This window comes from Nyctibius grandis, chromosome 3 (genome assembly GCF_013368605.1).
Source record: "Nyctibius grandis isolate bNycGra1 chromosome 3, bNycGra1.pri, whole genome shotgun sequence".
NCBI classification, from domain to species: domain Eukaryota; kingdom Metazoa; phylum Chordata; class Aves; order Nyctibiiformes; family Nyctibiidae; genus Nyctibius; species Nyctibius grandis.
The window spans coordinates 78,175,327-78,247,415 of NC_090660.1; the positions used below are offsets into that span (position 1 = coordinate 78,175,327).

Consider the following 72,089-nt stretch of genomic DNA (forward strand, 5'->3'; position numbering starts at 1 on the left):
AAAAGAATAGACTCAATTCAAAAAGTAAAATTGAGTTTATGAAAGTTATGTTTTGATAAACCATCCTGTTATCTTTCTTTGCTGCTATAAATTGTATTCATAATGAAACAAATATTGTAGCTCAAGCTTGCATAACTTATATGATATAATGTCATATGGGAATTTACAAGCTGAAATGAAGTTGCTGAACAACTGGAGAAAGTAAGGATTTTGGCTGAAAGTAAATAGTGAAAATATCTAAAAGTACTGAAAATACCTATATCAGTGCAGAATGTGTATAGACTTTCCCAAAGATTGCTTTTGGGACAAGACTGATTCATTCATGCTCTTGACAGAAAAAAAGAAGTATGTGCTAATGCAGTGTTGTTGTTGATGGTGAAAAGTTGAATGACTTTGAGGATGAGAGAAAAAAAAATTCAACAGTCCAAGCAAGTGTTTTTGGGATTAATAACAGAACATCCAGTAATAAGTTATTGAAAACAATACCAACAAGGAACTGCTTTCAGACATGGCCATGAAAAAGATGCAGAAAGTAAACCTGTCAACAGACAGCAGGGAAATGTTACATACAGTCCTCTTTTATGGAACGCTGCAAAAAGTGTCTAGTTATCTACATCCACAAAAGATAAAATCAGAAGAAATGCAAAAAGATAATGAGTCAGAAAACTTATACTGAGAAAGGATAATCAAATCATTTGACCTGCTTACATTTAGCAAAATCAGTGGCAGAAACTTCACATAGAAAGATTGGAGTTATGGAAGCATACAATAATTTGAAGTGTATTCCAGGCTGTCATCTGGTTCTCATGCAAGTTTATCAATGAAAACACCTGATTTTTTTTTCTTGAGACCCACTTTCATGTTTGAACACATTGAAGAAATGTTTTTTTCATAAAATTGTAGACTGGCTTGTGCTGGAAGGGACCTTAAAGATCACATACACCTCGAATACTGTGTCCACTTCTGGGGCCCTCACTTCAAGAAAGACATTGAGGTGATGGAGCGAGTCCAGAGAAGGACAACAAAGCTGGTGAAGGGTCTAAAGGGTATGTCCTATGAGGAGCGGCTGAGGGAATTGGGGTTGTTTAGCCTGGAGAAAAGGGGGCTGAGGGGAAACCTTATCACTCTCTACAACTACCTGAAAGGAGGTTGTAGCAGGGTGGGGGTCGGCCTCTTCTCCCAGGCAACTAGCAACAAGACTAGAGGACATAGCCTCAAGCTGCGCCAGGGGAGGTTCAGGTTAGACATTAGGAAAAATGTCTTCACAGAAAGGGTTATTAGGCATTGGAATGGGCTACTCAAGGGAGGTGGTGGAGTCACCATTCCTGGAGGTGTGAAGAAAAGACTGATGTGGCACTTAGTGCCATGGTCTAGTTGACACAGTGGTGTTAGGTCAAAGGTTGGACTCGATGATCCCAGAGGTCTCTTCCAACCTAGCTGATTCTGTGATTCTATGATCATCTAGTTCCAACCCCCCTGACATGGCCAGGGATACCTTCTGTTACCCCTCGTCCTATCACTACATACCCTTTTAAAAAGCCCCTTTTCAGCTTTCCTGTAGGCCCTCTTCAGGTACTGGAAGGCTGCTATAAGGTCTCCCTGGAGCCTTCTCTTTTGCAGGCTGAACAGCCCCGACTCTCTCAGCCTCTCTTCATAGGACAGGTGCTCCAGCCCTCTGATCATCATCGTGGCCCTCCTCTGAACTCGCTCCAACAGCTCCACATCCTTCTTATCTTGGGGGCCCCAGAGCTGGATGCAGTACTCCAGGTGGGAGTACTCACAAGAGCAGAACAGAGGGGGAGAATCACCTCCCTCAACCTGCTGGCCACGTTTCTTTTGATGCAGCCCAGGATACCGTTGGCTTTCTGGGCTGTGAGCACACATTGCTGGCTCATGTTGTGCTTTTCAACCATCACCCCTAAGTCCTTCTCCTCAGGGCTTCTTTCAATCCATTCTCCCCCCAGCCTGTATTTATGCTTGGGATTGCCCTGACCCAAGTGCAGGACCTTGCACTCAGCCTTGTTGAACTTCATGCAGTTCACACAGGCCCATCTCTCAAGCCTGTCAAGGTCCCTCTGAATGGCATCCCTTCCCTCCAGCATGCTGACCGCACCACACAGCTTGGTGTCGTTGGCAGACTTGCTGAGGGCACACTCAATCCCACCGTCCATTTTGCCAACAAACATGTTAAACAGGATTGGTCACAATACCGACCCCTGAGGAACGCCACTTGTCACTGGTCTCCACTTGAACATCGCGCCATTGATCGCAACTCTGATTGTGACCATCCAGCCAATTCTTTATCCACTGAGTGGTCCATCCGTCAAGTCCATGTCTCTCTAATTTAGAGACAAGGATGTCATGCGGGACAGTGTCAAACACTTTGCACAAGTCCAGTTAGATGCCATCAGTTGCTCTTCCCTTATCCACCAACACTGTAACCCCATTGTAGGTCACCAAATTTGTCAGGCAAGATTTGCCCTTAGTGAAGCCATGTTGACTGTCACCAATCACCCCCTTGTTTTCCATGTGCCTTAGCACAGTTTCCAAGAGGATCTGCTCCATGGTCTTGCCAGTCACAGAGGTGAGACTGACTGGCCTGTAGTTCTCAGGCCTTCCTTTTTTCCCTTTTTTAAAAACGGGGGTTATGTTTCCCCTTTTCCAGTCAGTGGGAACTTCACCAGACTGCCACGACTTCTCAAAAAGGATGGAAAGTGGCTTAGCAACTTCATCCACCAGTTCCCTCAGACCCATTAAGATGTCTGAGTTCTAAGAAAAGTTCCATTCTGATAATTTTTGCATCTTAATTTATATTATTCAGTTTACCTCTTCCATTCCATATTGAAAGAATTACTCTTATTAAAAGCTGAGGCAAACTATTCGTTTATTATGGGGGCCATATCTAGATTATCTTTAATCTCAACCTTGGCCCTTCTTTTTTTTATTTGTTCTGTTTTTATTTATATTTCCAAAGTGCCTGCCTTTCCTATTTGTTTTAATATCCTTTAAAGGTCTAACTCAGCTTGACTTTTGGCTATTCTCATTTTATCCCTAGACTTCTTGACCTCTAAGAGATGATTTCTTGGCTGATCAGTCCTTTTTTTCCATTCCTTGCAGCTCTCTGCTTACTCCTAATATCCTTCTTGTTTATTCATCTAGCTTGGTCTAAAGCACTTCCTTGTATGTTTTTTTTTTTCAAACGGAAGCATGTTCTAGATGGTTTATGAACCTTTGCCTATAGCCTTCTTCTATGTACAAGTCTTTAGTTCAGTCCAGATGACTTAATTAACTGGAATTTCCCCTTTTTAATCAGATTTGTGCCATTGGAATAGATGTAATGGTTATTTTTTTTCATTTATTTTAAACTGAATCTTTCAATGAACACTCCTTGCAAGGTTATTTTCTTATTCCACTCTTCTACAATGTCTTCAGACTGTCTGTAATATGATTCTTAGTTGTCTCAGTAATTACATGTAAGCTATCACATTTTTAATGTCTCATCATGAGTAACAGCATTTGTTTTCCAATCTGTATCTGTGAAAGCAACGTCTCTGACACTATTACAGCTTATGTCCTTGTTGTAGGTCCCGGCATTAGTAGCACAGATCTGGGCTTTGGACTTCCTCACAGGTGTTCAAGCAGGCAGATGCAATATAAAGTCTATAGGCCAAATACATCCCATACAGCTACTTGTCTGCTTTCCAGGCCTAAAATGCAACATAAGCAGCTTTTTCCTAATGACTTTGTCCTTCCAAGGCAATGACTGAACAGTCATAGAATCATAGAATGGTTTGGGCTGGAAGGGACTTTAAAGATCATCTAGTTCCAACTCCCCCTGCCATGGGCAGGGACACCTTCCACTAGATCAGGTGGCTCAAAGCACCATCCAACCTGGCCTTGAAAACTTCCAGGGAGCGGGCATCCACAACTTCTCTGGACAACCTGTTCCAGTGTCTCACCACCCTCACAATAAAGAATTTCTTCCTAATACCTAATCTAAATCTACCCTCTTTCAGTTTAAAATCATTGCCCCTCATCCTATCATTAGACTCCTGGATAAAGGATCCCTCCTTATCTTTCCTGTAGGCCCCATCGAAGCACTGGAAGACCGCTATACAGTCTCCCCAGAGCCTTCTCTTCTCTAGGCTAAAAAGGCCCAGCTCTCTCAGCCTGTCTTCATAGAGGAGGTGCTCCAGCCCTCTGGTCATCATCGTGGCCCTCCTCTGGACCTGCTTGAGAAGGTCCGTGCCATTTCTTGTTAGGAGCCCCAGAGCTGGATGCAGTACTCCAGGTAGGGTCTCACAAGAGGTTTCTTTTGATGCACTCAAAGCATTCAAACCTCTTGAGTAATCATGTTCCATCAGAAGACATGCATTGATGGGCCAGAAAGTACTTTGTCCCTATGCTACCTCACTGCAATGTTTTATCAAAAAATAAAAGGAAAAATAATGAGGTAGGTAGAGTGTGCATATATGGATATATGACATTTATAGACACTGTCCAGCTTTAACTAAACAAGGATTAAAAAATGCAGCACTTAGTAGCCTCACCAGCAGTCTGGGCAGAACCAGTAAAAGCTCTTAAGTCATGTTTTGTGCCTTTAGGCTGACTTTGCACGTGTCTTCCAAAAGAACCTGTTTAACTCCCCATCCCAAAAACTAACATATGCTCTGAGTTGCAGGAACTGTCTCAAATAATCTTTGTCTGTTTTGGGAGGATTCCTTCTTGAAAAATATTCCTTCCACGAAAGGGGGTGATGTGTATTTTTATAAACTTTAACCAAAAGATGTGTTCTAAAAATGCATTTTCAATAAAACCAGTTTCTTTTGGACTGATATGGCATTCATGGTTTTTAGCATATTAACAAAGTGATCTAGTATTTCTGAGCCCTTGAACATCCATCTGTTGTTATTTTTTTTCCATTGCAGAGAACATATTAAGACAAGACCATCAAGAAAGACATTTAAGTGACCTGAATGTGAGAAAAATTCAGCTCCATGCCTTTATTCCCACTCACAACTCTTATTCCTTTCTCCTCTCCAAACCAGGAGACCTTGAGTCTATGAGATGGCAAATCCACTAACCCCTTGCCTCTTGTTCCCTTACTCACCCCCAGTTGATCCTTTTCGCTAGTCCTAAGCCAAAAATGTAAGTCTGGCAATGGCCATCTTCCTGCAGGCCCTGGAGAGCAGGAAGATTCACTAGCACATAAAGCAGCAAGTATAAGCAAAGCAGCGCATTTGAGACCTTGCATGGAAGTAAAGACACTTGCTGCTACTGCAGCACACAGCTAAGGCTTTGAAATGTGCTTCCCTCATGGCATGTGTACCATAGCTTGAGAACCTCTGGTCTGAAAGCACAGCTACGCTAACTGCTCTGGGCACAGTAATAGTAATCGCACTGTGAGGAAGTAAGAATGTGAGTGGAATAGTAAATAAATATATACAGAAAACAAGATGTTTGCTCTTATATTGTAAGAGAATTTATTTTCTTCCAAAGCATTTCCTGAAAATAAAATTAGGCTCTGTTACAGCCAGCATACTTCTGTAATCTATTTTTATCACTGTAGACACTGGAGAAACAGCAAAACTGTCTAACATTCCCTGCTCTATTGACTCAGCCTGAGCCTTTTGGAAACACTTTATAGACTCATGCAATGGGTGATACTTGATTTGATGCAATGTTTCTTTTGACCAAGAAATCAGAGATCTAAATCCTGGCCACAGAAAACAACATAAGCTGTTAGTGTTCAGGTCTCAGTTGCTGAACAACAACGGGTCAGGTTGTTTTGTGTGTAACTGAGACATGAACAGTCTCACATGTGGAGGGCACTACATGTCTGGTATGTAGGTACTAATTTACCTATAGTTTAGTACCCCTTCCTGAACGGTGAAGAGAGATTTACTTGATTAATTCTCAGGACTACTGTATGACTTAATAAATAAAGCATTTTGAAATTGTCACATAAGAAGATTAATATGTTAAATATTAAAAATATGTTAAATTTTTTTTACAGAGGAGCAATAATTATTTACAGAATTGTATTGGTAACATTTCAGCACTGACTACTCCTACAGTTTATCAGTTATTTAACTGTGAATGTGTAGGCAATAAATAAAACACCGAAGTCAATATTTTTTAATGTACATCCGAAGAAGAATTTTATTTAGCCATTCAAATAAAATCTAAATGTTGCTACTTCAAAAAAAAAAAAAAGAAATACAAATAATCTTCTTCATCATATAAAAGTAATTGTAATGTAAAAGTAGTTCATTAAACAGAGTGTTTAGTTAGCTGCACATTTTTCTAGGGCCTGGTAATGTTGAGAAATGGCATTTTCTTGTCCTTTGTTTCATCAAACTAAGAAGTCATATATGTGAACTCAAAGAAATAAGAAAGCTTCTCCCTTTCCCAGTATTGTTGTATGCTTTCACAAGCACAACTTTGTGAGATGTAATAAAATAAACAGATTGTTTTTAAACAGATGTTCTTGTGCTGGTCTGCATGGGAACAGCTGATATATGAGGGAATAGTCTAAGACCCAGTACAAAAATAATATTTAAATTGGAACAAGTGCTCCTGTGATTTACACCTAACGTTGCTCTCAGTTTGACAGACAGCCAAATGTTACAGAGAAAATATCCAATGTGGGTTCTCATTTTGAAGCAGCACAGAAGATTTGCAGAGAGAAAAGCATGAAGGGTGAAAGACATCTCACAGAGTTAGATTTAAGATGCAGTTCAGTGAGTTGTAATGAGCTTGCTGACTTCAGCTTGTACAAACAGCTACTTTCAAACTTTTTAAAAACCATATATATTTTTAGTAACTAGTCTGGCTTTAAGGCTAAGAATTTCAAAGGTATCTAACAAAGCTAAATATTAAATTCCTTTTGAGTTTGACTCCTGAGCTACCGTTGAAAGAACCTGATACAACAGGGCCCCTGGGAGCTAAGAGCACAGAGCACATTGCCGGATCAAATTTTATGTCAGCTTCTAAATCTCTCCCACACTGTGCTAACTGCTAAAGCTGCACCCCAAAGAGAGATCACCTTTTCTGCTAAAAGTGCTCTTTGAGTGCTCAGAGAGAAGAATGAGAATCTACCAGATAGAAAATCAGCACTGGGGAACATCGCATGGACTGGTGAATCAGTGATGGGGGACGTTGTGAGCGTGAGAAAAATTTGCCTTACAGAGGACAGAAGTGCAGGTGAGAGCAATATGTGTATGGAATTTCAGAAGGAAGGTAGGATAGCTGTTCCTGTGGGTCTTCTGTTAAACTGGAGGAAGAAAATGTGCCCTGGCCAGGACCATGCTAAAGGGAGGGACACACCATTTCCCCACTGGCACCAGTCTGTAACACTGCCAGTCAACATACAGAAAGCCTTATTCCAGGCAGCAAGGGTGATGCTCAGATTTGGGATAGGCTATGGAGTAAATGTGATACATGATTTGGTGGAATTATTCAGACTGGCACACAGTGCAGAGGAGTAGTAGAGAGGAGTTAAATTCCCCCTAAAAGAAAGTTTCAGTAAGGGGCAATCTATAAAATCCCATCCTACAGCTGGACATTAGAGCATTAATAAATAAATGAAGGTGTAACCACGCAAATATCTACAGCTTTTATTTCATTTTGGAAGACCCTGACATGTGGTATATATGTTCTCTCTGTATATGAGTCCAAACTTCGATGTGATGGGTGGTAGTATAAAGGCCTAGAATGAAAATAGAAAGAAATGGCCTGTGTCAAAGCAAAGGAGAAAATTGCCTAGCTTTATCTTATGAAGTAAGACATTTCTTAGAGCTCTGCAAGGAGCTTTTGTAGAGGTTGACTTAGAGATCAGGTCTGGTAGCAGGTCCCAGGTTAATTCTCTAGCTGCTGCCAAATCCCTCAGTGGGTCATATTGTCCAGTGACAGCTACCCTGGACTCCAAAAAAATAGTTTAATAATGCTCCTGGAGTGGCTAGTGCAGTGCACGATGAAAATGCCTGTGCCCCTGCCAGTATGGAGCCAAACCAAACATACATAAGCCTGGGATACCCTAGAGTTGATCTTATTACCAAACTTCCAAATAAAACTCAAAATATTACAACTTCCTTTTTCCTTACTTTTTAAAAAAAATTGAATGAATTTTTTTAGAAGAGAGAGGGGACAATTATAAGTGGAGAGAAAATATTGCATGATGCCTTAGCTAGATGTCTGGAAACCAGTCAGCGCTTGAGATAATCTTGGACTAGAGATCTGATTCCTTTATCTTCTTTATCCAGAAGTCTAGTTCATATAAATACAGGTCAAAACCTAAACTCTACCTTTGGAGACCCAGAAATATATTCCAAATATTTTCAGTTTTCATTCTTGTTTGGCAGGAGATGACAATCTTGGATGAAATTATCAGTCCAGCCTGTGCTAGTCTGCAGTTTGCAACAGAACTGATTTTTTTTTGTTTTTCTTTTTAAAGCAGGGATTTTTCAGGAACGTTGGTGATTTAAATGGCAAAACATTTGGGCCCATTTTGTTTCCTGCTTTCCCCTCCTTAGCCATTCCATTAAATTGCCACCGGATGGCCAAAACATCCAAGTGCTCTCTGAACACAGTTCTCCAAAGTGCTCTCAAGAATGAGAAGGTAGAATCTGATATTTGGGCCCTGTGTCATAGGCTTTCTCGTAACCTAGGGCACAGTACAGGACGTTTTTCACACTTCTGGCACTCAGGATTTAAATAATGATCCCATCTATGAACAGTGAGGGAAAAATGTTAATAAAGAATTGTATGTCTTTCACATGGGCATAATCTTTCCACAACATTATCCAGAGGACAAAAAATGCTACCAAATTCTTCAGTCACAATTCTTTCTCTGGCCTAACTTGGTAATCCAAGTGTTGTATGTCATCTCAGGTCAATTACTTTTGTGTTATTTAACATGTTAGATTCCAAAGAGATATTAAATAATAGCAATCCTTTAATGTAATGTGATATACCAAAATACTTATGCTTATGTTCTCATACAAAAAGTGTAATATCCTTTAGGTACAGTTATGAAATACAAAAGAAACAGTGTTTGAAGCTAAATTTTATTTGAATATGCAAATACCTCATCTTTTAGTATTGGCTAAAATAAGCCCTCAAGTGACAGCCCAGTAAGAACCGCTCTTGAAAAAGGCTCTTTTGGATTAATCTATAATAACAATAATGTAGAAAAGCAAAGTAGCAGACTAGGAAGAAATTTGCCAGTGTATAGAGGTCTTAGCAGGATTCAGCTCTACTAATATTCTCAGATTGTCTTCATTCGGTGTTGTGATTAGAAGGATTGTGAGTATATTTGCTCGCTCCCTGAAATGCCTGTACACCAATGCATGCAGCATGGAGAATAAACAAGAGGAGTTAGAAATCCGTGTTCGGTCGGGGGGCTATGATTTAGTGGCAATTACAGAGACCTGGTGGGATGCCTCGCATGACTGGAATGTGGTCATGGATGGCTATGTCTTGTTCAGGAAAGAAAGGCCACTAAGGAGAGGTGGTGGAGTTGCTCTTTATGTGAGTGAGCAGCTAGAATGTATTGAGTGCTGTCCAGGGGCGGCTCAGGAGCGAGTTGAGAGTTTGTGGGTGCGAATTAAGGGGCAGGCTGGCAGGGGTGATACTGTTGTGGGTGTCTATTACAGGCCACCGGATCAGGATGAGGAGGGTGATGAGGCCTTCTACAGGCAGCTGAGAGCAGTCTCGCAATTACAGGGCCTGGTTGTCATGGGGGATTTCAACTACCCTGATATTTGCTGGGAGGCCTACTCAGCCAGCCATCCTCAGTCCAGGAGGTTCCTCCAGTGCATTGATGATAACTTTCTGATGCAAATGGTGGATGAGCCAACTAGGAGAGGAGCGCTGCTGGATCTTATCCTCACTAACAAGGAGGGTCCGGTTGAAGAGGTGAAGGTTGAGGGCAGCCTTGGTTGTAGTGACCATGAGATGGTAGAGTTCAGGATCTCATGTGGCAGGAACAGAATAGCTAGCAGAATCAAAACCCTGGACTTTAGGAGGGCCAACTTTGGCCTTTTCAAGCAATTGCTAGGGGAAATCCCATGGGACAGGGTACTAGAAGGTAAGGGGGCCCAAGATAGTTGGTTAACATTCAAGGACTGCTTCTTCCAAGCTCAAGATCAGAGCATCCCAACAAGTAGGAAGTCAAGGAAGGGTACCAGGAGACCTGCATGGTTAAACAGGGAACTGCTGGGCAAACTCAAGTGGAAGAAGAGAGTGTCCAGATCATGGAAGGAGGGGCTGGCCACTTGGGAGGAATATAAGTCTGTTGTCAGAGGATGTAGGGAGGCAACTAGGAAAGCTAAGGCCTCCTTGGAATTAAACCTTGCAAGAGACGTCAAGGACAACAGAAAGGGCTTCTTCAAATACCTTGCAGGTAAAACCAAAACTAGGGGCAATGTAGTCCCACTGATGAATGAGGTGGGGGCCCTGGAGACAGAGGATAAAAAGAAGGCGGAGTTACTGAATGCCTTCTTTGCCTCTGTCTATACTGCTGGAGGCTGTCCTGAGGAGCCCCGGACCCCTGAGGCCTCAGAAGAAGTCAGGATAGAGGAGGAATCTGTCTTGGTAGATGAGGGCTGGGTCAGGGACCAATTAAGCAATCTGGACGTCCATAAATCCATGGGCCCTGATGGGATGCACCTGCGGGTGCTGAGGGAGCTGGCGGAAGTGATTGCTAGGCCACTCTCCATCATCTTTGCTAAGTCGTGGGCAACGGGAGAGGTGCCTGAGGACTGGAGGAAAGCGAATGTCACTCCAGTCTTCCAAAAGGGCAAGAAGGAGGACCCGGGTAACTATAGACCGGTCAGCCTCACCTCCATCCCCGGAAAGGTGATGGAACAACTTGTTCTTGATGCTGTGTCTAGGCACATCAAGGATAGGGGGATCATTAGGGGCACTCAGCATGGCTTCACCAACGGGAAGTCATGCTTAACCAACTTGATAGCCTTTTATGAGGATGTAACCCGGTGGATAGATGATGGTAAAGCTGTGGATGTGGTCTATCTCGATTTCAGTAAAGCGTTTGACACGGTCTCCCACAGCATCCTCGCAGCTAAACTGAGGAAGTGTGGTCTGGATGATCGGGTAGTGAGGTGGATTGTGAACTGGCTGAAGGAAAGAAGCCAGAGAGTGGTGGTCAATGGGACAGAGTCCAGTTAGAAGCCTGTGTCTAGCAGAGTCCCTCAAGGGTCGGTACTGGGACCAGTACTATTCAATATATTCATTAATGACTTGGATGAGGGAATAGAGTGCACTGTCAGCAAGTTCGCTGGGGACACCAAACTGGGAGGAGTGGCTGATGCGCCGGAAGGCTGCGCAGCCATTCAGAGAGACCTGGACAGGCTGGAGAGTTGGGCGGGGAGAAATTTAATGAAATATAACAAGGGCAAGTGTAGAGTCCTGCATCTGGGCAAGAACAACCCCATGTACCAGTACAAGTTGGGGACAGACCTGTTGGAGAGCAGCGTAGGGGAAAGGGACCTGGGGGTCCTAGTGGACAGCAGGATGAGCATGAGCCAGCAATGTGCCCTTGTGGCCAAGAAGGCCAATGGCATCCTGGGGTGTATTAGAAGGGGTGTGGTTAGTAGGTCAAGAGAGGTTCTCCTCCCTCTCTACTCTGCCCTGGTGAGGCCGCATCTGGAATATTGTGTCCAGTTCTGGGCCCCACAGTTCAAGAAGGACAGGGAACTGCTAGAGAGAGTCCAGCGCAGAGCCACAAAGATGATTAAGGGAGTGGAACATCTCCCTTATGAGGAGAGGCTGAGGGAGCTGGGTCTCTTTAGCTTAGAGAAGAGGAGACTGAGGGGTGACCTCATGAATGTTTATAAATATGTAAAGGGCAAGTGTCATGAGGATGAAGCCAGGCTCTTCTCAGTGACATCCCTTGACAGGACAAGGGGCAATGGGTGCAAGCTGGAACACAGGAGGTTCCACTTAAATTTGAGGAAAAACTTCTTTATGGTGAGGGTGACTGAACACTGGAACAGGCTGCCCAGAGAGGTTGTGGAGTCTCCTTCTCTGGAGACGTTCAAAACCCGCCTGGACGCGTTCCTGTGTGATATGGTCTAGGCAATCCTGCTCCGTCAGGGGGATTGGACTAGATGACCTTTCGAGGTCTCTTCCAATCCCTAACATTCTGTGATTCTGTGATTCTATATGCCATGGTTCATGCTGGGGTCTGAGCTCCTGAGTCACCCCCACTGGGGACTTGGGCACGGTGTGCTGCAAGTTGATTCCAGGCCACCTGCCCAGCGGTCTTGGTACCCTGTGGAAACACAGAAGCAAAGGATAGGGTTAGGGATGGCTGGTGGGCTTCTGACTCTCACCCTTACCTGAGATCAGCAGAAGGAGAGAACATGACTGCTGATGAAAGGTCCATTAGCTGCAGCTTCAAAAATCTTTTTCTACTGAATATACTGGAAGACTCAGGAGCCTGAGGAGAAGAGGGAATTTCGCAGTGGTTCCCTCTCTAATCACTGCTGATAAACTAGATTCCTCTTCTGCAAAGCTCCTAGTATAGATATATAAACACTGTAATTGGGTGATTAACTACCCCATGTTGATATGTTGATATGATATATGATATTCTTTCTCATTCATCCTTTCCTCATGGTAAACTAATATTTAGAGTCCTATGTTTTTAAAGTCAAAGAGACGTGTTTTGTTCTCCTAGCAGAGTTTAGTGAGGTGCATTAAAGACAGTGATGATAAGGTTAGTTCTCAGGTGGGGTTCACTCCCATGTTTTTGGACCAGTCCCCAGGAAAACATTGCATCCGGTGCAGATGACAAATAGCAATAAAGTAATAAAGTTTCAATTAAAATACTATCTTTCTTTGAGTTTAAAAATGGTGCCTTAGTCATAGGTCTGATTCCTGTGTTTGCATTTTGAATCATTTCTGCTTGGTTTCTTGACAAAAATAACATTTTGCTACATTTTATTTTCTCCAGAGCCAGAAAAACATGAAAGATAGAGCTGCACTTTTGGTTTATCTTTTCCTTCCTGAATTTGAGATCTTGAGGATCCTATTTTGTGTCATTATAATAAGCAGCAGTTTGGGCACTTTATAAAGAAAATCTAAGATTTACCCCTTGCTTTTCTACAACAAAACTGGTTGTACAAAAGTGCCTCTGATCACTTACTTTCACATCATAGAAAGTTTCATTACCAATGATGATGTTGGAAGAAAACCAGTACAAACTGAAGAGCACATCTAGACTCTAGGGAGTATCTAGAGTGTCAATTAGTGACAGTATTTCTGCTTAGGAAAGTAGAATGCTTGCTTCAGAAGTCGTTGATATTTAATAAGCATGGAGTCTCATACTGTCTTTTGCAGCAAAGTTATGCCTTAACATTTGGGGATGGTACCATTTTTACCATAGTAGTTCCTGCTCAACACAACACTTCTGCTACACAGACATAATTCTATTTAGGTCCCATGTAAACAAATTTTCCTCTAAAGAGAAATATTAAGAAATGAACACTAGCAACATAAGTCCTAGGGATTTGTGAACCTTCTTTTAGTTGTTGTTCAAAAAATTTCTCAAAGTCTGCGTTTTCCTTACAATTTCAGAACGCAACAATGTCAGAACATCTTCACTGAAAATCACTGTAAAGAGAAAAATTTGAGGAAAGTGTACTTGAAAGGAAAACATGAATTGCAGAAAGACTCCTTAGAAATAGGTCTCAGGTTCACTCAGAAGATTCATGAACTGTTTGATAAACACAATCTCAGTTTAAGGATGCATTTCCCACATTTTAATGATCATGCAATGGTGGCTTTTCACAGCGCTGGCTATCATTGCCTGCTACCTGTACACTCTAAGTTGTAGAATACTGACAAAATTCACCTGAGATGCAAATTTTCACAGTACAGTGGCATCCAGTAGTTTCTTTTGTACAAAGCTTACATTACTTCAGTAGGATGTGGCAATTTTGTGATGAGCTCACTACAGTAAATAAACAAGCAAAAAGATGGACCAGCTAAAAATACCCAGATGTCGATGAGAAATGCTTCTTCCATAATAACTCCCTGGGTTTTAGTAGGTGATATTAATTAAGGACTTGAACAATCATTTAAAATATCATTCAGCAGAAAATTCGGTGTCATTTGTGTCAGAGTGATAGCCAGCTTTGAAAATCTTCACTCCAGACTACTTTTGCCACTCAGTTTCTCCTTGTGGATGGAGTTTGAACGTATCAAACCTCCTTCTAGTTGTCACTTGGCAATGTTAGGATACTATCATTGTTTTCAAATGATTTACTCTACTTAATGCTGATGTAATTTACATCTGAATATGGCCATGAGTGATGGTATTAGTTTGGGATAATTGTTTTTTCAGATATTGGTAAATGCATGTGCTAAGCTCACTACAGAGAGTGTTTGAACTATCCTCTCAAGTATTTTTCAGCTTTTGAAGCAGCAATGTTGCAATTAAGTGCCAAAAGAAGAGCAAAGAGACCTGTTTCTTACTGATGCTAACCCAGGTGTGAGAGCAACAGCACTGAACTCCGATAAGGTAAACCGATGTGCTTGGTGTAAGACTCCAGTTTCATCTGCTTCAAAGAGAAATGAAAACAGGAAAGAACAGAATAATTTTCAATGTAAAATTTGGTGTGACATAAATGATATTTATCTCTTTTTCAGCTTGTTAATACCATTTTATTATTTTAAATTACCTATTTAGAAACATTTTAGGATGAAGTGACAAGGGGTATTTCCAGTTAATCTTAGGAAAAGGTTGATGCTTCTGCTTAAGCAAGTTCATGTGTCATACTGCTTTCATTTGTCCAGCTGCTAATATAAATGATGATGTGTTGAAGTGCATCTCTCTTGGCAATATGTAAAGCTGGCAAGGATTTCTGGACAGTTGCATGCATTTACTTTATGAACAAGTACACCGTCATGTGTAAGAGCACTCACTGCATTGCGTTAATCAGTCTCGCAAATATAGAGTAACCTTCTGAGAGATTTAACTAACAAATCTTTTGTTGCAGAGACCTAAGACTTGCAGTGATTGTGGCTTCTGTTTTGTCCAAGCTGATAAGTTTCTTTAAAAATTTTGAGAGGGAGAAATTAAGCTAATTTGAGAATCAACAAAGGAATGAATGGCCTCTATCTTCTTTGCCCTGTACCATACCTAGACTTACTGTAAACATCTGGAATGAAACTATGGTCACATTTAACAACAGACATCCTTTGACTTCTATGTATCCCAGACGACATCATTAACATATGGTCTTCTCTGTTCTTAGAGCAAAATTTGTCTACCACGGGTTATACTGAGATCGTAACCAATTTCAGGATAATGTCCTGTGAGTATGGCTGCAGGACAGTAGTATTTTTTGTGGAAAATCTTTTGGAACTGCTAATTTACCTTGGCAGATGATCTGTTCCACAGGGTGGAGGTGAATGCAAGATTAGTTCCTGACTGATAAAAGCTGAGACCTGTACCAGGAAGACTATTTTTCTGTGGGTTGGAGTACCATGTTTTCACTCTCTCTTTTTAATCTTTGAGTAGATTGAAGACTATTCTGTGAAAATGGGATCTTTTTTCCATGTCTTGGAAGCTAAGATGTTACAGCATATATTGGAGTAGTCTGTGTTTGTTTGTACAAATTATTTTTTAATGGAGAACACTAAAACTGCAAAGAAAGAAAACACAAAAACTTATTTTTTGCATTCCTATTACGGGTTTTCCTAGTTGCCAGTCCATCCTATTCTGCACCTGTGCCACAGCATTTTTATTTTTATAGACTTACAGAATCATGCTGAAAATCTAGAAATGTTTTTTTTTGAATATGAAAGTCATTTCAAATAATGCTTTGGAATGGAAAATGTGAGAAAAATATGCATAATATCTCATTTTCTATGTCACTATATTTATGGCACCACAATTCACTGGTGGCACAGTACAGTGATTATAAACACAGCAGTCAGAGCTTAATCATTCCCACCAGCAGTGATTTCACTCATCCTCAGACATCCTTAAATGTACCATCTTTGAGCTGACACAGCACAATCTACCAGTGTTGTGCCTATTTGAGAAATACGGCCCTTGACTGTCAAATGGGCTACTCAGCAACTTGTAACCCTAGAATTTAAAATAACTAGAGGAACCTGCATGGTCACCATACGACTCCTGGTATAACGATTTTTGACTGCTAGAGAAAGTGCACAGGCATGAGGAAAGGTTCAAAGTAAGATTACGTAGAACATGAAACGGTGATTTGGCTAGTTGCACTTGTCCTTGTGAGTCAGTAACAAATCCAGCGTGATTTTGGAGGATCAGATTTTCCTGAAAAATCTGAAACTTGACTAAGTATAGTCATTAAAGATCACACTGAGCTCTGCAGAAGAGTGGGGATACTTTCCTGGATGTTTTAGCTGCATTCTAACTTGGATACTTGGATTCAACCTTCTTATATTTCCCCTACTGATTGACAGGATATGCTCTAGTTTTTAATCTATTGAGGGTTTTTTTTGGGTTTTTTTGGCTTTTTTTTTCTGCTGTGTTATGCTGAAAGTATTTTGTGCTGACAGGGGCACAGTTGCCTTTGGCACAAAGACATGAAAAATCAGTTCAAGATAATAGTGGTGGATTGTCAGGTTTGTGTTTGAGTTTAGCAGTCTAACGAAAATAAAATGCTCATCTTGTTATTTGTATCTGGAATTTGCACCTGCAAGTAACTTTTGACCAATAGCTGACTTTCTGGCAGATCTAGCTGCTATGATTTATATTGGTACCTGACTGAGTTTTAGTCTCACTAATTTTCAGTGCAACTCAGGTGATGTACACACTTTTGACAGTCGGTTAACTGAAATTACAAACAAAATCGCAGGTGAAATAATTTGTCTGAAGGGTTAAAATATTTGGAACACACCCATTGAGATGACTCTTTAAGACTGAACAAGATACATTATCCCTGTTCTTCTGAAAACTTTCCTTCATTGCTGTTGGCCAGAACTGTTTTGTACTATTAGGGCAAGGCAACATCATAGTTCATTTTGTGATATGTTGTGTATAACTGAAAATCTTCTCAGTTGATGTAGAGTACGAAATTTGCTTAAATAAAACCTCTGTCTTCTCTCCAGTGAATTGACACTGACTGTGATCCATCACCTTTGTAAATTTTGAATAACTGGTAAAATCAAGTTGTAAAATATTTTTGAGGTGAAATTTTCTGATCTGGGGCTCTCCTTTCCAAAGACTTCTGTTGAAATACAGATTGCAGTTCTTAACATTCATTGGGATAGATCATATCATCCTAACTTCAGTATTCCTTCCCAGTCTTAAACAACTATGGAGGATGAAAGTAGATGAGAATCCAATAACATTTTTTTTATATAGGTACAAATTAATTTACAATTTCAGTTAGCCTTGGAGCTGTGTTAGAATATTTTGAGATCATGAATGATGTCTACGGCTTTAGCTTTCTCCATGAGTACAAGACGAGCAAGTGGTGTCTCTCAGCAGGTCACTGATTCTTTAACTTCTGCATCAGCAATTATCAGTTATTTTTTCTAGCATTCAGGAAATATTTCCTGTAATTTTTCTCTCAGAAAAGAAAAGATGTTCTGTAAGATATAATAAGTGTATAAGAGTAGCTCATGAAATGGTTATGACTGTTGTAATCAAGGAAATTCAAGGTGTAGCCTCAGGTACAATTGGAAGCTGTTGTTATATATGGATTAAACTACTTCAGTTACTTAATGTACCAACATAAATTTCAGCCTGGCTGAGGTAGCCTAGATGTGCCCTTCCATGTTTCTTTACTTCACTGTGTTCTTTAACACATGCAGTGTTGGCTGTTAAAAGCCTAGGGTTTCGCAGTCAGTAGAAGTGCCTGACTTCAGGGGCCAAAAATGCCAACAGGAGGATGGCTGAAGTGAGTGGCAGCTTTTCAGTGCTGAGAGAAACTATTCTTATATATAGCTTGTAACAGACTCTATAATCTTCCTAGATTAGGGTCATTAAGCAATATAAAATAGTTATTACCAAATTACTAAAAAGAACACACACAGTAACCATGCATAGAGGCCAAATGAAACCCCAGTGTAATCAGTGGAACATAATTGATTTCATATGAGCTGTTCCTACCTCCACTTTAGTAGAACTTAGTCATTTATGTGAGTGCTTAATATAATTTTGTGAAATCACTCTGATTAGCACTTTATCAAAATGTCTGATACAACAATGGCTTTGTTTTACTATATTAAAGGATTTTAACATCAGAAGTGATTAAATTTTGTGAACTTGAACTTTCATCAAGACAGGAATGTCATTTTCTTACCAGAATATCAGCATTGTTGTATACAGCTGGAAAAAAACATTCAGAAGGGCATCAAAGAATAATATTGTGCTCTGTCTCTTGTTAATACAGAATGTGGAATTCCAATTTGCATTTGCATCACTTGGCAAACCTGCTGTAAAAACAAACTCAACACCACCATTCCCCTTTTTTAAAATATTTTGTCTAGTTGTATTACCAGAGATCTTTGTCAGAGATCTTTGCTTGAGGTCAAAGAGGCCATTGTATTGCCTGTATTCATAAAAGTGTAAATAATCTAACAGGACATAGAAGATTGACATGAATTGAAGGTGTCTCCTTTAGTCTTTGCCAGTTTTTTCCAAATTGAATGCAGATGTGTTTAGGGGAAAACTACTGATGACAGGAGTGATCTCAAAATGAAGCAGTAAAAGAGCTACCCCTCCACTGACAATATTTTTAATTCAAGTGATACAAATTGAAATGCATCTCTCTCGGAGTCTTTTAGCCCAAAGGAACAAATGCTCCAAAATTAGTTGTAACAAATCAACAATTAAAAAAATACACCTTTGCCCAAGTCCAAAATTGTAATTCAGAATCAAGCATAATAAAACTGTTACCACCATTTCCGTTCAGTGGTAGGAAGGGCCTTTTACCCATCCTGTCTGCCTCATAAGGTATGGTTTCCCCAGAGTCCTTCCAGCCAGTGGCTCACTGACAACTAAAAAATGCCATTTATCCTTCTTCCCTAATGAATGTTAACATCAAGATGCTGCAAACTTTCTAAGAGCCAGTGAGTCCCACATGCCTTGCCTAAAATGGAACTAGTTTATTGCAGGTTTCCAAGTAGATCACAGGACTGAGCTGCATTTCTTCTATCAATTTTAATAAGAAACATAGAAACAGATGTGAAAGTTCTTTAATATGAAAGGACTCTTAGTTCAAATGCAGTATTACACATTGCTTGCTTTTTACACGGTGTACTTTCCACCTCTTTGTTGAAATAAGGGCTTATATATATTGTTTAAGAAAACATTTAGTGAACCACGTTTGGTCCATGGGCTGCATGTTTTAGTTTATATAGAAAATATGAAACAAATGAAAAAAGTTGATTTACCCAGGATCCAAAATCATTGGGGTTTCTGCGCCAAAAATGTCAACACTTAGGAACAAATTCATGTAAGGCAAAAATTCCAGAGGTAAAAAACATCAAACGTATGTCTTATGTTAATGGCTTTCTCTTTCTCTCCATGTCATTAAGCTTGGACTTGCTTGTAATGCTTATAACAGCATTTCTTAACAGAAGACAACATATAACCATAAGCAGGAAAAGGAGAATATGAGACTCATGTTTCATCTGAAAGGCGTGGGATTGCTTACCTTACCCTTATGGGAGAGTGATTGAAGCAGGGACAATATCACCCCAGAAGTGGACAAGAAACGGAAAACTTTTTGATTAGTAATCCTTCCTTAGAAGAAGGAAGAGTGAAGAAATATTACCCAATTTACATGAATCTGCTCTTTATTATAGGGTATAGGGTATTCTGTAAAATATAAGCGTTCACATTTCTCACCATCTTTCTTGCATTCACACCAGGCTAAATTATAGTCACAGAAAAACAAATCCTGCAGAGTTGCTTTTTCCTCTATAAAAAGATCTTTTAGATGGCAGCTTCACAGAATATAATTGTAACTGGATAAGCAGTCTATATTTTCTTATTGACAACTAGTAAATGGGAATGGTGTTTTAAATTTAGAGTGGTTCAAATAAATGGGTTTTAACGTCATTTGACTACTTTGCCTATGCTAAACTGTACCACATTGTGAACAAATAGGTTTACTCAGTCTAAAGCATAGGACTGAAAGTATAGTATAGGAGGTTTTTCAAAAGTTTTGGGAACCAAAACATGAAATCATGTTAGAAATCAGAGTATCTTGACCTAAGTACAAAGAGCGTTAACTTGTTCTTCCTAAAATGGGAAGAAGCCTTCTGTAGATAGAGGGTTCTTTCCCTTGGGTTGTAGTATCATAGGGTTGAGATGAAGTTCAAAGTCAGACAAAGCCAATATCTTTGACCTTCTCTTAGCAAAACAAACACTAATGGTGAGTGTCAGTAACAACTCTAGCAATGAATGTTTTTCTTAAAGCATAGAGCCAGGGACCCTGCTCTTCCTTCCTTTGTGAGGGTGAGTTTGTTCCACTGCTGGAAGACTGCACTTTAAGTCAGCTCAGAAATTGAAGGATGTCAATGTATAAGTGTGGTGAAAGCAGCTCCACGGACATGGATGGTGAAGAAGAAAGGATTTGGATCACAACAGTCCAGTATTTACTGAACACATAAGCCAAGGTCTTGCTTTATGAGCATACATCCTGAAGTAGGAGAATCTTCCAAGAAGCTATCATTCCATACTGATTCCCAGTCTACCTTCTCTTTATCATGTGCTTAAACAAATATTTCTTCACTGTGAAGTTTTTTCTGAGTTTGTACAAAAGTTTAACATTGACATTTTTGAAGAATTTCTTCTATGGCATCTGTCCTTTTGGTTTTTCACTTGCTACCTTTAATCAGTTCTACTTGCCTTTAACCACACTTTTTTGCTCCCTGTCTTCCTGACTTTTTATTATAAACCTGTCAGGTAGACCTTCCGAAACAATTCTAAGCCTTGTCTTTCTAAGATTTTGATTTACCTTTACATTTAGTAAGTAGGAATCATCTTCCTCACAGATGACTAAATTTTACCTGTGTTCCAGGATTCGGGATTTTTTTGAACATTTTTTTTTTAATTTCATATATAGCAGTGATCTGTGCCTGTGCATCTCACTTATAATGAATAAAGGTTTCCTCAAAGGGTTATTCCAGTCTCAGGACGTAACTATCTGCAATAATTCTTGACTGTTGCAGAAGAAATTACATTGGTTGCTGCTGCATTCAGTTCTGTCTAGTATTGCAAATGCTGTCTTCATGTTTAGATCATTTCTAATCTTATTTCTTTATAGCTGCAGTCTTGACTTTTCCAAAATAAAACCTCTGTCCAAAAGCAGAACACAGTTTAGGGCTATACTTGCTTCCATACTATATGCAGTCTTTGTTGTTTCTTGAAAAGAAGAGTTGTTTCCTGCTTCACTTTGTTTTTGTCTTACAGTCTCTTTGAAGATGTGCCTTTTGACTTGCTGGATATTCCTGTGGGGTTATGCTTTACAAGTCCAGTCTACAGTGGTATTGTCTTGTTTTCCTTCCAAGAAATTGATCTGGCTTTGTTCTGAAATCATAGAATAACTCAGGTTGGAAGGAGTCTCAAAGCAGGGTCGGCTCTGAGCTCAGACCAGTTTGCTTAGGACTTTGCCCAGTTGTGTTTAAAAAGTCCCCCAGAATGGGGATTGTCCAAACTCCCTGGGCAACCTGTTCTGTTGCTAGACCATCCACACAAGGGAAAGGCTTCTTAATATATTCCAATTGAACCTCTTGTTTTAATTAATATACATTTTCTCTTGTTCTTCTGCTGTGCACCACTGTGAAGATACTGGCTCCACCTGCTCAGTTATCTCCTCATAGGTTCCGCCAGACTGCTATCAGGTCTCCCCCAAAGCCATTTCTCCTCCAGGCTGGAAAAGGCCTACTCTTAGCCTCTTCTCAAGACAAATGCTCCAGCCTCTGATCATCTTGGTGACCCTCTGCTGAAGTCACTCCAGCTTATTGGTATCTTTCTTGTATCGGGAGTGCGTGTGTGGAAACTGGATGCACTACAGTATTCTGGATACTGTCTAAGAACTGCCAAGTAAACGTGAATAATTGCTTGTTAATACAGCCCAGGAAGCTGTCAGCCTTTGATGCAAGGACACACTGCTGGCTCATATTCATTTTGTCTACCAAAACCCCAGTCCTTTTCCACAGAGCTGCTCCCTGCAAATACCCCAGTAGGCCCAGCTTGTTATCAAGGGTTTCTTCCCAGCTGAAGAATTTGACATTTGTCCTTGCTGAGTTCCTGTTGTCCTGTTCCTCCAGACTATCTATAATTTTTCCAACCTTCTCCACCTTCTCCACTTTCAATTAGTCAAACATAGTAGGGCTTCCCTTTTCCTGTGCAGCTTGGGCCCAGCCTCTCATCTCTGCTGGGTCTCTGTCATCTTCCCAGATGCTGTGTAGTCTGCTTTTTGTCCCACATCTCCTTAATGTGGTGACCTGACTCCTCAACCAACACATGGCTCCTGCAAGTGAGGACACAGTTTCCCACCATGTCAGCCTGTAGGCTAGGATGTGGATGGCCACAGCCTCCCTCCAGAGCTCTGCCTGGGTCAGTGGTAGCTGCACCAGATAGGGCTGGGCTATGGTTGTTACCGGCACCATATTGTCTTCAGTTACCAGCGCCATATTGTCTTCAGTTACCAGCCTCTCTCCACTTACACAGCTGCACAAATTTCTGTTCTGGGAGCTGCAGTCAGGGCCTGACAGTTATATGGGTCTCTTGCTAGCACTAGTTGGCTGCTTGACACTCCCAAATCAGAAGGCAGCTGAAGATAAAAGATGTGTGCACCTTTTGGCCATAAATAGCTGACAGAAGTATTTAGAAACTGTTAGATTTGGCAGAAGAAAAACTGTAGAGTAGCTACCCTTTCCCAGCAACTTCACTCACTCCAACGTTCCTAGAAGACTTCCTAGAAGTCCTCAAAGATATTAGAAGAAGACGTCAGAAGATCTAGAAGAAGAGCCTGGAAACTACTTTGCAAACTATTATGTCTGTTAGCTTCAGTTTGGCATATTTCAGTAGTTATCATTTATGTTAAAGTTACATTCTCCATTTTGTGTCTTTGATTCTTATTACAATTCAGTCTTGAATTAGGGATTCCATAAAACCTCAAAATTACATGTTTAACTCAACAGTCTCAAATCTGTTGTAAATGTTTGAAAAGTTTCATACTCTCTTCGAGTTTTTACAGGAAACTAATATCTTTCAAAAGACTCTCTCTCTAGGAGTTCTATTTTCCTAAAATATCTGTATTACAGTCTGATAACTGCCTTATGCCATTTCACTTTTCTGGAATAATAAATGCTCCTCATACCTCTGGCCCAACAGTGTATATATATATATATTTAAAAACCCTTCTGCTTACCTTTTTTTTATTTGTATTTTGATTTATTCATCCTTATGAAGAGATGAAAACCATGCTTTTCTGCTGCATTTTTGGGGAATTTTATTGCATGGAAATGTTTAGCTTATTAGCTATTAGGCATTTAATAACTCACCACTTCATTTTTCATGTTTCTTCCTCCATTTCTTCGGATGATGGTCTGTGGGAAATTTGTGTCAGAATGTCTTCCTTACAATGCTGAGCAAGTTAGCAACATAAAAAAGAAAAGGGCTGTGAAGGTGAGAAAGAGCAAGATCTAAGCAGACCTCTATCACAAGAAAAAAATAGTTAAAAATCACAATACTCACACAATACTATATCTGCCCCAGGCCTTAAAATGTTATTTATTTAGGACAAATAGATGAGATGATAGAAGAAGGACAGGAAGGCATTTAGAGACACAGATTTAGACACTTGCCTGAAGTTCTAGGCAGTAAACCATATTGCCTAGAGTCACAAAGGTCAGCAGCTCCTCCAGAAACTGATGTTACATTTTCTGCTTCCAATACAGTGAACGGGTCACTAAACCATATTGCCTTCAAAGTAAATATTTAGAAACTTTTTCAGGTTTAAATTTAATTTCCTTAAGCAAAGTTTATTTGGGCATATTCAGGTCAAACATGATTTAGAAGGTTCTTTTGCTCACAGAAGTTGCATATGAGGGAAGATGAATCCTCTAAAGGTCAGGAAAAATATCGCAGAATATACACACCCGTTCTTCAAAACTGGTGCCAAGTTGCTACATATCTTTCCATTAAAAAAAGAAATATTAAACATGTTGAAAATGACACAATGCTAGAATAAGAACATGATTTGCAGTTGACAGATGTTGAACACCCATCCAAATATAATTCTTTTTGAGTTCAGTATTCTTCAAAGCTCTAGAAAGGACGTTTCACTCCAGCAGAAATGAATTGTGAACTTCTGCACTTGGAATGAGAAATGTTGCCTGTTTTAGTATTGGTCTACACTGGACTTTTCACTGCATTTTCAATTATAAAGATACTTAAAGCACCATATAGAGAGACTACATTATCAAGGAGCTATGAGAGAACACAAAAAAATGCTTAGGTTTGGTCATGATGAGCCCACAAGGCAAGCACTGCAGACACTACACTGATGGCTAGGGAGATTTTGTTTTACAATTTATCTATCCAAAGAAGTTAAGCAGTGATGCATTCATCTGTTTTCATTATGCTAGTTATGATAAGATTCCTAAAAGAACACCACAGCAATGCCCAGAGTATTGAAATGTGACACAACAACCAAAAGAAATTCTGGAAAATGTAGGCTTAATATGACAAGTACACTTAGCCTAGTAAATTCTTAACCCTTCTGTTTCTCTTCTCTGTGGCCAGTGGTTTCTGCTGATGCATTACTGTGAAGAATACTGATTTTATTGGTGCCTCAAAGTGTGCTAATTACCTCATTTCTAAGAAATGTTATATTGTGCCTGGCACAGCTCTTTAGCATCCACTCTACTCAGCTGTAATTTCTTGGCAAAGCAGAGTTCTTGCTACATGTAATTAGCATTTCCTCCCATTATAAATAATTGTTCCTTGTTTTCTACTAATTCTTTTCTAGGCTGTTGATGTATTTCCAGGAACAATAGACAAATCTGAGCAAATTGTTTCATGAGCCTTCCATATGCCAATTTTGTTACTGTTGCTATCCAATCCTGTGCCATTGGCTCCACTGTATATTAAGAATATTAATGCTTGTGCTTGATGGAAGTTATATTTTAAACTTGTTTGGAAATTCAGGAAAAATGTTTAATACTGAGAACAATCTTTGATTTCTGGGTGGAATTTGGATCTAGTATATGTTGATATATTGGATAGGATTCAGTTCAAGATGAAGATACCAAAAGTAGTGTCTATATATGAGCTGAGTGCTTAAGCCCCCAGTGTAGGCAACAAAGATATGGTGAATACAGTCAATGATGTTGTAAGCAACCTGCCAGAGGTCTACGTCCGGGAAACAGAAAATCTACCTTGTTAAACTGAAATAATTTCTAGGCTCCATTGTTCCTCAGCTGCCATTATTTTTTTCAGGAGCTTAGATCTTTGGACACTTCTAGTTAGTTGCTAGAATCTTAAACTGAAAACTACCACTATAGGCTGGACGGGCTTGTGATTTCAGACTTCATCTATGACACCGCTGTAGTTGATGACATTTCTGTCACCATACTGCTACAAGGTGGTAGATATTGCCAAAGCATTCTTGAATGAAAAATTTGTTTGCTATTCTCACTTCACTTTGTGTTAAAAAGGCTTTTTTTTTTTTTTTTTTTTTTATGTCCTTGAGATACAGTAGGAAACTTATCTTCTTTCCCAGGATGATCCAGAGGTAGAAGTAGATCTGTAGTCTAGGACCTGGCAGAGCTAAGGTCAAGGTACTGCTGTTTACATGATTCTTGAGTAACTATAGGTATGCTGCTTCTCAATGCTTCATTGTCTCTGTATGATGGCTATCAGTATGATGAAGTATCAAAAATACAAGGCAGAAATCTGACTGTATAAGAGTTTTTGATCTTTACTATGCCTGGAGATAGGAACAGGAAAAAAATATGTACTTTAGGTTTTAATTTTATGGATGAATTTTCTGGCATTAAAGTTATAATATCAAAAGTATCTGTAATCCCAGGCAGGTATTTCTAAGGCAGTTAGAAGTAAAATAAACTGTACTAAATGGTTCAAGCTTAACTGTCTAATGTTAGCAGCCAGCATAAAATTAATTTGGTGTAAATACACTCTTCTTAACTGATGACAATTCAGCTTCTATGCAGTCATAATTCATTTACTAAAATAAATGTCAGTCAAAATGATAAAGTTCATGCTACTTTGTTGAGTAATGGATGATTAGAAGATCAGAATTTATATTCTTAATCCAAGGAATACACTGCAGAAGAACCATGAGCGTTATGAGTCATCATTTTTATTGTGCAATGATGATAAAGATGGTATATTTCACAAAATTATATCCTGTTCCCTTTGACCCATGCCTCTGTACAGCCTATCTCCCAGATAAAATCTAGATCTTATGCTAATATATTGTATTGCCATTTCTGCTTTTTTCCTATGTGTGAACACTCTTCCTGTGAAAAAGTAGATATTTTCTAGTGAAACGTTAAAATCTAGTCCATTTCCTAGAACTGAGAGAAGATAAAACTGAGTTATTTTTCCTTCTTAGTTTCTTCTACATTCTTTCTCATTCTTGATGGTATAACTTTCTTTATTGGTAACATTTGCCGACATTAAGTACAAGAATTATTGCCCTTTTTTTTTTTCCCAGGCTGCTCAGTAACCGTGTTGCGGCTGCCTCGGCTGGCACATTGTGTTCTTAATTAGGTTTACAGATATTTTGACTCATTCCACGTTCTCACTAATGTCTCTCTTTGGCCTGTAATAGTCTTTTGTTACTGGTCTGACTGTTCTTTCTTTGGCTTTTATGAGTGAGCTGAAGAGTCGAGAAATAGTTCTGTTTGTGTATATTTCAGATGGTTCCATCCACTTCTCATTTTTCTCCTTACAAGCTTGCAGATGTCTTTGATGCTTTTCTTCATTCTTCCTCATTTTATCCATTCCTCTCCTTGGCGTGGACCTTCATGAGGCCTTCAGTGTGGCTTCATCGGTCTTGCTTGCTAATTTTCACTGCATGTCAGGCCATTGACTCATTTCTTTCAGAAGAAAACTGAATACACACATGCATGTGATTTTCTAAGGTACCTTAGTTGTCAAGCTTGAGAGTTACTATTGCTCTTTCACTATTTGCCACTGCTTCTTATTTGAGAACTTATCAGTACAACAGGCTTGGGTCAAGGCACTCTCACCCCCTAAGGCCTTTCATATTCACAATATATTTTTTGCTATTGTGCTTGTTAGTATTGCTCATAACCTTTTTTTCTACATTTAGATGAGTAGTTACACTGACTGTGTGTTAGACATGGAAACAAATAATTAAGCAATAACCGCAAGGAATGGAAATAAAAGAAATCACATAAACTGGCCTGTTCTTAGGGAACAGCTCAATTTACAGCTGTGAACGTTATGCCTACTTTACAACATTTGCTTTTATATCCTAGCTGTTCTGTGTAGAGCCCTATGTCATAACAGCCTCCAAGTACTGCCAGAGAGTGAATATGAGGAAATAATTATAGCAATCTAAAATGTGACTAACTCGTAAAATCTACCCTCTGAACTTCCTGAGATGTTAAGCTGGTATCTTCCCTTTGTCAACTTATTGCAGCTCAGATGAAATCAAAGGACCTGCGGCAATTCAAAGGAGATGAGAATTCTTCCTGTGTATTCAAACAATGGAAGGATAGTTCTTGACATAAAGATAAACAAATATGCGCTTCATTTCAGAAGAAAGAAAATTGGATGAAACGAATCATCCAACATCTAGTCCTGCAAAGACACATGATGTATTAAAGTTTCTTGTACAATCATGTAAAGGAATACCTGCAGCTGCATTGTAAGCAGTAGTTTTGGACAGGCTGGGTATACATATAGTAATATAACTAGTGATGATACTTCATACTTACTTAACAACTTTCATCACAAAGTACATTACCAAACATTAGTTACTTGAGCCTTACAACATGACTGTAAAAGACTATTATACAATTGTAGAGATTGCACACAGAGATTAAATGGCTTGGGTTAGGCCACACAGCGAGTGAGTAGCAGAGCCAAAAGGAGAGCGTGACTGTTGGCTTCCAGCCCTGTGCTCTAACTACTGGACTTCACTTCCTTAATACTTAATTCCCATATTTCTTCTCTAATAGACCTACTGAAAATTTTGAGCACTCGATAAGTTTTTGTGTAATATCAAAGTGGTTGTATTTTCTCTCCTCGCTCCTTTATGACGTTGCAAAATATTGTAATTACATTTTTAAGGGTCTCATTTTATGGGTTGCCCCAGGTCGCCTAGCCCTCGTGGGGGATCAGCCTGACATTGTGTTGTTCCCATCCCCTGTCCCCAGTACACAATTGCTGGCTGCTGCTGCTGTTTCTCTCTGCTAGCTTTCGTCATGGCCTCAGTGTTATGCCCTTAGCTCTGTTGTGTGAGTGGCTGGACCATTCTGTGCCTAAATAATTCCAGCTATATACTAGTTAATGTGAAACAGATGTCTCCCAGGCATTGGCGAAAGCTTTCAGTCCCGCTACTCCCGTAGTTTCTCATGGCAGACATTTAGGTAACTGATACTGGCTAGCCACAACCTGCCTTGAGTTTTGTCCTGTGTGTGTCTGCCTCTGAGGGTGAGCAGGCGAGGGAGGAAGACAAAGGCGGAGAGAGCGGGTGACAGACCAGTGCAGAGGGAGTAGCAGCACCCCGAGCATCCACTGTTCTGGGCAATGAATGGAGAGGAGGCTGCTCGCTCACCCTGTCCCTTGCTTGCGCTCCTGCTGCCCGGCACAGCCCAGGGGGACACCCCGCTGGCTCCCCCGCCACGCTGCCCTGAGGGACAGGACGGGACAGGGAGGATGGCGTTGCATAGGTTCCGTTTCCTGTGACTGGGGCAACAGCAGTTTGCAAACTCTCTGCCCTTCATGTTGTTCCTTGCATGCTTGAAGAGCTGCATAAAATAATTTGTGCCAAGCCAGCATGATGCTCGTGAAATGAGGAAAAAAAGAGACACGGAGGAAAAAAAGGTAGGAAGTACCGAAAAAAGAGTCTCTTGCATGTTGCCTCTTTGTACTATAGAAACTGGGGGTGTGACTGAATATCCAAACCACCTACACTCCAGGGATGCCACCCAATCGCTGCCTGTGTGCTTTGCAGAACTCCTCCCCTCTCGTTTTGGCTAAGCAGAGACCTTTAGAGAAACTGCCTGTTCTGGCTCATACAGACTGTAACATATAAAAGCTGTTAGCAGCTCCTGTGGCCAGAAGCTTCAAAACCAGCAGAGTTTTGTTCTTTGGGGGTTTGTAACAAGAGACTCTCCTTCATGAAGGTTCATATCATCATATAGGAGAGTGCTATATACTGAGAGAACAATAAACTGTATTCTTTTTTTCCTTGGTATTATCCAGAGGTAAGCCATTCAGCTCAGTAAGTTTGCTTTGCATGCAGTTTTATCAATGCTCATAACATTTTGCTGAAGTTAAGATTTGAATGCTATTTCTAAGATGTCCTGTTTTCATGCTTTATATGTTGTCTTTTGCCTACTAGTTTATCTGTGCTGCACTGTGTCAAAACAATCCATGCATATGGGATAAGTATAGCCTAGGATGTATTTTTCATTTTCAGTGGAAAACATTCTGTGAGGTTTCTCGCAGTCTCTCTATTTAAGATTTATAGTGTGATTTATGGACTGACCTGGTATGATAGCACTGTCACTATTTCAGTAATACTACTAGCTCTGATCATGTAAGTCATGGTATAATGATACTTCATTTGGTGTGTTTGTAGTAAGAACGTATTATCACTTAATACAGATATTGAAAATTGCTCAGTAACACGTGTTCTGACTGGATTGTTTTTATGTTTGAGCTGACAGACAGAATCATTTTTCTGATCACAGCCTGCCAGTTCACTTTGTCTTACTACCCAGATGTACAGAATCACATCTTTGACATTTTTTCTTCTACAGATCTGTTTTCTACTGCCCTGACTTAAAGCAGAGTACCTCTGTGGCCTATCTTTCTCCTTTGGCCCCAAAATGACAGTAATTGCTGCAATCAGTTGTGCTTTCTTATTTTCCATTCTCTATGAAACAAGTGCATTAGTGTTACCCAACTCCACTGATCTACTCCTGTCAGACAATAATATCACTGACATTGAGACAGCTTTGGCAGCTCATCTGGACTCTGCAAAAATTCCCAAAGCCAGGCGGAAGCGTTACATTTTGCAAAATGACATGATTGCCATTCTTGATTACCATAATCAAGTCAGAGGAAAAGTCTTCCCACCTGCTTCCAACATGGAATATATGGTAAGTGAACTTTATTTCAGAGCAAAGAAAACTGTAAGTCAGTGATTTCATTTTCTTAAACTGATTGTGAGGGTTTAGTTAAGTAGACAAATGATTTTTAACTATTATTGCTTAATAAATGTTCTTTCCTTAAATTTTTTAAGTTGTATTAACGTAAGCAAGCAAAAGCTAAAACTCAACTCTGAACGTCTTACTTGACCTGCCGAATTTTCATTTCTGTGAGTAGCCCCAGTGAAGCTTCTGGTACACAAGTAAATGAAGTTGTGAGTTAACTGCTTGTTGGGCTGAAGAATAGTATGTGATCACAACATGTGATTGCATGTGTTTAAAGTGCTAATCATTAGTGGCACCATTGCTTTTGTGGAGTACACTGAAAGTCATTGCCCTGATGTACACAAAAATGTAGCCAATGACTGTTTCTAATTTCTTTCACACATAGTACTTTTGGAGACAATATGGTAAAACTGTGTTTGCAAAGTAATTCATCTGATGCACTGTCTGTCTCATGCTCATGTGGTTTACTTACTGCATATTGTTTGTGTGCACCTAATATTTTATTTTTCCATCAAATACAATGCTGCTTTTAAATGTTACTCTAGTATGTAGGAATTCGGTGTGCTCAAAATGTTATGTTTGCAGCAAACACCTTTTCCCCTTATTGGCAAATACTCATTATGTGAATTATCTGTTCCTGCAGGTATGATAGAAGTTATTCATTCACTGTGATTTCATACTTGGCACTACGAGCTAAAGTAGCGTGTTTGCTATTTTGTGTTCCAACTTTGAATGCATGCATACTGTGGACCTCTAATGTTAAACATAGGTTGGCCAAGCAAAAATTTTTTTACCTTCTAAGTAAGGTATTCACACTGTTTTGAAAGAACAGACAAGTTGTGTCAGCACCATAATATCTGCTTAAAGTCACAGAGTTTCTCATATGACAACAGACAGGTTTGAGAAACAGGACACCATCAGCTTGACATAAAAAGAGGATAATAGTAATAACAACTCCTCCTTTTTAGCAGCTAATGACTAACAATTTGGACATCTTTCTATCACAGATGTTACCTAAATCTGGATTTGATCATATAATCCGCTTAGCACATCCCAGCAGCACCTCAAAATGCTGCGTGCACTCAAAACGTTGCAGGATGAAGGCCTGTTGCCATACCATAGGCTGAGTTTGAAGTTTGGTTAAGTGGAAAGGTCAGAGACAGAAAAAACAGAGAGGTCAGAAGTCAAGCTCAGTCATCATTTTCATTGCTGTGCTCTCCACTGGTGTTTCCTTTGATTCTGCATAAATAAACTTTGTTGTAATGTCTGAGGGAATGGCAGCCTACCATGCCCTTCCTTGGCTTGTGTGTTTTAGAAATGTGCTCCTGCAGTTTGCTTAAGTGAAGCCAGCACCCTGTCATATTCCCAAGAGTTTTGTAAGTGCAGTGTTCTTAGCCTGCTAAGTAAAAAAAAAACTTCAAAAGAGAAAGCAGTGTTCCTTGATTAAATCTATTTTCATGCACTCATATGCATAAACTGCCAAGATTTTACCTATATTGGTTGGGTATTCTGCTGCAGCTTTGCTCTGCGATGGTACCATGCAAGGTTTGATACAATATCAGGACTGAAGCCATGCTTTGCTTTTTAGAGCTTACATGCTATCCTTTTCCTTGCCCATCTTACTATTGCTTTTACCAGTACGAACCAGCCATAGCATGTACCTGTGTTCCCGTCAGCATCAGCCCCATCAGTAGTCTGAAGGGCAAAGTTTAAGGCTTTCTCTTACATTTGATTTCCCAGTCTGAAAGTACTTAGGGATTTCATGCTGCAGAATTCAGAGCAGCACCTCAAGCTACATAGGTAGTGATTCAGAGTGCAACTTGAACTTCGATCTCCAAGTGGCAGCCAACCCCTTTGTCATCAATTCTCTTTCAGAATTTAGTTAGTCTGTGTGTGTCCCATGTAACTTTACAGAGCAAAAAAAGCCCAGTAACATCACACATAGCTTGCTCTGCCACCTGCTTTGTAGACATGGCAGCATATATTTAACTTTTTTCCTCTGTGGCTATGGAAATGTTTTGGTAGGAAGGTCTTGAAGATGACATGGTGCTGTAAGCCATACCAAGACCGGGGACCCCTGTGTCAGTAATGCCCACTTGAATTTGCTTAGTCCATTCTTTGGTGTCTGTATAGTTTCAGTGTATGGCACAGCATCTGTTGTGTCTTACAGGGACACAAGGTTGCTGCTGTTATACATAAAAGATGCTGTGTCACTCAATACTCATTTTCATAAATAAGAGAGCAAACACATTGTCATTACCAGCACTGTGCTTGGAAGAACCTTACAGAGTGTGTGTTCCTGTCCTGAATGTTATGCAAAAGTGCAGTGGTAGTGATGAAAATGCCCTTTCCCATTTCCCCTAACAATGGCTAAAAAGGATGTCACATGTTAAAGAACTGGAATTACTTATAGGTGCATTAGATTGTGGAAATCTCTTGTGTGTTGAAGTAGAGAAGGACTAAGCAGTTTGGAAGCACAAGAAAAAGATGTTTTTTCGTCTTTTCTCTGTCCACGGTCATACTAAGTTGTGTTTTGTTCTTTTTTTTCCTAATTCTGTTAGGAACTCTGTTCTTCTCATGAATTGCTGTATCATGTTCTCACTTCTGTACAGTTCCATATGCTTGTTCTCCTCACCGGTAAGAACTCAGGGTTTAGCCATACAGGTTGATTCTTGTGATTGCAGTTCTCCACTCCCAACCTTTTTTGGGCTTTTCTCCTTGAGACATCCTGTTCCTTCCCCTAATGCAGTCTGCTTCTCACATGTTCAGTTCATTTGTAGATACTTTGAACTCCTCGGGCATTATTCTGTCTGCCCTTACTTTCTGGAAAGTTTATGTGCTGTAGGACTTTGGATGAGAGGTCTTGAAGAATGGTTTTGAATGCACATGCATTAGGCAGGGGAGATTCAGATGAACACTGCAGTAACAGAGCTGGGGGAGTGTTTTAATTCTCTTTAGGAGAGGTTGGTCTGAATGCTGCTCCAGCCTGTTTTTGTATGCAGTCCGCAATGAAAGTGGACAGCTGGGGATTCAAAAGCAACGATGGGAGACATTGTTCTACTATCAGTCCCTAGTGAAAGAAACTAGTGTGTCTTATGCAAGTTAGACTTTGGGAAATCTTTCTCTTGGGACATTAGTACCCCATGCATCATACTTTAAAGTAGTCCTCCTTTTGGTTGTAGTTCTGGTATTGCTGATGCTGTCAATTTCCTGCAAGTACAAATCAGTATGTATGTGTCAGTGCGTATGTGAACAAAAGTTAAAGGAAACAAGAACTTTCAGGCCTATAATGTAGAAGTGATGACCTTTTCTTTTAATCTGGGTCTTCTTATGATATCCTTCATTGGAAGGATATTCTTCATCCTAAGACTGTCATTCTCCATTTTTTTCTTGTGCTCTGAAAGCTGATGCCATACCTGCAGAATGAAAGATCACAGAATCACAGAATCACAGAATCAACCAGGTTGGAAGAGACCTCAGGGATCATCGAGTCCAACCGTTGCCCTGACACCACCATGTCAACTAGACCATGGCACTAAGTAAGTGCCATGTCCAGTCTTTTCTTAAACACATCCAGAGATGGTGACTCCACCACCTCCCTGGGCAGCCCGTTCCAATGTCTAATAACCCTTTCTGAAAAGAAATTCTTCCTAATGTCCAACCTGAACCTCCCCTGGAGAAGCTTGAGGCTATGTCCTCTTGTCCTATTGCTAGTTGCCCAGGAGAAGAGGCCAACTCCCACTTCACTACAACCTCCCTTCAGGTAGTTGTAGACTGCAATAAGGTCACCTCGGAGCCTCCTCTTCTCCAGGCTAAACAACCCCAGCTCCCTCAGCCGTTCCTCGTAGGTCAGACCCTCCAGACCCTTCACCAGCTTGGTCGCCCTCCTCTGGACTCGCTCCAACACCTCAACATCTTTCTTGAAGTGCGGGGCCCAGAACTCAAAACAGTATTCAAGGTGCGGCCTCACCAGTGCCGAGGACAGAGGGACGATCACTTCCCTAGACCGGCTGGCTACACTATTCCTAATATTGGCCAGGATGCCATTGGTCTTCTTGGCCACCTGGCCACCCTGCTGGCTCACGTTTAGCCGGCTGTCGATCAGCACCCCCAGGTCTCTTTCCACCGGGCCGCTTTCTAACCACTCTTCCCCCAGCCTGTAGAGCTGCATGAGGTTGTTGTGGCCGAAGTGTAAAACCCGGCACTTGTTCTTGTTGAACCTCATGCCGTTGGTCTCGGCCCATCTATCTAACCTGTCCAGATCCCTCTGTAGGGCCTTCCTACCCTCCAGCAGATCGACACTCCCACCCAGCTTGGTGTCATGATGACACCATTCTTTTGACCTGGCAAAGGATGAAAATCATCCACTTGACTTTGCATATTGTTTCTGGAGAAAGCAGAAAGGTTCTATAAAAATAATGATTCAGAAGAAGTGAGGTGTAGAATTGCCGCTAGCGCTCTAGTGTGAAAGGTATGTAAATCTGCAAACACAGGGGAAGTCTGTGAACAAGCAAATCCCTTTCCCTGAATTCTAATTCTGTACTACAGAGGCCTGTATTGCCTTTCTGGAACATCTTAGCTACTCGGTAGACCAGTAAAGATTTGCAATCTGTTGTCAGCTGAAATTTAAGTCTCATAAAACACGTAATTTAGTATGCATTGGTACTATCTTTAGGCTCCCAAAACATTCATTAATGAAATATCAGTTCCTATGAGAATCAAATGTTATTTTTACCTTCTCTATAATCATGCCCACTTGAGGCCAGTTTCTTAAAAGTTCATATGGTCTTTGTTGTAACCCACGTCACTGTGTGCATGCAAAACCTTGTTGAGCAGATGCTTACATACAGGCATGCTCTTTACACTTTTGCATGCACCAAGCAGAAGCTGTAGCTCTGATGTAGCTGGGCCTTAATGGGCATTGAACACTATGTTCCATGGTATTCCCATAGGCAAAGTGGGAAAATCTGTTCTAGTTAAGAGTACTCTAAGGTGATCTGAAGAACTTATTAAAGAGCCATACAGAAAGACAAGCTGCGAGAGTAGTTCACTGCTGGCTTGCAGAGTGGGATTCTGCAAGGATGAGTCCTGAGCCCAGTACTGATCAACACAGTTGTTAATAGACTGGCAGTAGCATGTCTAAAGTATAATAGATGGAGCAGGATTGCACACTCGACAACATGAAACTGAATGTTTGTGGAATGCTCTCTGAAGATTTTCAGAGCAGAAAAATGCTCTAGATAAACTTGAGCCTGCTTGTGTATAGACAGCGTTCTGATATAGTTTCAACTCCTTTTTGTTCAGTGATTGCATAAATGCACTTTTGTATTTGGGAAAATCTGCCCCTCGTTGAACATGTCACTTTGTAGGACTCAAAATAGTAAAAGATTGCCAGAATAGCCTGAAAAGTATTAGTTTGGGTACCCAGGAGTTATTTCATGGCAACATAAAGATAGTTTCTCATGAGCTGGTGGCAGAGGAGCTGGAAGGGAATGGAGAATCTGAGTCTATTCATTTCTAGTAAATCCACATGAAAGACCGTGATAAAATGGACAAAGGAAATGAACAGTTGTTCTAAAAGAAAAGTAACTGTGTTCCAAAAGAAGCTCCTGTAGTCCTGTGAGGGAGTCCACATGAGTCATGGGGGAAATCTATACAGCCCAGGAGTGATCCTCTTTGCTGAAGTGATGAATTTGGAGACTTCACTTCCTGTCTACAAAGATCTGCAGACAACTTACAAAGTCATGTCAGAGAAGCAAGAAAATATCCCACTTAGTGGTCACAAATGTAAATAACTGCATCATTATTTCACTCCTAGATTTGAAAGTCTTGATAAAATTTTCTTGCTGTCAAGGTGATCTTAAAAATGCTCTGTGAATATGCAATAGGTAATGGGTAAGACAAAATGAAAAAAAAACTCCTCCAAGTTTTCCAAAGTCCTATTTAATACCTAAAGCCTTTTATATAGACTTGGAAAAAGTGGATTGATTTGGTTTTCTCTCCAATTCAAAATAATTTCTGATAAATAAGCTCCTCAGCTTGTTTACCTATTTTTTTGCTGTTGTCAATGTGGTTTCTTACAGACTATTCTAAATCTTAGAAGACATTTTGTTCTTGAGTTGTTTGCCCTGGCTCATCTGAAGTCCCACTGAAATCATCCATGTCTGTGAGTAAGGACTGCAGGGCTAGTTCCTTCAAGATTTATGTCTAATGGGTTGGATAGGATCTCTTAATTCATATAGTTTATCCCTGCCCTGTTGCAGGACTTCCTTCTGCATTAAATACATATGGTTTTCATCTTGCCCTCTCCTGAACACATATAGTGATGCTGTCTCAGTCACATCTCTTGGCAAATATTTTACCGTAGGAATAGAAATGATTTCCAAATGTCTAACCTAAATATTTCACTCTAAACTTCAGATAATTAATCTTTATATGCACTTTTTAACTGCCCAATAGAATTTCTCTGCTTTTTCATTTCAAATATTACCCTTTACATATTTACTGACAGTTTTCTTGGCATTAATTGGGAAGCATGCATGCATATAATGTTTCCTTAATTTCCATGTGCGTGTCTTACAATACGTCTGCATATTGGAGCAAATTACAGTTGCACTCAATTTACAGCTCTTTTGTTAAAACACTGAACAGCACCCTTAAAAGTCAAAGCAGATTAGGTCCATCATTTTAACTATGCATGTTTAAAGACACAAGTACCATAATGCAAAGGAGAATTTACTCTGGCAGCCTACTTTTTCCATTGAATAGCCCTGTTCCCTTAAATCTTATATACATGCTGAAGACTGAAATAAGTAATCAGATGATGAGTCAGGGTACAGAGATCTTAATCTGCTTTTCATCACGCCAGAGCACAAAGTAAATCTAAGTATAGTCCACCCCAGTCTTCTGTGAGGAAGGATATCAAGGAACTCGGAGCTTCCCCAGTGTAGTCCACATACCCCAGTTTGCTCTGTGCTGGGAATTCACAAGTTAGGTGAGAACAAATGAGAAGGGGGGTAATGATGAAATGTGTTCACTGGTTCCAGTTTCTCCCTCCTACCACTTGTGTTTCTGTTTAGCCAGCTGAGTATGTCTCTTCTGCCTGGTGCCATTACCCATCACCGGGAGTGTCTGAAGATCATGGGCTAATGAATTCTGGTATATCAATCCTCTCAGGAAATTAGAAGAAAACAGAAAGAACTGATGTTGTTTCCATGGTTACAGTTAGGGCTGTCTTTCTGCATGACAGTTTTGAAAGGAAGCAGACCTTTTACAGCATACTCGGCCTTTTTCTGCAGTGGAGGCAAAACATGGCAACTGACAGTAAGCTGAAAGAAAGCGAGAGTAGATGGAGCTTACTTTCTGCTAGTTTTGGCACAATAGAGTTAACTAGCTCTCTTTTGCCTCACAGGTGAGTTTATCCACTTATCTATTTCCTACTGCACCACTGTCCTATTCATTGGCTATCAGTGAGATGTGGGATGCTGCTCATTTTTCTAGCAGAGTTTCATCTACAAAAGGCTAGGAATCCCCATTCAGTCTCAGTAATTGAACTGATGTTCATCTAGGGTCAAATTCAAGTGGATGCTAGCTATATGAAGTACATAAGCCATCATTTATGTTCAGAGTGAATGACAGAAGATCTGTTTAAGAGTTGAACAGAAAGGACCTTTCCTGGAAAGCACTCCTTGAAAAATCTGAAGAACTTCTGCAAAAATGCTATTGTTGATAAATATTGTGATAAAGAATGACTGTATAAAACTTGCTGTGATATTAGAGCTCCTTTCAAATGTTTTATGCGTAAGAATTTTAAAACATCCATCTTGCTAGAGTTTCAGGAGAGAATATTTACATTATTTAAATTCAGTATTAGCAGAAAGCCTTCTAGGAGTTTAAGCAAACAAAAAACAACCTAGTAAAGTCTCAGATAGAAAAACAGCCTGCCCAGAGCCCTCAGAATTAGACATTCCTTTATTATTAAATGTAGCACCTCTTGAACTTCTTGGCTAAAAACAGAGACAGGGCATTTTTCACAAGAATCTTGATCCAAAGTACACAGCACTTCGTTTCATACATGAATGGAGATGATAGTAACCTTAAACCTCTCAACATTTTTATCCTCTTTCTGTACCTGAAAAGAAAACCTGAAAAGAATGGTCTATCCAGGTCTGTGGAAATGTGTATCCTAAAGACAGCAAAAGATGGAAACCCCAGGATAACCACTTGTTTGCTTTCTGTACACAAAATACTGTCTTCAGCACAGGCACCTCCACACATGAATGCATCTGCAAGTGCTCTGGAATGGGTTTTGAGGTCTATTTTAACTCAACTGAGAACGAACTGGTTTTGCATCTCTATCTGTACAGTAATATCTGTTAATTTGTATCAAGAGAAAGAATCTTAAATTAGGCTTTCTTCTTCCGAGAATAAAGAACTATTGTTCTTTTCTTTATCCTGCAGAAAGAAGTTGCTATGTGTTTTCTTTTGTGTCATGATGCAATATCTTTCACTTAGAGCTACTGAGAAAATAATAAGTATTTTCTTTGAAAACTTTTGAAGAAATTAAGAACATTTTTGTTTTAATGAAAAACTTCCATGGTTAGTAACAAAAAAAGTAAAAAATGTGGATTTTTTTAATACAGAGGAGAAACAAAACACTGCAAAAGAAATACATTTTTCATTCCTATTTTGTGGTTTTGGGAAAAGACAATTTGCTCTGATCATATTTAAAATGATAGAGGTCAGACACCTTCCTCTTCAGACTTATAACCAATTGTCAGGGTGACATGGAGCTAGACAAAGTTTGGTCCTTTTTGTTACCAATTCTGAGATAAGCTCTTGCTAGCTAAAATATGCCTTGCAGTAGGTTAGGAAAGCACTGAATATTTTAAGATATGTAGCTCTGACATTTAACTTTTCCAAAAGCTAAACAAATAATAGCATATCAGGGAAGCTTATTGTTATTAAATCTGACAGCCTACCAATTTTCTTTGTTTCTTATTGTTGAAAACCCTGGTGCCAAACATGAAAAGAAATGCAGACAACCTTTAGAAGAAACAAATTGACTATTAGCAGTGGTCAAGCTTCAAATGATAGGAGTTTGAATTGAGGCCAAATAGACACCCAGGAATATAAATTTCTGTATAAAATATAGACTTGAACTTTCATTAGAAAAGAATTTCTGGCAATGAGGGTTCTTGGACATCTGTCCGGTGATGCCCTGATTACTGTAAGACAGACTTTCTAATACTGAGACCTTCAGAAGTGTGAATCAGACGTTTGGAGGCTTGATTATATGAGAGTAAATTGACTATAAAACATTGCAAAGTTTTACTTTGAGTTGCAGTGGAGTATTGGACAAGCAGCTTGATGTATTAACCCTCTATTTATTTACAGAAAAATGAAGTACAGAACTGGGATTCCCATCAAGATTTTTTTCTCCAGAGGGCAGACTTTGGCAATTCTCTGTGTAAACTTTCTAATTAGTACCTAATGCATTTGGGAAAAGACTTGCACATGTGGTAGGCACCAATTACAGTATGCACAGAAAAATTTCTAACAGGTGGCAGTTGAGAGCAAAAAGTATTCATATTCTGAGAGAGAGAGAGAGAGAGAGAGACACTAGAATCCAAATGATCTCAGAGCCCAAATAAATACATAAAGTTTGCCAAATCTGTCTGTAAATTCCAATGAGCTCATATGTTTTCATCACACAGTATGTATTGAAAAAGGGAAGGCAAAGAGATGAGGCTCTTTCAGTCACTCTGCTGAAAAAGCATGCAGGCAGAGGGGCTGGTGGGTTGTTTTATTAAGCTTTCTGCCAGATTTAGGATAGTGGACCTGGTGGGGGGTCCTACATAAACTCTCTGAACCTGAAAATGCTACAGGTTCGACTATACAAAAGAGAAGGGGAGAATCTGTGCATGGGACCCATGCATGCCCCACAGGCTGCTGTGGGATTTCTGAGAAATGGCCACCGCATGTGCAAGCGGTACAGCTGGTGCAAGGCTGCACAGCTGAATGACCCATGAGGACAAGATCTGCATGTTGGAGGGTAGCAGCCCACATCTGCTAATCCACTTCAGGACTTGGACTAGCAGCTGTGGAGTGCAGCTGCACAGACGGACTGGAGATGTCAGAAGAATGGAAGCACGGTTCTGTATCGCTTGAATGCTTTAAAATTACTACTAGCAGACCCCGTAGGCTCCCAGGTTAAAAACATATCTTTATGGATTCCCCAGTTAGTCCATTTCTCCTAGCTACACAGTCTGTCAGCTGACAGTCTCGGGGAAGGAGTGCTCTTACTTCTTCCTTTTTTTTTTCATGTTTTCTTTGCGACTATGAGGGCTGTAAAGTTAAATGCTTCTAAAAACATCCAGTTTACACACAGATACCCACACAGAATGAGAAAAGGATGAATACAGTGTATCACTGTGTATTCTGCTCACTTTGTATTTAGATCACAAATTCTTGCTACCTGTTACCATTAATAACCGGTCTAGAGTACTTGCAGAGAAGAGGAGAGTTCATTGTCTCTTTGCTTCGGTAATGATGTGTGTCTCTCATACAACAAGGCATGCATAAAGATATAACAATACTAATTCAGATATTTCATTTGTCACTGGAAATCTGCATTCTGAACTTCAGGGAAGATATCTGATTAATCTGAAAACAGATTAATTTTTGTCTCTGAAAAGCAGGAAATCAGAAAAAAAAAGTTAAATATGTTTCAGCTTTCTCATGGAAAGCCATACTTGGCTAAATGGTCGTCCCCATCTGAATAATACTTCTCCTTTCTCCACACGTTGCACAATGAAGAACCAGACTACTACCGAAGGGTAGGTTGATATATGTTTTTTTCTCACTCCCAGTATTTTCTAGGAATAATGGACCTTAACTTCCTCTTCTTCCAAATCCTGAACTTTACGAACAACTTGCAAAGGGACGCAATTCCATGTGACTATCAGTCATTCTTTTGCAGGTGTGGCATGTCTAGTGGGGGCAACTAAAACGTTAGTTTTCAGTTTACCTTTTCAGCTCTAAAGATATTGCTGGTTTAAGTATCTGTTTTAATTGGGAGGTATTCTACTGCTTGAATGAGTCCTTTTTGTCTACCTATAAGAAAGCTGAAGTGAACATTTTATCTGCATGTACTTTATTTTTATTTTTGAAGTAGTGAGTCATCAGAAAAAGACAATGTAACATCACTCTTAAGGAAAGTAAATGCAGAAAAGTGTTGACAGGTCTTACTGATGACTTTGGAAGAAGCCAGTAATCGCTTTCTGTGGGGGAAAAAAAATCACAGCATGTTTTGCATGTTATCAACCAGATCATAAATCTGAGGATAGGTATCAGCAACATGGAAAATGAAAATTATGAATTGTCTTTCTTTTTTTCTTTGATCGTGTGTTGAAGAGATGTAATAGAAATGGATGCCCATTTTGATATTTGTAGAGCAGCCAGATTTTTTTTCCATTTTAAAATTATGAAATGTTGAAATTCTGCTTGTTTTTCAAATAGTGAGGAGACATCCTCTTACAGAAATGGGAAACAAGTCATTAACATTTTCTGGTATACATAAAAGCAATTTAGGAATATAATATTTTTAGACTTGCAGGGGTAGGGATTGTCTGTTTTTAAGAAAAGCATCCATCAAGGGTCTATAATAAGTTCCAAAGCATTCGTCCTTTCCTTTCTTGACTTAGCTAGTGATACTTTGGATGATCTATAACATTCCAGAACTCATTTGCATCACTCAAAATATGAGAGAAAGCCTTGCCAGTGTAAGGAAACCTTCTATGTCCTCTCTTCTTAAAAAATATCTAAAAAGGTCTCTATAAAGCAATGAGAAACCTTGAGGCATATGATCAAGAAACTAAAGTAACAGTCATACATGACCACTTTTATGATTGAGATTTTCCTCCTATTTCAGCAAATTGTGACAATAATATTCATTAAATGCACCTATATTATGTACTATGTTTCTAGCTCTTCCAGCTATGGAAAAATCTCTCAGAAAATGACCTGATGTAGCCTTTTCTCTAGGTGTCGGCAACCCTTGGATGGCCAAGACGAGCTCTGAAAGACACAGACTGGTTCCTAGAGCCCTGTGGACTGCAAACTGGTGTCTCACAAAGTCAACTTGAAACCCAATGTTTTAGTACTGGTTCCAGGCAGAAATGTTGTGAGGCCTGAGTTTGGACGTCTTACTGACACAGGTTAATTTAAAGAAAAAACACAGTCATGTCATGAGCTTCACTGATATCCAGAGGTCCTGAATCAGACCTTATACAAGAAAAAGTTTTGATTTCTGAACCTTTATGTAATTACACAGTACAAATATTATGAAGTCAGACTAGAAGGACTCCAACCTGTTGTGCAGCGAAACTGAGAGGTGCTCCACGCAAAGAGAAGGTCCTTAAGGAGGGGCTGACATTAGCTGTTTCACCTAGTCATACTGAAGGCCTATACTGAATATACACCCCAGCTTCAATAAAGATACAGATCCCAAATGACATGGTTCCTTCATACCATCAAAATCCTAAGGCCTGATGTTTCATTAGCACCAACGATGGGCTCCAGACCCTGAAAATGATGCTTTGAATCCCTGCTCTGTTTTAGTCAGTGTAATTTAACCAGGACTTCATATATCCATCATTCACAGATGTTCTCAGCAAAGTTTGCATGTTCAGGCTACGTTAATAGATGTTGCAGTAGTGCATTTAAAATTAGGAGTATGACACTTTTTACTTTTCAAGTAAAATTACCACAGGGTAAATGTATCCAGTATGTTTGCAGTAATACAGCAGTCCTTTAGAAAATTTGCAGTAAGAACAAGTGATTCAGATTAAGAGAGCTTCATTTAATTTGTTTTGCATACACTTGTTAAATGTTTTCTACTTACAGGCAAAATAGTGAGGTTGCTGTCTGAACTACCTTGTTGCTTTCAACTTTACCTCCTGTTCTGCAACAGTTTGTCCTCTAAGGCATGTGTTGAGCAGGGTGTCAAGAGAAAGCCACTCCATTTATAGGATTAATACTAGGAGTATAATTCTGACCGTAATGAGAATGCGCAGAACAACTTTGTTTCTAAGTTCAAATTATAGTTAAAAATGGTTATGTACACCATTCCTCAAACTAAATCATAGCTATCAATGTAGGAAAAGGGAACAGCCAATTTTTGTTCAACAAATGCTGTGGACAGATCTTTGTAATATTGTAGTTGCTTCTCTTCTTTTTCTTCATCATAATGTTTATTCAGCTTCACCATCATTTTAATACCTAAGAGGATAGCTGTGACCAGGACCTCCTGTTCTAACAAAGCTGTTCCAATGAAGAACAAAAGGACAGCTCCATCCCTTCTACATATAAATTATCTAAGAACAACTGAGAGACAGCTGTAGAAAGGCAGTGTACAAGGGAACTGTGACCCACAACATTAAAAGGCTTCCCTTGGGAAAGGAAGCTTGCTTTTTGGGCTTCAAGAAATTTTACTCAATGTTAAAGAGATTTTGTTTTACACTCCATTGCTTATTATACATTACGGGAATAACAGAATTTATTTTACTGTTTGTTTACAGAGTGAAACAAAAAAAATCCAACATCTTGGGTGAAATTCTGACCTCACAGGCAAAATTCCCACTGACTTTATTAACGCTAAGATTTTATTCCTGACTCTGAACTAGCATATGCTGTGTGAGTGCAAAGAACACCCCAGAGCTGCCTCATAGAGCCTCATAAAGTGGTCTCTGGTGTTGAAACTCCCCGTGTAGAAGCACTGGCCTGTTCCTTGTGTTCAGTCTGCTTGACAATTTTCAAGTGAAGTGTAGTTCTGAGGTGTTGTTTTGCAGGGAGCAGTGCAGAGAGTACAGTCAGACAGCTTTCTAGGAAAATAATCTTTAGCTGAGGAAAGAAAAATAAATTGGCCAAAGGATGTTCACTTGAAGTTGCCAGTGGAAGTGTGGTGAGGCACTTTAACTCTATCGCAGCTCAGTTAGACCCAGTTGAGGGGTGGGGAGGTTTTCCATGTTGGACCAAATCAGTGATCTGGAGAGTGTGGGGGGGATCTTTATACTGGGTGGAAGGAAGGTGACTGCTTCCCCAACTACTAACGACCTAGTAAATGAAGATTTGCTGTCCCCAGGGAGAGAATGAGCATAGTTTGGCACTGGGAGTTAGCATGATTAGCATTTCAGGATGAGTCATCTCCTCAGATCTTGACCCATTGTGTATGCAAATCCTTCTCCTTTTTCCTTTTGCAATTTTGTGTTCATGTCAGGCAGCTTTCTCTAACGTGTTCAATAGAAACACTGGATTGGCCATCATTTCAGAGTTTATAATTTCATTTATCACACTGGTTTTTTAAACTCTGCTAATTACCTTGAGCTTTTAAATTTCTCCACGTACAGAAACTGCCTTTCTGGCTTTCAAGTTACTTCAGTTTCTCTTTTTAGGATATTTTTCTATTTCTTTATATGCTATTTATCTATGTGCAGTGAAGTCTCATGGGTTCAAAAATCCGAATGTCTTTGCCCTGTTCTCTTACATGCCCAAAACAGGGGACTCTGCTGAGATACAAATTAATATAAGTGTGGACTTAGGATCAGACTTCTTGTGAAAAGGATGAACTAATGGTAGAGTATCTAACAGTTTAGAAGATTTTAGGTCATTATGAGATAATTTTTCTGCTTCAGCCTATATTAATTTTTTGCTTTTTCTTGTGGAGATGATCTAGAGCTAGTCCTAGAGGGACTGAGACCACCTTTTCTTCTAGAAAAATAAAATAAAGAAGTTGAAGCACTTCATCTTCTCCCATGAAATACAAATTATTTCCATAGCATAGGGGACTCTGTGCAAAGGCTTTTCACCAGCCTGCTAATGAAGGAATGAAACCTATATATCACAGTAATGCTTACCTGCCAAACCTACAAATTTTTAACTGAGTTTGAAATAACCCCCTGAAACTTTACCAATCAAGTGCTGCAGATGATTTCTGAGAACCAGAAAATGAAGCTGAGGAGTTAAAGTGGACTAGCAATTCTCTCACTGTCCAAGGTGGGGGCCATGCCTAGTTTAGAGAGGGCATTAATAGTGAAAACCTAATCCAGTCTACACGTTTCTTTCAAACATCTAACATGCTATTTTGCAAGGCAATTTAGTATGTGAAAATATGCTGGGCGGAAATCAGGAGCTCGGTGCTATTTGTGCAAACACAGTACACATTTAGATTATTGTAGGACTGCAGCCAGGTCACTTGGGAGCAAGCACGCAAACCTCATGTTCAGCCTCCTGGCTGGGAGCACTTGTGCCAGAAGCATGATTAATCCCAGCAAAGGAGGGTGTTTATGGGGTGTCACAGTCCTGGCGGAGCTGCCTCTTATGGCTACACACCAGGCAGCTGTGTTTGGACCCACGCATTGGATCCATGTGCTCCTCTGTTCCCCTGGGCCTGGGCAGGCTCCAAACGCCGACTGTGGCCCCGGCCTCTCAGGCACACTTCCCAGGCACACTTTTATGCTTGTAACTACTGTTGCCACATCTTTAAGCCTTTTTGGGGCCACTGATGTACCACAGAAATTATAAAGGGTTATTTGTACGCTGGCCACATGCGGCTAATTGACTTAACGTCAGAGATACAAAGTAGAACAATTGTCTGTACACAGTTTTCTTCCTCTTGGGCTCTGGAGCATTTCCTGGATTTCGGATGGTGCCGTAGCAGCCCCAGGTCCCTTCTCTTGTACCCTAGTGCTCCAGCTTAGCCTTCTCTTCCCAAGTTATAGATTTATGTCTAACTCCTCCGAGAAACTCCCTTCATTTTTCAGAGCTGAAGTCAAAGTACTCCCTGACTTGAAGACTGTTCCTTCTTAGCACGCTTCTTCCTAACACTTCTCTGTTTTGTCCTTTTACTGGCAATTTGCTTTGACTTTGTTCTGAGACCTTTTATGAACAGGTGTAAAGTAAATCTGCTCTGCTTTAAGCACCATCCATCTTACTGTCACTAAGGTGGTTCCATTTGAACGGAAGATCATTTGTGTTAAGGGTTCATATTGATCTCTGTTGCACTTCTTCAACTTTAATCTAGGAGGTACCTCACCCATGCCATATTAGCAAAAGCTTGGTTCAGTGATACAGCAATTTCATAAAATTTACTAAATTTTGTCCTTTCCACTTAAAGAAATTTCACAAACTACCAGATGGAGTCAGGGCATGAATTACTGTCCTAGTCCATGATCTATGGCCAGTCTTTTCACTCTGCAGGTTTGTGAAATTAAAACTATTAATTCAGTGTTAGAAATCATTATTAGCTCATAGTACAGAAAATATTTATGATGTGGGTCACCTTATCCTTTGATAAGTTTATTTCTGACTTTGCCTCTTATTTCATACCTCAGAGAACATACTCTTTATTTCATAGCCACTCAAGATTTATGAGTTTGGGTTGGTGTTTAAAAAACTGCAATGGGCTGGGTAGGCAATTTTGCCACATTCTGTTCCTGCCTTTCTACCTGCAATTCACTAAAACTGTTCTGCACCAAAACATTTCACTCGGAGTACTCAAAATGTACATCTAATTCTAGGATCTACAGCCCACTTGTGTATCACTTAAACACTAAGATATACTAGGATTTGTGTGTACTTGTAATATAGCAGTGAGATATTCTTTATCTGGAGCTACAGCACTGTAGTACGTTCTATTGCTGATATTTCTGTTATTGCTGAGCAAACTTATTTGCTGTGGAGAAAACAGCGGAGTTACGAATCAGACGTGTAAGTGGGCAGCCAAAGCATATGAAGGAGATGGTGTTTAAGTTAACTTGTCATGTTCCTATCATTGGAGGAGAACTCAAGAAGTCAAACTGTCTCTTCTGACAGAGCTGTTATATTTTTGTTCCAGGCAGGGAGCAATGTCAGCTCCCATGCAGAATAAAGTGGTGAAACTCATACTGCACCTGGAAACTATCCATAGTCTTTGCCTTTGTGGAATCCCTTTTCTTGACCTTGTGGCCTCAAATGTGAAAAGCTGCCACACACACTCTCTCTGGCTATAGATACTCCTGAGATTCTATTTCAAATGTATTGGGATTTTGTGGGGTATGTAATACCTGTGATGAATTGTTCTTCCCTGTGTGCTTCTCCTTTGCTTTAACCTTCTATCTGAGTTCCATCCAATGTTTCACTCCTCTCTACACATGGATCTCATCAACACAGAAAGGAAAATGGTAGGAGAATGCCTGTTCAGTGAGGGGCTTTTCCAGAAAAAGGGGGGAGATCTGAATACTTGGCCTCCTATGATTATGTGTGTGGGAATTCTGACCAGCAATAGGGCAAATCCTTCTAGATCCTGTATATGCTACCCCACCTTTTTCTGAATTCAGGAGCTCTTTGCCTAATTACGGATCTGATGTGTTATGATAGTATATTTGTGACTTAAGATACTTGCTTGTTGTGTTCTTACAATGTGATCCCTATTTGTTTTTTCTGTTCTGCGGCTAAGGATATTTTATTTTGCCAGGTTTGGGATGAAACACTTGCCAAATCTGCAGAGGCTTGGGCTGCTACGTGCATTTGGGACCATGGACCTCCCTACTTACTGAGATTCTTGGGCCAGAACCTGTCTGTAAGAACTGGAAGGTAGGCAGATACCCTACAAAACAGTTATTTTGTCAGCCTTTGAACAGCCTTTGAGATCCAGATCTTAGACTGATGCAAGTATCATCCAGTATTCTAGCTATAATTGATATCCATCTATGTTCATTTGGCTTTAGAGTATTATTGCTTAATACTGTGCCCCTAGTAATGTGTGGAGAAATGTGTATTTAGGTGACTTGCATCAGAGGGATTAGCAGCAGAAAGTTCCAAAATACCTAAATCTAAAATGACATATTTTTTTTTTCTGTATTTTAAACAAACCCAGGTATCGATCTATTCTCCAGCTGGTAAAGCCATGGTACGATGAGGTGAAGGATTATGCTTTCCCTTATCCTCAGGACTGCAACCCCAGGTGCCCCATGCGATGTTATGGACCCATGTGCACCCATTACACACAGGTTATATAAATTACATTCTATTCAAAATTTACTGTCCAAAGCTGGACTTTTCTGTGATGCATTTATAGCTCTCTCTCAAATAAATGTGTTTATATATATATATTTCTTTTCAATTTGGACTTCACCAATAATAAATATTTATTCAGATGGTTTGGGCCACTTCCAATCGTATAGGCTGCGCAATCCACACATGCCACAATATGAACGTCTGGGGATCTGTTTGGAGACGAGCTGTTTACTTGGTATGCAACTATGCCCCAAAGTGAGTTGCTTTCTTTTAATATTGTTTATTTTTATACTTCATGCATGTTTTTGTCCTCTTATAGGACTGCTTGCTCCTTTTTCTGCAGCTTGACCTTTATTTGTGCTTTTTCTGCGGGCTGCTCCTTCATTCTAACTTTACATCTGAACATACAGAAAATGCATGATTTTGGTATACAGGAAAAAAGGAAATAACTTGATGCATATGGAACAAAATACAAAACTTGTTTTCTGTTATTGTTGTTATTATTATTATAATTCTTTTTGTCTTCTGACTCCACTTTACTTTCAATTTCTTATTTTTTCACTGATATATATATATTCGTGGTGAGCTAGACTTCCTCAGGTAAGCAATCCCACTGTAGGTCAGGCCCTTGATTTACATGTTGTTGCCCATGAGATACCTTTCCTTATGACCATTCTGCATAAGGGCATCCATAGCATAAGTTTCCTACAAAGTCCATCTACCTAAGCTAAGCTCAGTGTCTACAAATCTTGTCTTGCCTTCCATATTAGGGTCCTTCAAAGTACAGGTCATAGACATCCATAAGTGGCCCTATATGAGGTAGCTGTGCAGAGATATTTGTTAGGCTGAAATGGAGAAATTAATTTTCTCCCAGCATTTCCTAGACATCATCCCAAGCTTACATCTGTGTGCAGAATTAATCAGTAAAGTGTGGCTCTGGGAGAGCTTCGATTTGAGGTCTGGTTTGGACCAGTGCTTCAAAAGCAGCATAGACAGTGTAAATGGCTGGTTTCTGTGACTGTATACTATTAGGCAAAGCCATAGGTCTGTATAGGAATCTAAGAATAATTAATTGAGCATGTTTTCCATAAACTCTCAGTGGCACAGGTCCATTTGTGGTAAAGAATATGCAAGAATATATCATTATTCTAGCTGTTACATGAGCAAAAGAATTTTTAAAGATTTTGCAACTTAAAAAAAGATAGGATTTAGTAAGAAAACTGACTTGGAAAAAAACCCCACCTTTGGAAATCACAGAGATTTCTCTGTCTTTTTGTCTTTAATATCTACCTGGAAAGGGTGGTAAGAAATCAATGTGAGGGAGCAAAGATCAGGCAGCAAAAACTGTATCTCACTTTTAGCTCCACAGCATGGACAAAGTGAAATCAAAGTTTATAACAGAAACCCAAATATTATTTTTTATATATCTCCAATTGAAAAAAATATTAAAAATTACAAACTTCCTAGAATACATCTCTGATGTTCATATATAGGAACAAAATAGTTTTATACATTAGGTAATATTGAAAACTGAGGCATTGTTTCCATATCAGTTAACAATGAATTAATGACATTTTATATTTTCTCAGTCTAAAAATCCCTGTTTCTCAAACAGCAAACCAAAGCCTGGATTTACAAGCTGCTTCTCTGGATGAGATTTTGAGTAGACCTTTGACTCATAGGTAGTGGAATCGGGATTTTGACATCTACTTCTTGCACAGTCACAAAAAAGATATTGAGTGGTCTTGCCTGGTTTAAGTTCATATTCTTAAGAATTAATTAAGTTGAGTTAAGGACATTGGGCTTAAAGCCCTTTGGGCACACATGCAGAAGTCTCTGCCAGTCAACGAAGTCTGTGTCCTTCTGAGCAACCAGCACATCAGAAACTCCTCTAAAGAAGGGGATGAATATTACAGCCCTGACCTGAGTTTTTAAGATCAGAATTTGACAGATTTAGGATTTAGAACTCCAATAATTTTCACTGATGCCATGCTTTAATGCTGAAAAATATCTGTGTCCAAAATCAGGGAAAAAACGTTAAGGAGGATAATTACAAAGTTTAGAAAGGCCCTGTCCCTGGTTATCTAATGGACTTACACAAATCAGCCATGCATTGTATAGAAAAAGAAGCAGAAATCAGCTTTCAGCAAACTCTGGATTTCCATATCTGTTATCAAACTAAATAAATTTCCTGAACACTCAGTCTGCTGTACCCATTTGGAAGAGAAGTAGGAATGAGCAAATTATTTAAGAGATTCCTACTTTCTTCCAAGGCATAACCCAGACCAGGGCTTTTGATCCAATGTAATTGGCTGGGAGGTGGGGGATGAGAAAATGTTTCATAAATAATCGCATTACTCACTGCTATACCACGTCACATGCAAACCAGAGGAAAGTTCTCTGCTCAGTGAGACATAACATTTAAATAAAAATCTAATTTTAACTTTCTGTCTGCATCACTAGTGTTACATGAATCTCTAAAAGCCTGGGGTTTGTATAAGTACTAAAAGTCTGGATGCGTTTTTCAGATGTTCCTAGATCTTTCAGAATTACCTCTTTTCACATGACCACTCTGAAGACTTCTACCCCTTCCCCCCCCCCAGGCTCTGTTACACAGCTCTATTCACCAGATGGGAGCCCTCCTCCTCCTCCCATTAACACCTATGAGACCCCTGCAAATGCCCAAGTACAGTTCTTTTTAATACATTACTGGTGTGAATAGCTTTCTTCTTCCCTTTTCTCTAATCACAAATTCAGCCTCAGAGCTTCACAGTGTGGACCCAGGGCAGTGCAGCCTGAGAATAAGATTTCACTCAGTTTGGTTTTGCACCTCCCAAAAACAAGCTTTTAAGATAACTGCCAGACAAAAAAGTACTCAAGGAAAAACCTTGTACCAATGCTTATGTTGCTAACTTCTCATAAATATAGCCCTCCAGTAAAAAATACTCTGTCCCAGGGTTGGATAGTCAAAAATCACTTGGCTGTAGCAAAAGCAAGAGGACTGGGACTTAACCACAGATACTAAAAGATATGGAATGGACCGCTGGCCTGGGGTGACATGGTCATTCTTCTGGTTTTGGGGAATCGGTAGATTAATGTTTGTCAGCAACCTGCAGAAATATATTAATGTTTGTTTTCAGTAACAGGGCATTTATAGGATATCACTGAAGACATTAACTTTAATCACTCAAAACAAGTATGATTTCATGAATTTATTTTCATCCTCTCTGAAATTACTAAGCATTCCTTTTCTGTTTTTATTTTCAGGGGAAATTGGATTGGAGAAGCACCATATAAAGTAGGAGTCCCATGTTCTGCTTGTCCTCCAAGCTATGGAGGTTCTTGTACTGACAATCTTTGTTTCCCAGGAGTAACATCAAACTACTTATACTGGTTTAAATAAGTTAAGGTTTACATTGTTTTTTTAAAAAAATGGATGAGTAACAAGAGGCTTGTATATTGAATTTTGCACATATTATATATAGAGAGATACTGTAATAATACTCTGATGTTTTCTTTTTGTATGCTTTTGTATAATTAGCATTCAAAGCATAGTATAATTTGGTTTTAACACTTCAGGATTTAAGACTCGCATTAACCTTTTTACATTAACATTTTTTTAACAGAGAGCAAACTAATTTTCACCTTAGCAAGTGTAGCTTCCTGAAGATTAAGTTCTATTAAAAGCACATTAAAAGACAGAATATGACTTCCTTTTAAAAATAATAGCTCCAGAAAGAGAAGGGTCATTGTTTAATACTGTGCTTTAAAAAAGGAGCGTGACATGTAAAGCAACAAATTGTCCTCACACTCACAATGGTTCCTCCCATTTACATCTGTGCTTTCACCTGCAAAGTCAATGGGACTCTGAGCAGAGGAAAACACATGTGCAAGAGAAACTGCAGGATATTACCTACCTCATGCACAACATCAATTTGTTTATGGCATTTCAAGAGTTCAGCACACGGCTGCTGCTATCATCAATGATGCCTGTGTGCAGACAGGAAAATTAGAGAGAATGGGGAACAACACTGGTCAAGATGCAGTGGCTGTTAACTCACAGCCTAAAGTCTTATCTAGATAGAAAGCTACATCACTTTAAATATATTGGTATTATTATATTATTAAATATACTGTGTCATTACAGAGCCTAACTCTTACCTTCCTGTGTTTCTGAGAACAGTCATAATGGTATAATGGTGCTTTGCTGCAGTAGATCTATTCCTGTACAGGAAGGTAAAGAAATATATTGTTACAAAGCAACATATATCAATACATGACATCCATACTCTCTTTTACACTATAAGTTTGCCAGTATATGTGCTATCCCTTGACTGAAACTCAGCCAGGTGAAACTTTCAAGGAGAGATCAGACCTAAAAGTACATAAGAAGATTTTCAAATAAAAGACATCAGGCAACTTGAAAACTTCATACAGATTTGTGACAAAACTTTCAAATTTCTGAAGCAATTGGCAGTGTCCTTTAAAATATATTGCGCTATTTCCTGAAAATATCTGTACGAATTAATAAAAATCTATTTATTCATACCTTTCCTTCCAAAAACTGAACACCTTATGGGTGCTTACTAGAACATTTATAAAGAGGACCTACACTTTAAGCTAGAATATTATACGAGTAGTTTTCTTGAAAAACTTATTATAAAAAGAAGGAAATCGAATATCTGCCACAACTACTATGTCATTGAAATAGCCTCGAGTTTTGGCTCTATATTACAGGGCAGAATGTACTCCACTTTAAATATATGTTTTTAGTCTTCTTGCACTTCTACATTTAGACCTGAAATTTATGAACTTTGAAGAGCAATACTGAGTAGACCAAGCAGAACAACAGAGGATAATTTCACAGGTGCTACATATGTAAGTGTCTTTAAGTCACTAATTCAGTCCTTTCGAGGGTGTTTGGGATGGTCTGTTACCAGAATATGAAGTATCACATTGGTAATATAAAAAGAAAGATCAGAGTTTGAATTCTTCATGTTAGTTATTCTTTTTCTCCAGTAAGATAGCTGTGAGGGGGGAATGGGCTCTACAGCGTCTGAAACGTAGCAGCCCCTCTTCACCTATCCATAATCAGATCCCTCAGAGAAAGTCAGCAACTGATCTGTGGCTCTTCAGATATTTCTGGTTACTGACACTTCTGTATCTGACAGGACAATAACTAGACAAGTATGTTGTCTTAAAACGAGTCCACATTTTAAAAAGAACACCACTTGTAATATTCTTCTAACTTTTATTGTAACAGTTATAATATAAATCATTTTCCTTTTGGTTTCAAAGGGCATGGACTTGGACACTGCTCAATCAGTCAAACACTTTGGCTGAGTAAAATCCAGTCCTGTTTTGGGAGTGAAACACAACCTCTTTGCATCTTCTATGTATGCATTGAAGGAATTCAGTGAGACAAAACTACTAGGTGGGTCACTAGCTGTCAGCCAGACCAGTTTTTGACAAAGATGCATAGGACAAATACATTGTTGTTCTGCATGAGAAATCTTCTCTAGAGTTAAAGACAGCACAGTTAAAACAGTGCATCTAGCCATTTTCTCCATTTTTATTTAAACACAAGATGGGAAGCAGAGCATAAGCAAAAGTTCAGGTTAAGCCGTGGAGCCTACAACAGTAGGTCTAACAATAAACGACTATGCACTTTGGAACTTACAACCAGTATGTTGTATGGTACACTTTCCAAACAGGACTAGACATTGTAAATTAATTTATAATTGTGTAATTCAGCTGAAATTATTATAACGGGTATATATGTTATCGTATCTGTTACTTTTTAAGTTGCTACAAATACCTTGATTTTGTGGAATATTTTGTTTTTTGTGGATATAGAAGACTTTACTTTTAACAAACAGGTATGCAGGTTTTTTTCACATCATCCCATAATGGTGCTAGGGATAAACTATTGTAATCACACTGTAATTGACAGCAGCAAAAAATAATCTGGATATAAGCTATTTCATACAAGCAGCTCCTGATAAAACCAGTCACAAGCACTCAACCATTAGCTGAATATTTTTCGTTTAACAGAGAGGATTACAGCTCATAACATATTTGATTACCACATGAAATTTACCCTTCCACTTTATTTAATAAGTAGTTTACTGAAGGCCTTTATGTATTACCTATTTGAATCTCCCCAATTTCTATCATCTTCTTTCTCTTGGGTTGGGTAATCACAATGCCCATAAAGTTCTACTTTGATTGCCAGTGTCAGTACTGCCTGATTGATTACCTGACACAAAGTGCTGCTAGAACAAAAGTACTGAAATGTGCAGAAGACTTCAGATGTCTTTGGCAGAATATCTGCTCTGATATACACTGAGGAAAATTCTTGTTGAGTTCAAGGTTATACTGAGGCAAACTAGCCCCAGTTGCTATTCTGATAGCCTTGAAGATTTGGACAATTCCTTCAGAGCAGAGTGATCAGAAGAGTGCCTTTAAAGACAGAAAAATTAGCTCAGACTTTTGTTCTGCTCTAAATACAAAATTATGGAAGTATACACACGCTAAAATAAGGTTAACAATATTTTTGGTCAAAATACTGTGAGAGGCGTAAGAGTAAAAATGACGTAATTGATATCATTAATTATTGAGTGCAGCTGTTTATAATATCTGCTTGTGATTTTTTGCCTCATTTAGACATCTAAGATGATGGGTAGCAATTGATACCTTTTGGTGCTAACCTGTATGTTCTGGTGCTGAAGTTATACATTATTTTTGTGGAAGATGAGGTTCACTTCCAATATTACCATATACACTCCAGTGTTTATGAGATCTTTTTCAGCTAAGCATATCATTTACTACCACTAGGCCAGATTTGCTTTCAAAGCTCCTTTTTATGGTTGTTTCAGGCTCTAATGAAAGTCTTATGTGCATCAGAGAGGAAAATGTTATCCTGTTCAAAACCAAAATAAACAGCACCCTCCCCACATCACAACAGTGAAGTGCCTGTCGAACAAATTATGGGGAGAGTAAGACCTCTGACAGTCATGACTTCAGATTGATACTGAGTAGGTGTTAGTGGTCCCAAATCCTCTCTCTGCAGTAATAAATGGCTTTAGAAAATCTAGGCTTGACCTTGCACACTTATCCTTGGGAAGCTGTGTGTTCCTCTGAGATCACTTTGTTCCCCTCTGAATTTGAGATGAGTTGGAGCAGGCCTCAGTGAAAACCATGGGAGGTTTAACATAGCTTTTGCAGGAGTGAGAAAGTTGGATTCCATGAGATCTTTACGGACAGCAAAATTAGACTTCATGTGCTATCCCCTACCAACACTGGGAAATACCATGGAACTCTGAAAGAGGAAACCTCTCAGAGGAAATGTGTTCTGTGCACAGCTAGGACCTAACAGAAAGAAATACATCTGTGTCTATATCCATATCTACTTCTATAGATAGATGGATAGATGGGTAGATAGATTTATCTGTTTATATATGATCTTCAAGGATCAGGTTGCAAGCATGGATGCCCTCTTGTGGTTGAGAATGCCAATATATTGGTTTGATTTCATAGGAATCCAAAAGGTTTTAGGATTTTTTAAAAACACATGCAAATTTAGTTTGTTTCCTTTAAAATTTTTTGCCTTGATTTTAAAGACACATGACTTTGTCTGTTTTCTTTGAGAAATTAAGTCCATTGCATAACTCCACCATTTCTTAGTTTTATGTTATTGGTAAGTACAGAATTCAATCACAACTGCATTGTCTGTTGGTTACCTGTCATATGAAGTTTTATGAGTATGAGGGAAAACAGAGCTATTCAGATGTCAGAAGAATTTTTAGAGGCATTAAATCAGATACAGTTATTGAAAAACAGGGGGTGGGAAGCCTCATTACTCCAATACTAAATTCTAATGATCCCTAATAAAATAAGAGTTTTAAAGATCCAAATTGCTGTTGAAATTTGCCCATTATTGCTATGTTTTCAAGACAAAACTGTTGCTTTCCTCATCTAGAATGAAATGATCTCATAGAATGCAAGCACAAAGCATTTTTATGGTGCTTTTTGAAACTGTGCAAAATAGAAAATTTGTATGCTGTGGTTGGCAGATCATAATTGGTCTGATGGCCTCAAAATGCACAAACCTTCCCATTTGGATTCATAAGGAGAACATTAAACTTCTGTCAATAATAACCTGAAATAACCACAACTTTCTCAAAATGCTTTATTTCAATAGAAAATAAATTGAAAATCAAGAAAAAAGCAACAATCCATCTGGTTAATTCAACATATAGGCAACAGCCCATCTGGTTAATTCAAGAAAAGGAAAAAAAAATCTTTACTAATGATAATTTTAAGACTTTCTTGCTGCTTAACTTTCATTTGCCAATTTTCCCTCAGGATACAGTTATTTTCTTAGAGAATAAGCTTTTGCTCACATTACAAGGCAATGCATTTTTAAATTCACACAAGTTAATGGAACAGACATAAACTTTTGATAGTTACCCCCACTCTGCTGAGATCCCCTGAGTGTGAAATGTGAGAAAACCAGACTGAAATGGTTGCAATTCAGTATTATCTCCTTGTCTTCTGCCAAAAAAGAAAATTCAGAGTGGAAAAAGATTTTATGATTCCTCCAGCTTTCGGCACGTTATCATTTGGCAATCAGGTTGTAAATTCTTTAAAAATCCTTTATACTGACAGTCCACATAAATTTTTTGGCCAGCAGGAGAAGACAGGGAATATCCCTCAGGTTATATGTTTAGCTCACACCAGCATTCATTATTCAAATCACTGGGCTACAAATCACCATGCTACAAACTCGCTACAGCTTCAATACATCATAGTGTAAGTCAGGAAGTATCTTAGATACAATATTTAAGGCAATAAACTTGTCCTTTAAGAGTGAATGGTAATATTGGAATCTAATAGCTCTGAGGAGTTAACAACCTTATTTCATGTAGGGTGCTCTTACATAATTGAAATGGTGCTTAAAGGCAGGGTTCATTTAAGAAGCAAACTATTTACAATTGCTTTTTGCCATATGCAATAAGAAAAGTTTTTTCTGAAGATTGAAGATTTTGAGGATTGGAAAATGATGACATTTCTACACTTTTTATCTGAACTCAAGCCAAAAAATTCTCACTGTTCATACAGTGAAATGCCCTTTCTCCCCTCTCATTATATATTTTCATCATTTCTTGTTTAGATCTTTTGATAATTGTGTGGGTGGGGTTGTATCTGTTTTTTCAAAGAAGAAAACTTGTAACACATCTTGCAGTGAACTTATCAATATAACATTTCTTTCATATTGTCATATGATGCTATATACATATATACCTGAGATATAAATTTGTATCCCTGTTTCAACTTCTAATGCTATGAAACTATAAAGAAATGTACATCATTTTGATCTATTTTGTAACATCTATGCATTTAAATAAATAAGTAAAATTATCAGTATTTACACTTTATGTTCTTTTGTGACTGCTGCTGTTGTTTCTTTTGTTGATTTTTTCCCTGAAAAAGAAAAGTTTTCAGGGAGATAGTAAAGGACGTATCTAAACTGAATTTCAATTCAGTTTGAATATATTTATATAAGTGCATATACTTTACACTTGAGCTCCATTATATATTTGAAATCTGTCTTTATGTATCTATCTATATGGATAGGAGCCTATCTTTTGGTATTGAGAGCCTGAACTATTAATCAGAGTTAGTGGTCAGGTGATGCTCTCTTAGATACCACTAGTCAAGATGAAAAATCTGAACTGTGACCAAAGGAGGTATCCACAGAGAATCAGAGAGGTACAATTGTCAACTTGGCCTTCTCTTGGAAGTTCTCATGGAAGGAACCGTGCTGCAGTCAGAAAAAGAGTAATTCTTCAGAACTTGAGAAATCCTTCTTCCTCTCAAGGTGACACCAAAGCTGTAAAAGCTACATTTGAAACCAAAAAGCCAGAAATATATATTAAAAAGAAAAAAGAAAGCTGTATCATGAGGACAAGGGAGAACAGAGGGAGGAAGAGAATGCAATTTTAAAATATTATGAATAAATAAAGCCCAAGCTGTTGGCAGTCTCTGGGCAGTTGTAATAGGATTATGTCAAATGTTAATAGCTGGCCAACAATATTCAGTGTTGTTGCTCGTCTCTCCCTGATCTGAGCCCAGTACTGTTTGGACTACAACAAAAAGAACAGTGGTTTTGTCTAATTTCTTACTTCTGAATGGACTTGATTTGGTTTCTTTTTCTCCCTATCTTGCTTCTCTCTCACCTTTCTCTTGACCTGTGAATTGGTCTGCATTTTTTATAAAGACAATGCTAAGGCACATCAATCCACTGTATTCTTTTTCATTTTCTCTCTGTTGCCCTTTTGTCTGGATCTGAGACTGAAACAGAACTGACCACTGAAGATTCCCACTGGTGCTTTGTCTCAGTCTCTTAATTCTCTAATCATAGTTACCATCAGGCCTTCACACCTTGATTTTTCACCTACAGAAACAAGGATGGGGAGGAGCTGATGTGTATGTAACTCTCGCGCCAATAGGGAGAGTGGATGTACTTGGGGTGTGTGATCTCAGGTGTGGGAAGTTGAAATCAGCTGCAGAGTCCAGTGTTCAGACATAGTATGAGGTGCTCTAAACTGCGACTTCAACAGGAGGAACTGTTGTCAGGAGGCAGCAAGTCCACATGTTATAGTACTACTATGGTTTGCAGTGCCTTTATGTTTTTGCACAGTGGTTATTGTCACTCTGAGAACCTCTCATGTAAACTAGGAGATTCAGGGTTTTTTATTTTTTTGAGAAAATGTCTACCATGCCAACAGGATATATGTCTACAGAGTGACAAGCCCATACATCCACAGATAGTCAATATGTGGCTTCCCAGCTATTTACAACCTAGGAGAGACGCAGACAGCTTCCTTCACAGGAAATCACACAGTGACTGAGAGCCCAGTTATACCAAGTTCTGGGTTTGTCTTAATTTCTAATTCTCCAAGACCCCAGGAACTTAGACATCAAAGACATTAATTTGGTATTCTTTGACTTTTTTCTTCTTTTTTTCTTTTTGTTTGCTTTCTTTCATGTTAGTAACACAATGACTTGAAAATTACTTGGTCATCCAGGCAAATTTTTACTGTGTGTTTAACATGGTCCCTTATATTTGACTGGGGAACCATTGTAGTAGTTGCATTCGTTACACATATGACAGGCTTTTACAGCAACATCATGAAAATATGTAATGGAAAATAACATAAGGAGTTCTCCTTTATAGATAATAGAGATTGAGAATACATTTTCTCAACTTGGCAGCGCTTACAGCTTATTTTACTTTCTCTGGGATTTCATCCTGAGCTCTAGCTCCATCGTTTTGAATCCCCTTTTCATCTGAGGCAAGACAGGTTTATTTGATTTTGTCTGTGAAATCTAGCACTGGACTTGCTCCACTGCATTTTTTGTCAAAAAAGTTTGAAAGTATGTCTGTAAGCCCAAAACTCTCTGAGGTCTTGCTCAGTTTGCAGTCCATACATCTGCAGCTTTAGCCTTAAAGTGCAGTTTTGCGGTCTTTTGCAGACACTGGCAATAGTGAGGTGGCGGTAGCTTCAATCAACAAGAACCTTGCATAATGTGGAAGATTTTTGCACCCAGATCAAATCCCAAGTCTCCTCTGTAACTGAATGTATTGAAATTCACTTTTATTAGCAGCTGTAGTAGATGAGTCTACATTTGACCATACAGTTGTACTAGAATGTAGAACAGAGCACAGAGAGGGATGTGCTAATATCCATGTAGGAGGTGAAGTGTATTTGCTTTATTTAAGTAACATTTTGTCTTCTCTGAACTTTTAATATTCCTGTGTCCATTTAGGCACTGTAGGACCCTTGGCTTGCTGCTTTAAGTAGGATTTAATTTTGGTACCATTTTTTTCTGCATCATTCTTCAAAGAGTATTCATATTTCTTCCTTGTTTGCTGGATCAGATGTGTTGATAAATTCTTCATATGTATGGTGATCTACCTGCAGATCTTGCCATATAAACTTCTCCCCATGTTCTCTATTTTCATTACACAGAATTGGTGTTTTTTACTATTTTAACTTTTCTCAAAATCTCTTGCTCTTTCTGTAGCTGCATGAGCTTATAGTGATCCCCTTCTTCACTTCTCCCCAGTAGAAACTGTACTTTCTGTTTAGTGTGCTGTATACCACCAACATTTTCTATTTTTCAGTGAAAAACATATGTGCCAAACGTAACTGAGATGGCAGTCTGAAAAAAAAACCAGTGTCTCCCTATGGGTGTGTTGAATGTGCACAGACATGTGGTCTTTTTTCCTATGAGCAATGCCAGAATCCTGCTGATATATCAGACATGGAAAAATATTTGGCATTAGCCATCTCCTGAAGGATTTTTCCCCTCACAGGTAGTGGAAAATATTCCTCTTTTACATATCTATTTGATTATTTTGGGTATGTCCATAAGCAAAAATAAGAACATTGTTTTTTAGTGGTTGTATCTATTTTATCTATTCTTCTACGCCCATTGTAGTCACCCAGAGCTGTATACCAAAATGTAATACCAGGGAACAGTATAGCTCAATGAGCTGGGGGCAAGGGCTGCTCCAAGAGTGTCCCAAAACCAGCAGATGTCTTTTGCAGTCCCAGGATACTTTTATTTCCTTGCTGAATATGGCCACATGGGCCCTGCAGCTGGACCTCAGAATGTTGTGATGTTTACATCTCCAGAGTCTGTTTCACTTCCTTCCACAGCCATATCACAAAATCTTCACACCAAAGTAGCCTTGATGGTTGTACCCCAAGGCTCCAGCAAAAGGTCTGAATGTAATACCTTTCAAACTGTATCACAACTCAAGAGCCATCTGTTTCATTGCTGGGTCCCTATCTAGTACCTTTGGTAACTCAGTTTATGGTGAAGGCACTTGTCATGGGTACCCGGATTGTGGCACAGACTGGCTGTGTGATGCACAGCAGTAGAAGATCCTCTGATCCTTGAAAACAGAATTCTCACCTGTTTTGGTTCTCTTCCTTCCAAAACATGAACTTTCTTCACAAGACCAATGGAGTGACATGCTTTTAATAAAGAAAAAGATGCTGTTTACCCAGATTCTATTAAAGTTTCTATAATTTCCTTTATGCACCCAGGTATGTAATTCATCTACTCTCTTGTGGGAATAAGCCTAGCCTGAATTGTATCCACTTATCTTTTACTTGTAGCTTCTCTGACAAAGTTGTGAGGAATGTTTCAGGAAAAATTGAAGCTAACTTTTTTTAACTACAGTCTGCAATCTTTGATAAACACATAGATTTTCACCTTTGCTGGCTCCTTTCAGATTTTTATTCTTCCATACAAGGTATTTTAATTTCTTTTTATCTTTATGCCACTCTTTTCTTCAGGTGCTTCCCAGAGATTTATGCTGGTCAATACAGCTTTTGACGCAGAAAAATTCCCCTCTCTCCCAACCAGGTTACCTACTTGCCCTTGAATATCTTCTCTCTTTTGTGTCATCTTTAGAGCCTGTCAGTCATACTCTGTGGATGCTGATGTCATTGGATCATCTTCGTATTTGATAACTTTGTCCCTGCTGCTTGCAAGTGATCACTTTTTCTAGTTTTGTTTTTTTTTTTCCTCCTGAGTTGGTATCTTAGGGTCTGTGGATGCTAACGACAGGTTCACAGAGCCCCAGGTAGTGGTACTTTCTGTGAAACTCTCCTCTTAAATACTGCCATTTAAGTGCATGTACTGCTATATATATATATAGCTGTGGAGTGAAACAGCAAGCCTTTGAAGTCAACAAAAGTTTTGTTCATTCCATTGGAGCTGGAATTTCTCCTCCCCTAAAATGAGGACTTCTGCTTTACCAGACCTTTTAAAGTAGTATCACTTACCTCAGCTAAAGGGAGAAGGATCTTTAAAGATACCTGCAAGTTCTATCCACTTCTCCAAAACGTGTATAAGCATATAAGAGAGAGAGAAGGATTACAAAAAGGAGAAAATACTTCAGAATTTCTACATATAATATAAATATTATTTTAACTCTGAGTATTTGGAAATTTCTACTTTAGAACATGCTGTTTATTCAATTTTTTGTGCAATGAAGATATAATGTGGAGCTCACTTTAAATGTAAAGACTCATTTCTGACAGCTGCATTTACCAAAGAAACAGAGCCAATAAGAGTCTTTAAACTGAAAAGGACAAAATAAGTAAAATATGTGATTTAGGTAAAAAATTAGCTGCATTAACAGTCTTTATTTTCTAAAGATAAAAAGTACTGTTTGTGTACTGAAAATCTTTTGCTCCTGATTGGTGGCATCAGAAATCAGTTTCTACTCTAAATTCCTACAATCACATTTTATTTTTTCAATATATTTTCTCGAAGCACATTTTAACTGTTATCACTTTTAAAATATTTTCCTCTACCTCAATTAGTGTTATAATATATCCTTGTCAATGTTAAAACAGTCTTTTGGAGTCTTCACCAAGCAGAAAAAAATGGTTCTTAAAACTGCAACACATGTTTTACTATTTATTGTTGTATAATTTATGTGTTTTCAAAACACCATAAATTTAATTAGTTTTAACTGGTAGTTCAAAAAGTTATTTATATGATATGTATTTTCAAAATTGCTCACCATTATATTAATGAAAATCTTATTCCTCCTCACAAAGAGTGAGAGGTATTAAATTAATAGTCCATGCACCATGTGGTAGAGCACTTGTGTAAAAAAGGCAAGATTCCCTGAAGTCACTCATTTATTTAAAGAGCTGCTTAGACAGAATCTTTCTAAATCCAAGAAAGTGATAAATAATCCTTTGTTCCTACCAACAATATCTGCATATGCTAGTATAGAAGCAGAGCCTGTTCACTTCTTTTCAATGGCAAAAACGAAATTGAATTTTGACATCCCAAGGCTGGGGCCTTCTTCCCGGGAAGAAAGAGAGAGCTCAGAAACGCTACAGACCATGGAGTTTGCTCCTTCTGCTGGCCAGGAAGAAGAAAAGAGACTAAAATGGTGGCAACAAGTGCGGCTTCTATAAAGGTTTAGTTTTTTCCATACTGTTTATTTGTTAGATAACACATACGTGAAGCAGGAGCCTTAGAGTTAGTTTCTTTATCATCCTGAGGGGATTCAACCCCTCTCTCACACAGTAGACTCCCAAAATAAACAGTTCACATGTGCAGAACAGCTTTGTTAAAAGGCAGGTAGACAAGCAATGAGAAGCCAAGCATGCAAGAGCTGTGCAAGAGGCCCAAGGGAAAATGAAAGTGGTGGTTTGGACACCTAACTAGAAGAGTCACAAATCCCAGCACCTCCTCTCAGGACTATCACTGCTGTAGACAATGATTTTGGCATGTAAAATGTATAACATTATGCATTTATTTTTAAACATAGAATGTAAAATGCAACGTTCCCAGGAACACAGACTAGCACCCACCACCTGCTATGGAACAGCATGTGCCTCACCTGAGAGGAGGGATATCACTTTCTCTCTAACCCTTACACACGCTGGGCAAGCCCCCAAAAGAGCTAGGTAGAAGCTAGCTCTGAAGTGTGTGTTGACCTTATTCATTCATATAGAAAAATTCAAAAAAGGAAGTAGAAATAAACCCAAATGCTTGTTAAACATTATAATGAGTATGCTTTCTTGGGTGTTTTTTAAATTTAAAATGAAGGAATGCTTCATCAGATAAGCATGGGTCTTACCCTACATATAACGTGGGGGAGGGAGGCAAAGGAGCTCTCTAGTACTAGGCTCACAGAAGGGCAGATTTTGTTGCTTTTTTTCCAGCTGTGTAGTTGAAAGGGTTACTAACTGTATTTAATGGAATTAATAGCAAAGTAAGATAAGACAATGGTAAAGTCACAGAATCACAGAATGGTTAAGGGTTGGAAGGGACCTCTGGACATCACGTAGTCCAACCACCTGCCAAAGCAGGTTCACCTAGAGCATGTTGCACAGGGTCGCGTCCAGGAGGGTTTTGAATATCTCCAGAGAAGGAGACTCCACAACATCCCTGGGCAAAACAAAGACTGTGCTAGTTATCTGTGTGTGTAAAAGTATATGCAGATCTGCATATATTCCTGAACTTTCACATTCCTCCTCCATGAGAAGTTTGGCAAATCTTAACATTACTACAAAAAGTATATATCAATCCATAGAATTTACTTCATAACTTTTTTCCCCAGCACCTTAGCCAAGCCTCACCATGTGTGTGTATTAGAAACCCTTGACAAAAGCCAGCTGAGGGCTGAAATGTTGGGAATTTGCCCTCTTCACCCTTATGAATAAATTTTTCTTTAAAAGCAAGGAAAAAATCCTCTTGGCTTGGAATATCTCAGCATGCTGACTGTGCACAAACCAAGGCTGGAATAATCATGCATTACTGTGATTTGTTTTTGTATTGACTCCTTGTCATGTCTTAAAAAAAGAATACAAGTATTATAATTTCTTATTGCTGTGTACCAGGTGCTTGCCAGATAGTTAAGGAGGGCCAGCTGTTTGCTTTCAGGAGATGCCAGTGGAAGGACTGATGGATGTTTTTTAAACAATGCATTCAGAAACCTATAACATTCCTGCAAGTAGTACAGTATTTTCTTGCCTTGGGAAGGAGCGCTAGGAAAACACTCAGTGGAGTTTTAGCTGTCATTTTAGAGAAGAGGAGAAAGGCAGTGAAATATGCACTATGTGATGAGCTAATTCTTCATGGACCACCAGCGAGTGCTCTGCAAGCTACACATCGAGAACTGTTTCTGTAAATGATGCCAAATGAAAGCACGGTATGATAAAACCAAAGAAAACGGTTCTTTCTCTACCTACCCATAAACTGCGCAATGAGAGCACCGATGCTCATTCCACTGCTACTCTTGGCACCTATGTTTATGAAAGATGCAGGTCCCTGCAGAGAGTTTAGAGTGAAAAGAACCTGCCATCAGAAAAATCTAAGTGCAAGTGCTATCAGTGTTCTTGTTAAAGCAACTATTGCAACAAGATGATTTTAGTTTTCCTGCAGTTAAAACACTAATTCTCATTATTTGCCACTTGATTTATAACACCAGCTAAGGTTTCTCCTGTTCGTGCAGATGTTTTAATAACTAGAGATGTTCTTTCTTGTTCTATCCCATCCCTTAAATTAAAAGGCTTTCAATTAGACACAACTCCATTGATCTGATCTGGCACTAGCCCAGACAGCAAAGTTTGCCAGTGACTCCAGTGCAAGCTGGTTCAGCTCTGTACAGCTGTGTGTGTTGTGGGAGCAGCACTGCAGGTTTATCCCTTTTCTTGTGATGCCACGCCACCATTGGCTAGGGTCTGTGAGAGCTGATCAGGAGGAGGAATACAGATGTAGAAGGCCACAACTTCATTAACAAAACACTTGTGATACTTGAGAGCAAGACTACAGTGCTTCTGCTGTGTAATCACAAAGTAGCTTTACCACAGACTCTAACACTCTAACTCTACTCCCCACCTCTTCTATAGAAAATGTAGTGGAATAGGCAACTCACAAGTCAACACCTCAGGACTTGTGTTTCTTCAGATTTAAGGTCCACTAGCAAGATCCCAGTCCTCTTTTGCTCCTGGTACTTGGCTCTTTTATTTTTCTGTACAAGCTGCAACTTGGAATGACCTAAAATGTTCCTACAGAAAAGACCAGCATTCAAGTCTAATTCCTCCACCAATCTGGCTTTTCCTGTCATTATGAAGTACATGAAAACTTTGCCAGTTTATCTTCAACAACAAAACCAACTGCTGGCCACCAAAATTAACCAGTAGGCAGAATCAAAGTTTTTTAAAACTATATTGTAGTACAAAAAGTCAGAGAGTCTCAACTCTGAAGAAACAGTTTTATTAAGGGGGTAACGAAGAAAGAAACAGTTGGTCTCTGTCTGAACTGTGGGAGGCAGAGACATGCTAGAAGAGATGAGATCCAAACTAAGTTCTCTGTCTTGTGCTCTCTCTGTTCCTTCTAGACGAAGCCTTGGTATTGTAAATTTGTTCCACTTAAAAATCAAGTCTGTAGCAGTCGTTTCACTTTGAATTAGGAGGTAAGCTGACTGTGAGTATAGTCAATGACATAATGGCAATATTAGCAGCTGAAATACTTAGCAAAGATGCACATTCATAAAGAAAGTGTCAGAAACTCTTGCTTAAATGGACAGCGGCGGCAGCAGCGACAGCGGCGGCAGCGGCGGCAGCGACTTGAGGTTAGTGCGGGGACGAGGGCGACATCGGGTTGTAACCGGGCGGTTTTCGTACTCTGGGCCCCCCCCGAGCCTCCCCCGAGCATCAGCCCCGAGATGCTTCCTCCCCCACCCCAGACCCAGAGGTTCCCGGCAACGAATCAGGAGAGGAGGGGGCGTAGCCGGAGGCACCGCGGGCGATTTAAACGCACCACCCCCTGTTGACTGGGTGATAAAAAGCCTCCTGGAGGACAGGGACTAGTCCCTGCCCAGAGGGGAGAAGGAGACTTAGCAGTGACTGTGTGAGTCAGCAGTGACTGGGTGTGTCCCAGGGCAGGAGAGGCCGCAGCAGTTTGCAGCTCGTTGGGGAGGGCGCTGACTCCCTCCCAGTGCACAAGGCGAGGAAGGTGCCAAGGAGCTATGAACCAGGGGTGTCACCAACAGGTATTTCCCAGCTCAGTGAAAGAACAATGGTATCTACCCAGTGGAAGAAGACCAAAATGGATATGGGAACCCAGACAGAGCTCCCACGGAAGGAGGAAATTGTGCAGGTCGCAGGCTGCAGGGAATGCTACACCGTCTCTGTGGTGTCAGGGGGCTGTGTGCGCTGTGAGCAGGTAGATGATCTGCTCGGCCGAGCGGCACAGCTGCAAAGCCAGGTTGAAAGGCTTCAAGCCGAAGTAGAAAGGCTTAGGAGCATTCGGGAGGCTGAAATGGAGATAGACTGGTGGAGCCAGGCTCTGCCTTCCCTGCAACAAAAATGGGAGCACCTGCCGGAGAGCTCCCAGGATCGAGGGACCCCTGTACTCTGCCCCTCTCAGGTGGAAAACAATAACCTAGAGGAGAGGAGTGAGTGGAGGCAAGTCTATGGCCGTGGCAAAAGGCGAGTGTCCTCCTTGCCTACCTTGCCTCCACAGGTGCCTCTGAGCAATAGATACGAAGCCCTAATGGAATACAGCCGGTCCAATGGGGATGTGGTGGAGAGGCAACCTATATCAGAGGTCCCACCACAGTCAGAAAAACCTGACAGGCGTATAGCTACCTCCTCCACAAGGAAGAAGAGAAGAGTTTTAGTGGTTGGAGACTCCTTCCTAAAGGGATCTGAGGGCCCAATATGCAGAGCTGACCCCCATCACAGGGAGGTCTGCAGCCTGCCTGGAGCCCGAATCAGGGATATCACCAGGCAACTCCCCAGCCTGGTGAAGGCCACAGACTACTACCCCCTGCTGATCTTCCAGACAGGTGGGGAAGAAGCTGCATCCCGTAGTCTGAGGGGGATGAAGAAAGACTACAAGGCCCTAGGACGGTTGGTGGAAGAGTCTGGGGCACAAGTTGTTTTCTCCTTCCTCCTTCCATTTTCAGGTGATGACGTGGGATGGAATAGTAGGATTCTCTCTATTAATGCCTGGCTATGAGACTGGTGCTACAGGCAGGGCTTTGGCTTCTTTGATAATGACTGGTTTTATAAGACACCAGGCATGACCATAATACATGGGAAAGGTTTATGTCGTAGGGGCAAAAGGGTTCTGGGACAGGAATTGGAGGGCTCATTCGGAGAGCTTTAAACTAGATTCGAAGGGGGATGGGGTAGTAGCTGGACTTGCACCACTGGGACAACGCTCTAGTGTTGAGGTAGACCAGGAGGCCTCCCATCCCCCTGGGGTGAAATTGGTGTGCTCAGCTCGCTCCCTGAAATGCCTGTGCACCAATGCACGCAGCATGGGGAATAAACAAGAGGAGTTAGAAATCCGTGTTCGGTCAGGGGGCTATGATCTAGTGGCAATTACAGAGACTTGGTGGGATGCCTCGCATGACTGGAATGTGGTCATGGATGGCTATGTCCTGTTCAGGAAAGACAGGCCACTAAGGAGAGGTGGTGGAGTTGCTCTTTATGTGAGTGAGCAGCTTGCCTTTTCAAGCAATTGCTAGGGGAAATCCCATGGGACAGGGTACTAGAAGGTAAGGGGGCTCAAGACAGTTGGTTAGCATTCAAGGACTGCTTCTTCCGAGCTCAAGATCAGAGCATCCCAACAAGTAGGAAGTCAAGGAAGGGTACCAGGAGACCTGCATGGTTAAACAGGGAACTGCTGGGCAAACTCAAGTGGAAGAAGAGGGTGTCCAGATCATGGAAGGAGGGGCTGGCCACTTGGGAGGAATATAAGTCTGTTGTCAGAGGATGTAGGGAGGCAACTAGGAAAGCTAAGGCCTCCTTGGAATTAAATCTTGCAAGAGAGGTCAAGGACAACAGAAAGGGCTTCTTCAAATACATTGCAGGTAAAGCCAACACTAGAGGCAATGTAGGCCCACTGATGAATGAGGTGGGTGCCCTGGAGACAGAGGATAAAAAGAAGGCGGAGTTACTGAATGCCTTCTTTGCCTCTGTCTATACTGCTGGAGGCTGTCCTGAGGAGCCCCGGACCCCTGAGGCCCCAGAAGAAGTCAGGATAGAGGAAGAACCTGTCTTGGTAGATGAGGGCTGGGTCAGGGACCAATTAAGCAATCTGGACGTCCATAAATCCATGGGCCCTGATGGGATGCACCCGCGGGTGCTGAGGGAGCTGGCGGAAGTCATTGCTAGGCCACTCTCCATCATCTTTGCTAAGTCGTGGGGAATGGGAGAGGTGCCAGAGGACTGGAGGAAAGCGAATGTCACTCCAGTCTTCCAAAAGGGCAAGAAGGAGGACCCGGGTAACTATAGACCGGTCAGCCTCACCTCCATCCCCGGAAAGGTAATGGAACAACTTGTCCTTGGTGCTGTCTCTAGGCACATCAAGGATAGGGGGATCATTAGGGGCAGTCAACATGGCTTCACCAAGGGGAAGTCATGCTTAACCAACTTGATAGCCTTTTATGAGGACGTAACCCGGTGGATGGACGATGGTAAAGCTGTGGATGTGGTCTATCTCGATTTCAGTAAAGCGTTTGACACGGTCTCCCACAGCATCCTCGCAGCTAAACTGCGGAAGTGTGGTCTGGATGATCGGGTAGTGAGGTGGATTGTGAACTGGCTGAAGGAAAGAAGCCAGAGAGTGGTGGCCAATGGGACAGAGTCCAGTTGGAGGCCTGTGTCTAGCGGAGTCCCTCAAGGGTCGGTACTGGGACCAGTACTATTCAATATATTCATTAATGACTTGGATGAGGGAATAGAGTGCACTGTCAGCAAGTTCGCTGGGGACACCAAACTGGGAGGAGTGGCTGATGCGCCGGAAGGCTGCGCAGCCATTCAGAGAGACCTGGACAGGCTGGAGAGTTGGGCGGGGAGAAATTTAATGAAATATAACAAGGGCAAGTGTAGAGTCCTGCATCTGGGCAAGAACAACCCCATGTATGAGTACAAGTCGGGGGCAGACCTGTTGGAGAGCAGCGTAGGGGAAAGGGACCTGGGGGTCCTAGTGGACAACAGGATGACCATGAGCCAGCAGTGTGCCCTTGTGGCCAAGAAGGCCAATGGCATCCTCTGGTGTATTAGAAGGGGTGTGGTTAGCAGGTCGAGAGAGGTTCTCCTCCCTCTCTACTCTGCCCTGGTGAGGCCGCATCTGGAATATTGTGTCCAGTTCTGGGCCCCTCAGTTCAAGAAGGACAGGGAACTGCTAGAGAGAGTCCAGTGCAGAGCCACAAAGATGATTAAGGGAGTGGAACATCTCCCTTATGAGGAGAGGCTGAGGGAGCTGGGTCTCTTTAGCTTGGAGAAGAGGAGACTGAGGGGTGACCTCATTAATGTTTATAAATATGGAAAGGGCAAGTGTCATGAGGATGGAGCCAGGCTCTTCTCAGTGACACCCATTGACAGAACAAGGGGCAATGGGTGCAAGCTGGAACACAGGAGGTTCCACATAAATATGAGGAAAAACTTCTTTACAGTGAGGGTGACCGAACACTGGAACAGGCTGCCCAGAGAGGTTGTGGAGTCTCCTTCTCTGGAGACATTCAAAACCCGCCTGGACGCGTTCCTGTGTGATATGGTCTAGGCAATACTGCTCCAGCAGGGGGATTGGACTAGATGATCTTTCGAGGTCCCTTCAAATCCCTAACATTCTGTGATTCTGTGATTCTGTGATTAAATACATCTGGATAAATAGCTTACATAGATAAAGAGGAAAGAGATTAGAGAACCTAGCATCTAGCTAGTCTCATTCATGACATGGTTGACTGAAAAGTAAATAGACAAATTTATACCAAATAACCTTCAGATCCCTTTTTTTTCCTGAAGAGTTTCCTACTTCTTCAGCAAGATAGAAATGTCTGTTTGAAACACACATTTTTTGAGAAGAGAAAATAGTTCAGTTATTAGAAGAAATCTTATTGTTCATATTTTTTGAAACAGTTCCGAGACTCCACATACGCTGGGTCAGATATGTTTAAAAAACCCTACCTGTCACTTCCTTCAGCAAGTAGCTTCCCCTTATATTTCAGAAGATTTGCATACATCTGAACTGTGCACCTAGACTCTACAAATTCCAAACTGGGGAAAGTAAGATCCTACTGATTTTTTCTGTGACTTCTCCCATTCTTTCCTGAAATAGAAGCTGATGTTAAAGACAAAGGAAAAGACATAAATCTGACTGGATATAGGGATTAGAACTTGAGGGAAAAATAAAAAATGCAGTTTGGGAACTGTCTACGCCTAGATAAACTTGCTGATATATTTTGCATTAAAAATTAATCTGGTAGATCAGTAAGAGTAAGGATGAGTAAGAAGTAAGGATACAATTGCAGGATTTGATCAACAAAGCAGGATGAGAATGAAGTGGACATATAGCCTGGAAACCAAGAGAAGACAGAAATCAGAGAAAATGAGAGAAAGAGGAATTGCATAAAAGGTAGGAGGCAGAATAAACATAAAGATGATAAAAACAAGCCCATTAGATTTAACTGAAGTGACAGTAAAAAGAAATCTCTATCTTAGATTATCTGCTGGCAAAGATAAACCATTTTTGGTAAAATCCTTGTAACTTGTAATTCTATGGCCCCCTTTTACATACCAAAATAAACTTTCTCCCACATTCTGTATGACTCTATCATTAGGATTGTTATTTCGATTTTTCGTTTTGAAAAACATTCAGCCCTCTAATAGCCAGTCAGGGACAGAAGATTTATTTTATCCTTTTTTTTACAAGAAAATGGTCTTAGAAGCCAAAGTTTACAGAAGAAAAGTGCAGCAGAGTAGTTCCAATACACACCACTCTTTCCAAATGCAGCGAAGGTACAAGATAAGTCAGTCACATGAAGCATAAGACAGTACCAAACAAAAGAAAAAAGTGATATATTGTTGAGACTGGTCCTGCCTTGGCTGGGAGATAGTTTAACTATCTAATGGTTCTCTTCCAGTTCTAACTTCTACTGTATGATAGCTCTTCTGACTGTGAGCAAGTAAAGAAAAAAACTAAGGCTAAAAATGAAGCCAGAGTTAGACTGAAATGTGTCTCCCAGAGGGGCAAAGGGTAAGGCATGG

General features: G+C 39.9%; 1 protein-coding gene across 1 annotated transcript; it reads left to right on the top strand.

Annotated features, from left to right (window-relative positions):
* Positions 1 to 30,093: 30,093 nt before the first annotated feature.
* PI15 (peptidase inhibitor 15) lies at positions 30,094 to 51,877 on the top strand. Its single transcript, XM_068397071.1, has 5 exons — positions 30,094 to 30,366; positions 47,933 to 48,051; positions 48,335 to 48,467; positions 48,614 to 48,729; positions 51,742 to 51,877. Exons 1-5 carry the CDS (start codon positions 30,094 to 30,096, stop codon positions 51,875 to 51,877), a joined length of 777 nt encoding a protein of 258 aa, XP_068253172.1.
* Positions 51,878 to 72,089: the final 20,212 nt, after the last annotated feature.

Excerpts from the sequence above, each read along its gene's own strand:
- PI15 (XM_068397071.1), top strand. The coding sequence starts at position 30,094 with ATGACAGTAATTGCTGCAATCAGTTGTGCTTTCTTATTTTCCATTCTC. Across the intron at positions 48,468-48,613 it reads TGTGCACCCATTACACACAG|ATGGTTTGGGCCACTTCCAA; the intron begins GTTATATAAATT and ends ATATTTATTCAG. Across the intron at positions 48,730-51,741 it reads GTATGCAACTATGCCCCAAA|GGGAAATTGGATTGGAGAAG; the intron begins GTGAGTTGCTTT and ends TTTTATTTTCAG.